This window comes from Nematolebias whitei, chromosome 5, assembly GCF_014905685.2.
Source record: "Nematolebias whitei isolate Nwh7 chromosome 5, NemWhi1, whole genome shotgun sequence".
In the NCBI taxonomy this organism is placed as follows: Eukaryota; Metazoa; Chordata; class Actinopteri; order Cyprinodontiformes; family Rivulidae; genus Nematolebias; species Nematolebias whitei.
In genome coordinates this window covers 11,296,935-11,369,023 of record NC_056502.1, presented here as the reverse complement: position 1 = coordinate 11,369,023, position 72,089 = coordinate 11,296,935, and the positions used below count along the sequence as shown (strand labels likewise).

Sequence of the window (72,089 nt, the reverse complement as noted above, 5' to 3'; positions counted from 1 at the left end):
GTGATGCATGAATATTACCTAGGAAATTCCCTTTTTTTGTGATCACTGTGTGTAAAAATGGTTATATGAAGGGACTACTACAAACGATGCACTTTGACACTGGACCACCAGGTTCTAGTTTCCATCCAACAGTTTAGTTTTTTTTCATCATCCCATGACTCCTCCGCCTGTTTGAGATGCGTTTTTCCCCTCAAACAGTTGATTTAGTGCCTTTTTCACACCAGATGAAGACCACATGTCAAGGGCGCTTGGTTGCGATGCACCCTTTCCAATGTTTCTTATTTAATGCAAAAAGGAAAAAACGGTGAGCATGTTGTCTTTTGTGCAGAAAGGCGGAGTCGGCATTCCTTTTTTTAAGCAAGGGGCTCCTGTCTAAATTAACTAAACATGTCAGATGGGTTTTAGAAGAATCTTGTTTGTGTCGACTGTTAGAAAAAGTGCAGAAACTTTCAAAAGATTCTTGGCAGGTGATTAGATGAGCCATTTCTTTGTTACTCATTTTTACTGGTTGGCAGATCCAAGTCGTACCAAATCCTGCTGGGAGAGGAGCAACATAAATCATTTCAGCCACAAAAAGCCATCAGTATGTTTTGTTTTGCTCATTTTTAGTGAAGAAATACTCTTTAGATTTGCTCTAACTGATTCATTAAGTGACTTTATTGATCTCCTCAGTGGCTATGATATTGATTTCCATCCATCTAATTGGTCTTTGTTCAATTGGTGGTTGATGGAACATGACAGGGTGCCACACATACTCATTGTGCATATGTAATGAGAAGTAACAGCAGTTGGAGATGCAAATGAGCAACAAACATCTCAACATCAGAATCTTACCCAAACTAAACTTTTGTCATGTTCCTTGCAGTGCAAGTCATTCTAAGTCATAAGTTCAGTTTTCTGTCTCTCTTAGCTCCACTGATTGGATGTGAGTTGTGCAACGTTGTCAACTACCGTATTTTTTGCCCTATAAGTCACAGTTTTTTTGCATAATTTGCATGCCCTACGACTTATACACCAAAGCGAATTATTTATGGATTTTTTCCATATTTATAAATCAATTTTTGGTTGAGATATGACCGTTTTCATTCATTCTGACTGAAAATATTGAACACTACCATTTTAAGCCACTAGATGGCACTTGAGTAGTATGGTATGACGTTGTGTCATGTAATAGGTAAAAGTGGCTATTAATGACACAATCGGCTTGCCATAGTATGCCACTTTCATCCAGCTCGCTTGAAGCAACCGTCAAATCAGCTTCATTTTGCTGCGCAAAGCAAAAGTTCAATTGAGAGACACCTTTACTATAATTCTGAGCAAACAAATAATTGTTTTAGGTGCGTATCTTGTTAAATTTTGAAGAAATGTGCAGCGAGTTGTCCCGCTGCGCGCTTCCGCGAATCGGCTGTTGAAATAAAGCTGACTTGACCGTCAAAGTGCATTTATTAAGGAAAAGTTAGACTGAGACACACCTTTACTATAATTTTGAGCAAACAAATAGTTGTTTTTAGGTGGTTATCTTGTTAAATTTCAAAGAAATGTGCAGCGTTCCTACTTCCTGATTTCCTCCTTCTGCTCCTGGAGCACCGAGGCAGCAAATGCTTTGGAAATGCAGCCGATTTGATCGTCAAAGTGCATTTATTAAGTAAAAATTCAACTGAGACACACCTTTACTATAAAGTCAAGCAAATAAATAATTGTTATTGTGTTAATGGCTGCAAACTTCTTGAGTTTTAACGATCAGAAGACTGAGGTCATTGTGTTTAACCCAAGCTCTACCACTGTCACTGATCCTGTAAACCTGCACTCCCTTCAGCCTCATCTAAAGCAGTCGGTTACCAATCTCGGGGTAGTGTTAGACTCGGACTTTAAGTTTAATAAACAGATCAACTCTGCTCTACAAAAAAGCTTCTTTCAGCTAAGGCAGATAGCAAAGCTTAAGTCCGTTCTGTCCAGATCCGACCTTGAAAAACTAGTCCATGCATTTGTTACAACCCGGCTGGACTACTGTAACTCGCTTTATGTTGGGGTTAGTCAGGCTTCACTTTCACGTCTCCAGCTCGTACAAAATGCTGCAGCTCGGCTTTTAACAGGAACTCACAGGTTTGAGCACATTACTCCGGTTCTGTCCTCCCTTCACTGGCTTCCTGTACGTGTCAGAGTTGATTTTAAAATTCTCCTGCTGACATTCAAGTGCATTAACGGCCTTGCACCATCATACCTCTCCGACCTTCTTCATCCTTATGCTCCTTCTCGGGCTTTGAGATCATCAGACCAGCTGCTTTTGGCCATACCAAAAACCAGCTGAAGCTCAGAGGAGATCGAGCGTTTTCAGTTGTGGGCCCTAAACTTTGGAACAATCTGCCCATCAACATTCGACAGGCCACCTCAGTCTCTGCTTTTAAATCTCTCCTAAAAACACATCTGTACTCACTGACATTTAACACAGGGTGATCGGATTTAGATTTAGTTTTTCATTGATGCTGATTCTGTTTATGCTTTTGTTATTATTCCTATTTAACACAAGGTCATCAGATCTGATTTAGTATTTCATTGTTTCTGACTGAGTTTATGCTTTTTGCTATTATTTCCTTGACTTTTGACACAACGTGATCTGGTTTAGTATTTCATTGTTTCTAGTTATGTTTTCGGTTTTACATTTTTATTCCATGTGCTGTAAATATATCTTGCTACTTTTTATTTGATGTTGTGATATTTTTGTTAAGCACTTCGGTAACAGTTTCTGTTTTAAATGTGCTCTATAAATAAATATGACTTGACTTGTTAATCTTGTTAAATTCTTGTTAAAATCCTCCTGTGCACACTCCCGCAGCCGCCATTTGGCAGCCAATCGATTTTTGGCACACCAGCCCATATTTCCAGGTTGTCAGCGGTGACACATAATAGATGCGACGTATACGGCAAAGCAACTTATTTATGTTTTTTTCCACTTTATTAGACATATTTGGACTGATGCAACTTATAGGGCGGTGCGATGTGTATGGTGGAAAATATGGTAATTCTACCAACCATTGTAGGAGTCTGGAACAGGTCCCTCTTGTAAATGAGTCCTCGTGGCTCAGTGAGACTAGCCTGTATAAATAAAGGTTTAATGAAAAAAAAGAGCAGGAACCATGTGCATTTATGTTTTTGATACGATCCAATATGGAATTATTTCCCAACCATCACAGATGTTGATTTGTTCTACCCTCACATGAGAACTCTTCTTTTTTTTATCCCTCAAATAGACAACAGGCATCAATTAAAATCCCAGCCAGCCACAGACTTCTAATCTTGTCTCCATGGTAACAAGAAGAGGGACCCTAAAATAAAATCCTTTATCTGACGTGTGGTCCTGACCGCATAAAGTTTCCCAGTGTGCTTACTTTCAGTTTAACTTTGAAGAACCACATAACTAAATGATAATTATTCTTTGATCATTCTTATAATTTTAATATGTGTACATGATATTATTTAACGGTTTGAATATGTGTATTTGTTTAATCAGTAATGTTTACTTCTCCCTTTAGCATCTAAGGTTGAAAAATGAGTCTTTAACAAACTCTGAGATGCAATATCTATGAAAAGTATTCACTCTCCTTGGATGTTTTATGCTTTTATTGTTGTCATAATTTAATCATGGTCAAGATAAACTGGTAATTTTGACACAAAAAAAAACAAACTTAAAAGTTCAAAATTAAACCAAATGTCTACAGCGTAATAGAAGTTAAATAAAATATATGTAATGTAAAATAAGTGATTCCCCCTTTTAAATTACCGGTAACTGCCCTAATTCAACCAACAACAAAAACCTGTCATTCTGTGTCCATTTCTCCTTCCTGTCCTCTCAAACCCCATCCGGTTGAAGCAGATGGCTGCTCGTCCTGAGCCTGGTTCTGCTGGAGGGTCCTTCCTGTTAAAAGGGAGTTTTTCCTTTCCACTGTTGCCTTTGTGCTTGCTCAGGATGGGAGACTGTGATGAAGTGAAGATTCAATACAATCTGCTGGCTTCCTTAGACAGAGAACTTTTACTACCGTATTTTCCGCCACACACGTCGCACCACAATATGAGTTGCATCAGTCCAAGTTGCTTTGCCATATACAAAAATACTTTATTAATCGCAAAGGGAAATTAAATAAATGAAATAAATAAAATAAAATAAATTAAATATACGTCGCAACTACTATGCATCAACGCTGATGCGTCGCGTTTGTTACGCGTCACCGCTGACAACCCTGAAATGTGGGCCGGTGTTCTGCCAAAAATCAATTGACTGCCAAATGGCGGCCGCAGGGGCGTGTACGGGAGGACTTTAACAAGAATTGAACAAGATTAACACATAACAATTATTTGTTTGCTCTGAATTATAGCAAAGGTGTGTCTCAGTCTAAATTTTCCTTAATAAATGCACTTGGACGGTCAAATCACCTGCATTTTTGAAAGCCGATATGCAGAAACATGAACGCGCAGAGGGACGACTCGTTGTGCATTTCTTTGAAATTTAACAAGATGATCCCCTAAAAACAATTATTTGTTAGCTCGACTTTATAATAAAGGTGTCTCAGTTGAACTTTTACTTAATAAATGCACTTCAATGGTCAAATCAGCTTCATTTCGCTGGGGAGGTGCAGCGAAATGAAGCTGATTTTGATGGTTGCTCCAGGCAGATAAAGTTGGCACACTGTGGCAAGCTGATCGTGTCATTAATAGCTACTTTTACCTATTACATGATACAACAGAGTGCCATCTAGCAGCTGAAAATGGTAGTGTTCAATATTTTCAGTCCGAATGAATGAAAACGGTCATATCTAAGCCAAACACTGGTTTATGAATATGGGGAAAAAAATCCATAAATACGTTGCTTCAGCGTATAAGTGGCAGGGCATGCAAATTATGCAAAAAACTGCGACTTTAGGGCAAAAAATATGGTAATTAGCTTTTTATGTATGTTAATGTTTTTGTACAGTGTCCTGAGACAACTTCTGTTGTGACTTGGCACTTTAGAAATAAACTGAACTGAAATTGAAAAAGATTATTAAAATATACAAGTTCAGCGGTGACACCAAAAGGATTTCCACGGCCCTAAACATCCCCAGGAGTTCTGTTTAAATCCATCAAGAAATGGAAGGAATATGGAAGATGCGTAAACCTACAAAGAAACAGGCCGTCCTTACAAACCGAGTGGCCGTGCACGAAGGAGAATAGTGAGTGAGACCACCAAGACACCTGGGGCCACTCTGAAGGAGTTACAAGCAGGTGAGATGGGAGAGACTGAGCATACGACCACTGTTGCCCGAGTTCTTTACCAGTTTAAGCCTTATGGGAGCGTGGCTTAAAGAAGCCACTGTTGCAAAGAAAACCTGTTAAATCTCAACTAAAGTTCGTCTGAATTGTTTAGAGACTCTAGTTGTGATTTAATATGATATTTAATATTCCAATGCACAAATTGGAGCTAATGCTAAATAAACAAATGTCAAGGTTTAAGAAACAATTTTTATTTGTGCATTAAAGCCCATTGCTTCATCAAGCAGGGCCGTCTTGCCAACCCCACAACTTATTTGAAGTCGACCATTTTGCCTTATTTGGTAAAACCAGGGCACAGTCAAAAGCCTCTGGTAGGACTCGTTAAATCCAGGCAGGCTGAAGCAATTTAAAGATTATGTAACATTCAGCTTCGCTCTGCTCCAAAACCCAAAAAGTGGTGTTCAAGTGATAAAGGAGGAGAGGCTTCTGCAGCTTTTGGGTCAGCTGCCTGACTGTTGAGGTAACGTGGCTGAAACGAGAATCTCCACTGGACCGGCGGGGATGACAGAGGCAGGCGGGAAATAGATGACCAGGTCAGCCTCCTGTGGAGGGGCTAATTGTAATATATCCATCAAAATAAAGCCCGTCTCCAATTTACTTTCAAATGAAAAATGAGGATGAAGACAGAAACTGATCTCGTGACCTTGAGGGTATTTCACGTGCAGCTGCTGTTTTATTTTTATTTTGCGCGGCTCTGCAAAGACGGAGCCGAAAAACTATTCCTTTAGAGTGAAATAAACGCAGCTTCAGATAAACAGAGCTTGTCAACAAAACTTACCGAGGGATTTAAACTTCAGGAGTAGAAGTGTTTGTGTGTGGACACTTGTTCTGCATACAAATGTATCCTCGGAGTTTAAATCTGTGATCCACGGATCTAAATAAATGTTGCAAGTTGTTCAAGCAATTTGCAAAGTTTATTCTGGCCAAAAGTTGCTTTTGATCGTCGACCACTTTTTGTGATGCTCAAAAACAACTCAGTGGTGCAAAATGTGGCCACTTTGCAGCACCAAGGACTGAGACAGTCTACAGGGCCTTCAGTCTGGCTTTCTCAGGTGTGTGGTTGAAAAAAATAAAGATGGAAACTGAAAAAAATTTAAAGCAATGAAGCGCAAAGTGGGGATTTACATTTCTGAGCGACAACCAGATGTTTTTTTTTTCTTCCCTAAAGTGAAAGAGTAGAGAAATATTCAGTAAATCAAGTCAAGTTGTAATGTTTAGTTTGTTCTTGCTGTTTAAATACAAGATTTTAATTAACTTCATTGCCAAATAATTACCGTACTTGCATCACAATGATTGCAAGCAGGGCTTAATTTGTAAACTGATCAATGACGGAACGCAAATAGCAGGTGGGCTAGTGACGAGGGGTTGTGGGCGGGGGGGGGGGGGGGTCTGGGGTTCCTCCCCCTGAAAATTTTGAATAAAGTAGATAAGATTTCCTGCATTTTTGTGTATTTTAATGGGTTGTTAAACATCTACATTTACTACACTCCGCTTCTGTCAAGCATCCTCTGTCCCTGCGCGTTGTTGTCCGACTCCACGTGTGAACCTCCCGCCAGCTGCCCGTGAGCTCCTGCGTACGACTGCCTGGTTAGCTCAACACTCACCCCCACCACTCATTTAGGGACGGAGATTCTTTTAAGGGTCGATGCGGAAATGCCACTTGAAGAGGCAGCTCGTATGCCTTTGCGATTTAAAATTTGTGTTGATGCAATTATTTTCAGTTTAGATATCCGATATAAGTTTTATTCTTTCAAGGCAGTCATATTTGTTCATAACTTTATTATTAGTAAGCCTGAGAGTTACCGGATCCAGGCATACAGTTACGGGAACGCACCCTGTCAAAATGAGAAAGTTCCTGGATCCTGTTCTGGCAGAATCCGTCTCAAATTAAGCCCTGATTGCAAGGCATTTTATTTTTTATTAATCTTTATTTAACCAGGCAAATCCCATTGAGATTACTGAACTCTTTTGCAAGGGAGGTCTGGGTGGTCTGAAGGCAGCCTAACATGCATGTTTTTGGTAATGTAGTCCTCCTGGAAAATGTCAATATGACAAAGGCAGTCAAGTTATGAAATGCAATAAAACTCTTGCTAAGCCTCCATAGAACTGATTCAGGGATAAATAAGGAGCTGTTGGTGACCTGGCCTCTAAAATCCTCTTTGGTTGAGCATCTTCTGGTTGCCCTGGAGAAATCCCAACATTTAATATTCCTGTCCTGCAAATCACAGGACCAAAAAGATTCTGTATCAACATCCCAGTGCCAGTAACCAGTACAGGACACCCCCAGTGGCCTGTTCATGTCGTTTCAGAAGCCCGAGGAAGAGGTGCAAATATTATATATTAAATATAGCTACGGGATTTCTCACATTAGTTTCATACCAAACACATCTGGTTATCGTTTCTTGTGTTTTTCAGAACACTTCGCTTGAAAAAAAAAGACAGATAATATCATTAATGTCCATCAGACGGGTGAGATCCTTTAGATCTGTTGGAACACAGCTGAGAAATAAGCCTTAAAAAGTTTTAAAGCTAAAGAACCATGCAAGCATATGTTTTGTGCGTTTGTTCGTTCATTTATTTGATACTTGTAAATATTTTCAATGTATGTTCCTTTTTTAAAGATGGTAATTATTAATTAACAGTATACATCCCAACACATGTAATTAGTCACATCTGACATATTATGTTTTTAATATTATAGTTTATTTTGTCATTTCAATATAAAAGTTGTATGAAAACTGAAACCAACAAAAAAAACTTGTCAATTATTTTTGCTCTTTTCATCACCAGAGCTTAATGTGAAAAAATAAAGTTACATCATGTAAGCTGAACAGGACAAATAATTTTGTGTTTCTTGGACCATGCAACAGTGCTTTAGCAAGATCCAAAACTGAAACAGTTTATGTAAATATCTTAATTATTTCAGTCCCTTTGGTGGATTTCTTTGTGTTGTGTGGCGTGAAACAGACGAAATGTGTCAGGTGGTCCTGTCAGGGTCCCAACCGTTGTTCTCACATGTCACTCAAATATCACCGTTTGTCACCTCTTTCACACAGTCCCTCGAGAAGGACCAGAAATTTAGCAAGTACTGCAGATGTAAATATGAATATGTAAATATGAATTTGACCTTTGCTTAAAAAACAGCAGATGCAGGCATGAAAAGTTCATCAAACCTGTAAAAATAAATGAACGCAGTTGTAAATTGGTAGTCGCTCCACATGTTTTTTTCCCACGGCTAAAACAAAGTGACGGTGCTTAAGAATCCTTAACTAAATTTTAACAAACGTCGCATGACGCATGGAGGAATTATACATTTTATGTTGCAAAAAAGTGGCAAAAGAAAAAGTTCAGTACATCTTGATAAGAATGATTTTGCTGATATTTGACTGTGTTACAGCCACCCAGATGCAACATATATTTTTTTATAAAATGAGGACATTTTTAAAAAAGTTGCTACAGGTGGCCCAGTAGTCCAGAAGTAAAAAGTAGCTGTGAGTGGGTTTTCAGAAGAGACCAGTTCTCCATTATCCTGTTAACTAAATTAGCCAAGCTGACAAAACTAAAGCTGCTTGGCTTGTGTATTTAAAGGCGTTTTCAGCTTGGCCTTCTTCCTTTGGGAAGAAAGTAATGCTGCTGTGCATGCCCGTTTATTTTGAACGGTTACTGGTGCGTGAAAAGAAACCGCATCAATATTTGTCACAAATGTGCTGCTGAGTATCAAGATATCTGCCATGAATAAGTCTTAACGGAGACAGCTCAGTACCGTATTTTTTGGACTGTAAGGTGCACTTAAAATCCTTTAATTTTCTCAAAAATCAACAGTGAGCCTTACGTATGCATTAATTCTGGTTGTGCTTACTGACCTCGAACCGATTTTATGTGGCTGTTGTATATGAATTGAATAAAGTTTGACTTATCTGTTTGGTTTCGCTTAATGCGCCTTATAGTCCGAAAAATATGGTAGCTTTATATTGAAGAACAAATTATGACCATTTAAAAGATTTTTTAAAAAATAGCTTTCAAATGGATGGAATTTGATTACTATTGTTCCGTGAAAAGAGCTGTTCTGATTGTTCATGATTTCACATCTCAAGTTTTGTCGCTTGTTTGGCGCTGAGCTAACACGGTTAGCTAACATTTTTAGCCAGCATCAATAACTGATACAGTACTTTTTTTCCTTTTTGTTCAACAGAAGTTTTGTCTTGTTTCTGTTGTTTTAATACTTTCCTATTGACCCAAAGACAAAGATTTTAATAGAAAATGCGTAGTTAGTGTAGTATATAACATAAGACTCAAACGTGTTGTATTTTAAGTTACCAGTTCATTCAAAAAAATAAAAGGCCAAACTTTCCCAAAGTTTTAAACAAACAATTTACATGAACCATAAGCACCCAAAGGACTGTATGTGTTAATGAATCTTAGCTACTATGACCTAAGTGATAGCATATCTGTAAAAGTGGTTAAGTGTTGTCATTTTTGGGGTTTTGTAACGTCAGTTAGCATTAGCAGTCATCTCGTATGACAAAGTTTTAAACAAAGATTGATGGCTTGCAACAGCACTGCAAATTTAAAATAATATATATTTTTTTAAAATCACTGTAATGCCACTTTAACCGGTGCATGCGACTTATCTGTACTGCTGATGATCCACACTGCTGATTATCTATGCTGCTATTCATTCATACCGATCTACTCACCACAGACTCATGTTCGGGCTGCTGTTTTTACGCCGTATTGTTTTACGTTATTAGTATTTAGTGTAAATTTGAGATCTTTTAGCGTACCATTTGCATTTGTTTATTGTATATCTTAGATCCTTATTTACTTTTTCTTTTTATACTTTATATTTAGCTATTTTTGGGTGTAACTGGGACCCTGAGGACATAATTTTGTTCCACCTCATGTCTCGCATGTGGTGGAAATGACAATTAAGTTGACTTGAACTTGAATATACCATACCATACCAATTTATTTATATAGCACTTAAAACAGCAACAAGGCCAACCAAAGTGCTGTACAAAAGAACCAAACATGCACAGCAGACAGGAAAACATAAAATAGAAATACAGATACAAATAGCAGCAGAAGCTAACTAAAATGGCCAACAGAGTAGAGAACAGACCGGACCAAAACAAATCACACCGTGTTAAAGGCAAGCGAATAGAAGTGGGTCTTCAAGCGAGACTTAAAGACTGAGAGTGTGGGAGCATGCCGGACACTCAGTGGCAACTCATTCCACAGTCGTGGACCTGCAACAGAGAAAGCCCTGTCACCTCTGAGCTTACGACGGGTTTCTGGGACTGAGAGAAGCATCTGGTCTGCTGACCTCAGAGAGCACGGTGGGACATATGGCTGCAGAAGATCAGTGAGATAGGATGGGGCGGAACTGTTCAGTGATTTAAAAACATACATGAGAATTTTGAAATGGATCCGAAGGTGAACGGGTAGCCAGTGCAGGGAGGCCAAAACTGGCGTGATGTGCTCTCTATAGCCTGTACCAGTTAAAAATCGGGCTGCAGCATTTTGGACCAGTTGTAGACGAGCAATGGAGGACTGACTGATTCCAAACAGAAGTGAATTGCAGTAATCAAGCCTAGATGTTATGAAGGCGTGGATCACTGTCTCAAGGTTCTTTTTGGAGAGTATAGGCTTCAGCTTAGACAGCTGTCTCAGCTGAAAAAAACAGGATTTGACCATCATGTTTACGTGACTGTTGAGTTTTAAGGACGGGTCCATTATCACCCCCAGATTAGTGACCTTTTGTTTCTCTAGCGGGGCTAGAGAGAAAAGGTCAATGTCATGGTTCATGAGTGAGCCACTGGGATGGAACAGCATGACTTCAGACTTCTTCTCATTGAAGCTTAAGAAGTTTAAAGCCATCCAGTCCCGGATGTCAGCCAGGCAGTCAAGAAGAGGCTGAATAGAGCGTGTGCCTCAGGGGGAAGTAAATTTGGCAATCATCGGCATAGAAATGAAAGGGTATGTCGTGTTTGCGGAAGATAGCACCTAGTGGCAGCAGGTATAAAGAAAAGAGAAGGGGACCGAGGATGGACCCCTGCGGTACCCCCCACTGGAGCGCTGTCGATGCCGAACTAAAATCTTTGATATTGACACAGAAGGTTCTGTCAGAGAGGTAGGACCCAAACCATTTAAGGGCTGACCCTGTGATGCCCACCCACTGCTCCAGTCTAGAAATGAGGATGTTGTGGTCGATGGTGTCAAAAGCAGATGTAAGGTCCAATAGGACAAGCAGCACAGAATCATCTGCGTCTGTGGATATGAAAATGTCATTAAAAACCTTCAGTAGAGCAGTTTCAGTGCTATGGAGAGATTTGAAGCCAGATTGGAATAACTCAAGGATAGAGTGATCCCCCAAAAACTGTTTCAACTGAGACTCCACAATTTTTTCCAGTAGTTTAGAGGTGAATGGGAGTCTGGAGACAGGCCGGAATATGCGTTGGGAGAGGCTCTCAGCTGTTATCACACTAAAACTGACTGTGTTCTAGACGTTTTTTGAGTTTGCCGAGGTGGGTTAGCTGTGGCAGACATCGTGAATCAGTTGCAGATGAATGTCCAATCATGTATGCTCAGAAATGCTCTTTTAGAATCTCAGTGGGCTTATGTTCGTCTGTCCTCAGTTCACAATAATAAGAGTATAAGGTCAGACTCCTAAAATAGTTGAGGTTTAATGAAACATCAGACACCAAAGAACAACTCCATCAGAGCTTCCACGTACAATAAATAGAAGGTAAGAATAATCCAGCAGCTGTTATAGAACAAGACCAACCCCGTTAAGATGTAAGACCTTGGGTTTTCTTCTGCAACCCAAAGAGCAGTTTTGTGTCACCAAGGCCATGAGTGTTGTGTACTGCCCTGTCATTCTTGAGCGGTGTCCCTTCTCACAATAGCAGAGAGCTTGCTCTGCTCAGTTGTCAGGGATAGAGCAGCAGGATTGCTGCAAGTGTCGGCCATTCTGTGGCCTTTCATTAACCAACTGCAACCTGAGAGCAGCTGTGACGAGAGCCTGTTGCTGAGTAGATAAAGACGGGTGAGCATCAACACTAAACAGAGGTTGAGCTGTTGGGCTTTGATGGCTGACTGCAGCAGGAGTGGTGGTCTTATCTGGAGTGGGACACTGTGGTTTAACCCCATCGTAGCTCTTTACCCGTTATCTGGTCTTGAATGGAGCCAGAGACCCAGTTGCCATTCTGAAATATTTGCAAGATTCCTTCCAGTCATCAAGCGCAAAGATTTATGGGTAAAACAAATGAGTGCGTTCCTGAAGTGGGCTCTCGGTAGAGACGCTCCGTTTGATAATGCGCTCATAAAGTCCTCACATGTGATCGTTTCCTTTCTGTTAATCGATCTGAACCTCGACAGGAAGATCTTGACCCTGCGTGCAGGAGAGCAAGAGTAGAGACCCAATTGTAACACCTTCTCAACTCGCTCTCATGCTGAGGAGATAATACACACATCAATCAAACTGCATGAGCATAGTGAGGCGGTGTTGAAAGGGGGAGCTCCGCATACCAGGTGATTCAGCTAGACCCAGAGAATCGGAGCACCTGTAACTCTATCCAGCAGAAAGGATCTCGTATTCGTTTACCATTTGTGTCATTTGGCTCACCTTTCTGATCCCCATTTTTTTCCCCCCCACCTCTTTTTTGTGGGAACCTATTTTAAAATCTAGCCCTGTCCGGTTTGTAATTGTGCACTGCCCTGAAACACCTCCCTAAAAATAGTCCCCGCTAATCCTCAAGTCCCCTCTGAGAAGTACTGGACATTACTGGGGATTGACTGGCTGCACGACTGCAGGAACAGTGCTTTCTCTAAGCGGCCTGTGGTTGTAAAGATCTGCAAAGCATCATTCCAGAAAGTTCTGATGGCCTGTATTGGTGCAGTGCAACACCCTCTGGTGGGGCGAATACATACAGCTTCCTACATCACACTCCTGTGGAACTCCACATGTCGGAACTTGTTGTTTAGCTCAAGAATTTTCTATTTTTTCAGTGAGGTGCTGGTCAATTTTTTTGAATGCATCATTTAACACATTTCAAAACTTCATTTTAAATTAGAAAACAAATTTAAAACAACAAAATGCTTAGATGCAAGGATGGCAAGGGTTGTTTTGAATAATCGGTCGCATCAAAAGTTTATTTAAATCTTGGCAGACCTTGAACTATCTTTCTTTAGTGCTCATATCGATGTATATTGCTTTTAGTTTCCTATTGCGCCCGTTAGGAGCCAAGACACCGTCTTCCCATGACAAACTGTGAACAAGCTATAGTCCTTTATTTGCCTCTATACTGACATTTCACAGCAGCTTGAAGACATTTAAATCACGCGAGTTCTACATGATTATCAGTGCGGGGTGTCTTCACGTTTGGTTGAAGGGGAACATAAATCGTGTCTTCAGCTGCCTAGTGGGCTGGAAACTGTGTGCCAGGCTTGCCAGGGGCCACAAAAATAAAGTAAGAGAGAGAGAGGTGGGGGTGGCTGCAGTCACAGTGGCATGTACACCCTGTGGAGATTTTGTAAAAGGAGACCCGAACTGAAATGGACAGCTGAGAAAACCCACATGCCGTTGAATGCAACACTTTCTTTCTTTCTTTCTTTCAGCAAGCGTACGTCTTCTTTAACATCTCTAAACAAACTACTAAACTTTTTTCCAAATTTAAGACCATTTCACATATTTTTCCTTGATCACAAATAGCCCCTGAATGCACCACAATCAAAGGAATGAGACTTCAGACTGAATTGTTCGTGTTTATTAAGACTTTCCAGATTGGATCCTCCGAGTGATGTTCTAACACACACCAAAATATATTTATAGCAAACAAACACAACAGCATTTTAAACATCTACAAGTCCATGGGATTGCACTGCAAATTAGAAAATTGAGTCATGCTTGTACATGTGTTGGGGTGAGGGGGGACAATAGATTTCATGTTTTACTGTTGTCAAGGTGGCCAACTTGTTAGTACATCCACGTTTTGCGTACAATCAATCATAGCTGAAAAAGTTATAAACAGAATGTTTACACAGTAAAAGTCTTTCCTTGTCAACTTGAAACTTTCCTAACTTTACAAAAACTCAATACAGGCAGCTTTATACAAACCAGGATTTTTTTTTTTAATTTAGTGTCTTCTCGTGGCGTAGTAGCATAAAACGACTCCCTTTTGTCGACTGGTTCCTTCTTTATCTGACACCTTAAGTTCATTTACAATATTCACAAAGATGTAGCCAGCCTTTTCCATTTCTCTTTCAGTTAAATAACTAAAAACAAAACATGTCAGCGTCACGTAGTCAGCTGTGCTGTCTGGTAAGGATGATTCGTGCCACAAACATTTTACAAATGAGAACACCTGTGTCGTACGTAGCAACACATCTCATCCTGTCTGTCATTTGTGTCCAGATCTTCTGTGGACCACATCGTCTCGAGAGGGGCGTGTTTACATGTAGGAGCATAGCTGCAGGTAGTCGATTGGCACAGGTCACCGGACTCGCCACGTGAGCATTGGCAGGTCTGGGAAACTTCTAAAGTGACCACGTCCTCTACTCCAAAGTATGTCACAGGACTTCTGTAAAAAGACCAAAAAAAGAAGGGTTAAAGGTCAGAAGGAGCAGCCGCTCTAGAAGATTTATTAACATGAAGCAACAGCTGAAACGGAGATCGGTTCGTAACCAAAAAAGGATGCGTGACGTTGAACTGAGTAATACCACAGTGGGGAAACCTTTGACTTGGTGACGATACTGAAAGCATGCCAAACGTGTCACATGTGGTAAAAAATCCACAAATCTTTGCAGAGACCTACGGTAATCAAAAGGCAATAAGACAGAAAATGTTATAATTAAATGTAGCAACTAGAAATTCTTTAACTTGAGATCTTTTCATTTACAGGCATCCAAATAAACTATGGATTTATGCCGGAGCTGACGTCATGCGCAGATTCTGTCAGGTTGTTCATCTTACATCTCCAGATTTACGAGAGAAGACGAGATGCAGGAATCTTTGTGTTTTATGACCGGGTTTACGGAAAGAAGTGAACTGGGATCAGTTTGCTGTCAAGTGCTAACAAAGAAACCCGTGTTCCTTTTTTACGACGGTGTTTAGGATCGCTCGCTTGTCTTCAGAGCAACAGGTGAAAGTTAAAAGCGTGGCGAGAGCGAGGCGCTGCTGACGTTGCCGTGACGGAGACGAGTGCGGCGCTGCATAGTACTCGTTTGCTTTCGGGTCCCGTTTCTCAGCCCTGGCAGTGGAGCGTTTGTGGATAGAGGCTCCTCGTCGCCTCTGGAATTCCTCACTGGGTCTGAGCCCGAGTCAGTGGAGCTGGTGAATAAAGCTGTCAACGGTAGAGAGATACCCAGCTTCTTTTCGACCTTTCCTACAGTATTGCTTCCATATCCCACCTTCACCCTTTTTTTAGTGCAAGTGAACTCTCTGTGCCACACCTTCCTGCCCTCAGAGGGGCTCTCACTTTTACAGAGGTGATGACCTGCGCACTTGATCGAGTACAAGCTCAAGTTCATAATCGCTTCACGGAAAGGACGACTCGCATCTGCCTCAAGACAAAGCATGCTTTGTTTCTTCTTCTCGTTCTCTCAGAAAGTATTTGCAGATGTAGCCACGGGTCATCGGTGGAGACTTCATTTACATTCAGTTATGTTACAAATCTGTAGCTTGGGAATGTGGATGGTTTTAAAATGTTGCAAGAGTGATAAAGTGAAAGTAGATAAGATTAAAGTATCGTACCCTTTACGCTAGTATTCATAACTTTTTTTTTTAAATGGATCAATCTGCATATCCCTACTTCAACTGCACAAAATTCAGATGAGATCCCTTGAAAAACAAGATATGTAGCTGATTTAGTGTCGCATGCAAGTGACCTGGGTCTGATTTAAGATGTTCAGACTGTTATTAATAAATATAAAATATATAGGCCTATATGAAAGGAAAAAAAAAAGATTTGGGCCTGAATAGTACGATTTCTAAATGACTCTGTTCCATTAAAATGCATTAAAATAATTTAAATCTGAGTTGTAGCTGCATCAAGCTAAGCAATGACCTTTTACTTGGCTCAGTTTCAGTAGTAGTGTGCTAAATCTGGGTCAACTAAATAACTGGTTAAGAAGAATTGTCAGTGTTGAATAAAAGCTAATATAACCACTGGTAATAAGCATTATTGTGATCAAAATTCTAAATATATAATTACTGGTGTTCTAGTTGTAAAATGATTAATTCAGAATAAGCAGCTAAAGATAATAATAGGTCTTAGATGATTTTTGTATAAAAGAGCACTTTGGTATCCAAAAGGTATAAATTAAGTTTCTAATTCAGAACCTATAGAACTACAAAAATAATTATTAGACACTTGTCAACCTACAGTTTTTCTATTCTAAAGGTGCCTTTTTCCTCAACTTTACAAACCCCACTTCAACTCACAATTATTGAACCTTAATGGTAGGTTGCAACTTAACAAATGGGTCTATTTTTTAAAAATGATTTATTAACCTTTATTTAACCAGGCCAGTCCCATTCAGATCAGATCTGGACCTGAAGGCAGCCTAAGATGCATGCTTTTAGACTGGGGAACGACACCAGAGAAAACCCACACAACATTAAAATGTAATTAAAATAAAAGTAAATGGCAAATGATTTGCATAGCACCATTCTATCTTATCAAGATACTCAAAGCACTTTACACTACCGTACCATCTGTGTCCTCATTTACCCATCATACAGCACTCTACTAGGTCTATAAAAAGAATAATCAGAGCTTTATCATATTCATACACTGATGGGACATACATCGGAGGCAATGAGGGGTTCAGTGTCTTGCCCAGGGACACTTCAGCATGTGGCTGTTGGTGGAATCAAACCCCCAACTCTTGCACTGGTGGACGACTGCTCTAACCACTCAGCCACAGCCGCCCTAAGTAGTGTTCTAAAACGAGGTAAAATACTAAAAATAATCGAAGCAAATATGTTCTTGTTTTTAGTATTTTACCTTGTTTTATGAGGCTCCTTGATCTTATTGTTTTAGAACACTACTTTTATTTTTGTTGTTATTGTCTAAAACAGGTCTCTCTTGTAAACGAGTCCTGGCGACTCAGTGAAACTAACCTGTATAAATAAAGGATGAAAGAACGAAAAACAAACCCGAGGAGAACCTGCAAACTCCACACAGAAAGACCCGAGACCCAACCTGGGGATCAAACCCAAGTCCTTCTTGCTGTGAGGCAACTGTGTTAACCACTAAGCCATTGTGCTATGCATGTAATTGTGCAGCTAGGTCCTGGCTAAGTAAAGTGTGGCCTCTAAAAGAAAAATAATTGAGTCAGTACCAGAAATAAAAACAAATTCTGGTTTTCCTGCAAGATAAATGTATAAACAGGTAAAGATAACTATACTGAAGTACAATCTGCTGACTAACGCTTCATATATTTGTACTAACATTTTAATGTTTTGTTACAAAGAACTCTCCAAAGCTCAACCCAGTTATCTGTGCATCGCAGGGTTTGGACCTCTCTGTGCCTGGAAGTGCGGTGGTTAGAAACCCTGGTGTACCTGCAACATGCTGAGGCTTCATGGGACCCGCTTTTTTCAGAAACGACTCCTCGTTCTCAAAAGCGAGGATGGGCTTGGTGCTCTCAGAATTGTCCCGGGCTCCGTTGGTGGCGTTGCCCTGATTCGTGAGGTGGACGAAGTCCTCGAGGTGGTCTCCTTTAGTGGACAGACCATTTTCATGTCTCGTGGGCTGGACTCCGTTTACAGCTGGGAGGCTAGTTGATGAGGAAACAGCAGAAAACATGGTTATGGTTCTGATTTGTCAGAGTGACTCACAGAACCGGGTGAGTCACTCCACTGCCGTCCAATTAACGGAGTTTAAACTCTACGCCTGGAAGTGTGTTCAAAAACAAAAATTAAAGCAAATCATTGTCTCATGTGTTTTACTGTGGCCCTGATCCCTGTGGCTCTTGTTTTCCACCGAGGTTCACACAAACACAAAACTTAGTCGACTGCCAGTTCTGTTTCCTGCCGCACAAGTTTTACAGTTTTCTGTGGTTTAGCAGGAATGTGCGATTAGAAAAAAAGTGATTTTTACCGTTCACTGATGTCCGCTTGTCCATTTTCAGTCTTGTTCGGCAGGTTGACCTCTGATTTGAGCTGGTAGTCGGCAGACACTGGAAAAAAGTAAACAGTCCAGTGTGTAATAAACATCCCGTCATTTCTTACCACAGAACGACAGACGGCAGTAAAGATGTTTAGATTTTTACAGCTTTGTGTTTTAAGAGAGAAAATAAATACTTCCTTCAGCAGTTTTATGCTGCTCTCCTTTCATCCACTGGCTAGAATATAAAAGTTGTTCAGACCTTTTAAAGATCGTCTCCACCTCAGCTTTGTGAAAACATGTCCACAATAATAGTAAATATCAGATAATTTAGCTAATTGTAGAAAATCCATCTGCAACTAAATGAAACGGTTTGAGCCTAGAGCTGTTTGAAAATCACTTTTTGTACCGTACTTTCCGCCGTATAAGTCGCATCAGTCCAAATGTGACTAATAAAGTGGAAAAAATATAAATAAGTGGCTTCGCCGTATAAGTTGCATCTATTATGTGTCACCGCTAGGTCTGTTGCAATAAATAATAAATCATTTAATCGCATGATGAATGAAAATTATCGACCTCATTTTCATTCATCTGCTTTTTCGTTTTTCCGTGTCTCTCTCTTTCTACTAAAGACAACACGGCTCAACTCCGGTGCTCTTTGCCGACACCCCCCCCCCCCCCCCTTTCTCTTTAAAATCCGTTTTAACCGTCCAAAATCATGTTTTTGGATCGTTAAAAGTGGCTAAGCTGAGAAGCTAAGCTACGAGCTAAGCTAACAGGCTAACCTCATGGAAAAACCCTTTTGTCAAAGCTCCAAAGCGCCTCCCTCCCTTTTTCTTAAAGAGACATTCTGCTTGCTCCCTCACTATCCATCCTTCGGTTCAATCTTATGGTGGTCAAAAAAAGGTACTACACGCAAAATAAATTAAGTTGGTCATAGAACAAAAAAGCATTACATGTACTCTACTTTTCACTAATCATACCTTATTTAAGCTATTGTGCAGAAATCTGGGGCAATAATTACAAAACGACACTACAGGCATTAACAATACTACAAAAAAGAGCAATAAGAGTAATCCATAAGGTGGGATATTTAGAAAGCACTAATATACTATTTGTAAAATCGAAACTATTAAAGTTCATTGACAGTGAAACTACAGACAGCTCTAATTCTTTACAAAGCAAAAAATAAACAATTACCAGAAAACATTCAAAACCTGTTTAAAATTAAGAAGCAAATTTATACGTTAAGGGGGAATCACAGTTTAAAATATGCAAAATTAGAACTACTAGAAAAAACTTTTGTGTATCAGTAAGTAGAGTCAAACTGTGGAATAATTTGAATATTGAACTTAAACAATGTCCAAACATAAAACTGTTCAAATTATCATATAAACATATGATTATTGCTGGATATAATATATAGTAATATTATTCATTTATTATTGTTGTTTTTTTTTTGTTATTTGTTATTGATGCTTTTGTTTTTGGTGAAGTTAAAAGGAATAATAATTGTTCATCTACTATAGTTAACTTAAATGGATAAATATGGGATTAGTCGTTATATTTATGAATTATACATGTAATGAATGTAAGGTTATGTAAGCGGTTAAGGAGTGGGAATTTTGATAAGTTTATACTTCTACCCACTCCCTTGAATATGTAAAACAAAAAGTTTTGACATTATGCTTCATGCTATATATATTTTTTTTTCTTTTTACATATTCAAAAAATAATAAACTAAACTAAGATGGAAAACTATTCTTCTTAAATTTGACAATAATTACTAATTATTGTCATATTTCAAACAATATTATTGTTTATTGCAATAATTTCTGAGACAATTGATTGTCCAGCAAAATTTGTTATCGTGACAGGGCTAGTCACCGCCGACGCGTCGCGTTTGTTATGCGTCGCTGGTGCTGTGCCAAAAAGGCGACTGCGGGAGCGTGCACTGGAGGACTTTAACAAGAATTTAACAAGATTAATACTTAAAAACAATTATTTGTTTGCTTGACATTATAGTAAAGGTGTGTCTCAGTTCAACTTTTCCTTAATAAATGCACTTTAATGGTCAAATCAGCTGCATTTCGCCTGAGCGGCGTGGTGAAATGCAGCTGATTTGACGGCTGTTCCAGGAATTCTGGAGAGAAACAAAGGTGGCGTGGTATGGCAAGCCAAGTGTCTCATTAATAGCCACTTTTTTTTTTTCAACAAAATATTAAAAACTAAAACTTTTGCTCAACATTTCTCAGTCAGTCCTTTAATAAATGCATAATTACAAAACACCATGATGCAAGCCCTAAAATCTTTGTTTCTTACTGTCCAAACCATAAATGTTTAACTTTTATAATTTAAGTGACATAACTGTGAACCGTAATATGTGCAGATACAATCAGTTTTAATACGATACTACTCGGACTGCTCAGTGAGGACTTTCTTTACGTATATTTATCTGGAACTTCATGGTGTCTGATTTAGCAACATTAATAAATAATAGTCCCATTCAATTGGTAGGAAAGTTATAGTTTCCTTCAGACATCTTTCCTGTGGAGTTCGGACCACCTACTCGCTGGGCTCTGCTGAGGACATGGCTGTGGTTTTCAGACGGATCTCCACACCCCTCGCTGAAATGAACTCGTGTTTGCCAGGCGTCCGACCACATCAACTCCAGGCTAATGTCTTTGTGCGTTGGAGAACTTTAAAACAAACTGGATTCCTTTGAGACCACACATCATACCCAGCAATTATTGCTAATGAAGCTTCTAAATAACATACATCAGAGAAAAAATTATAGCATAAAAGGATGGATGAGTAGGGTCTCGTGTTTCTTTGTTTCATTACGTGTATTTGCTGCTGTTAACCCATTTATCCTCTCCCATCTTTCAGTCCTGAGGATTCCACAAGTATCTGTAAGCCCACACGGGTCCTCTATTGTCATGAGAAGAACTCCAGCTGGACGGAATATGAAGCAGAGATATAATCTAATAACCTTTTTCTACAGCAAGCTTCACGGAGCGTCCGACTCACACGAGAAGAGAGAGGGAAGGTTACAATAAACACAGGAGCCATGGCCTACCGTCACACACAGAGGACGTAAAACATCAAATATCAGCATGAATGGATTCAGGGCTTCTAGAATAAGAAGAGATGCTCTCACTGTGAAGCTTTTGCGACTTAGTCAAAAGCAAAAATCAAGAAAAGAAAAAACATCCTCCTGCTTTTCAATCCCATTCAGAGTCGCACTAATTGTGTGAATGTTTCTGCAGCATTCACACGACTGATCCATTTTTCTTCTGTACGTTTTTCAGCATCTCTCTCGTTCCGCAGTTTCCAAGCTATTTCAACGAATCATACATCAAAACGTTCAGCTCATTCAGGAGAAGGGTGCTGTGACTTTTGGTATTGGTGCAACTTTAGCTTTTTGAAATATTTAGCCTTTTCTGCCACTTTTTTCCTCAAAAAAATGAAAGGAGCTCATTTTACATCCTTCGAATCTTTAGATCTGTTTATAACCTTTTACTGTTCCTTTCACATTTTGTACTGGTTCAGCTTCTTTCAGCTTTCTTGTGCAAATTTAAACTTTTTTCCAGATACTTTCAGTTAATTTTAGCTGTTTATTCAGCTGTTCTGTGCTCCCTTTACATTCTTTCTGCTAACTACAACAGTTTTGTGCTTCTTTTAACTTCCTTCTGCTAATTTCAGCTTGTTATGCTCCCTTCTACTTATTTATGCAATTTTCAATTTTTTCTGCTATTTCAGCTACTATTTAGCCAATTTATGCTAATTTTTAGCTTTTCCAGCTAATTCCACATTTTTTGCAGTAATTTCAACTCTTTTTTTGCCTAATTCAGCAAAAATGTGCTCTCTCCACTTCCTTCTGGTAATTTATGCTTCTTTCTGCTTTTAGCTACTTTTCAGCTGTATTTTAACAAAGTTTATATTTTTTCTAGATAATTTCCACTTTTTGTGCTTATTTTTGTTTCTCTGTCAAACAAGGCAAACATGCGTTCTTTCTGCTTTCTTCTGCTAATTTAAGCTTGTTCTACCTTTTCAGCTACCTTTGTAGCATTTTTAAGCTATTTTTGGCTGTTTTCAGATAAATTCACATTTTTCATGGTAATCTTTGCTCTTTTCAGCCTAATTCTTTCTGCTAATTTCAGCTTGTTATGCTCCTTTCAGCATAATTATGCTAGTTTCAGCTATTTTTTTGCTATTTCAGCTATTTAGCGGTTTTTAGGCTAATTTTAGCTTTTCCAGCTAATTCCACTTTTTTTTAAACTTGTTTAAGCTTCTTTCTGCCTTTCAGCTACTTTCAGCCATTTCTTTGCCAATTTCAGCTATTTTTTTAGCTACTTTCCTCTTTTTTTTTTGTTAATTTCTGCTAATTTAAAACTATTTCAGCAAATGTATGATCTTTCTACTTTCTTCTGCTAATTTAGGCTTGTTCTTCCATTTCAGCTACATTTCAGCATGTTTTAGCTAATTTCAGCTGCTTCTAAGAAAGTTCTTCAGCAATAAGCATTCCCACTACATTTTCACAGGAAATGCTATTTCTCTAGAGGTCAGTGGATTTAACGGTCTCAGCACGTTAAAGCTCAGGACGATCAGTGAGAAACATGAATTACCTTTGCTGCTCTCCGCCTGGCTCTCGTTAGCATCAGCAACTGGAGAAGACTTGATCTCTTTCTGTAAACATTGGCGATAATTTCAGTCACGTGCAGGACAGGTCGGGACGTTGTGCTGTGTAAAAAGCTCACATACCTTGTCACCTCCATCAGTCTTGCGTGTCCTCTTCATGATCTCTTCCAGACGCTAAAAAAAAGGAAGGAAATAAAATCGTGAAAATGTCACAGATCTGTTTTATTTGGATTTATTTTAGTGCGGAGATGTTGGGCAGCTATATTTAAAGGATTTAAAGCAGCTGTGCTTCCAGTGAGGACACATAAAGCTTCAGTTTTATTTATACGGCTCTGATGTCAAAGTTTTAGAGATTCACAAATAGTTTTGTTGAACTTTGTTCGAGCCATCAGGATTAGTGAGCCAAACTGTTTGGATATTAACTGCAGTTTCACATTTCAAGAAGGAGTTTATTTCTTTTTGTAACTTCTAATTTAAAACTATTCTTGAGGGAAATCTGAGGTTTGTGTTGCTAAAAATGAGACTTTTCAGCTGAAACATAGTGAACAGCAGGACAGAGGAAGGAGGTTGTACCCGAGTTTCATTTGAGCACTCAGCTAGACCAGAACTGCAGCTGCCACTCATAAAAGAGAGGCATTTTTAAGATCCAAGGTTATTTTGTGCACAGCTCGCACACTCATGACTTTGGTATCTAGTTTAGCTGCAAAACGTGCTTCCACTCTTGTTTGTTTTTGTTTTTGTTTGTCTGATGGGTTGCAGTGTCGCCCCTCGGGGTACTTCAAAACCACCTGTGCGCTTTATGGAGTCCGTTTGCTCAAAGTGTCGACGCAGGGAATCTTTGTGGTAGAAAACATAGCGTTCTCTCAGGATAATTCCTGTGTGTTTGCTGGCTGAGCCAGGCCTGGCACAGCAAGAGCCGAACTTTTCCCACATGGCGAGAAGATGGGGAGAGGAAAAACACTGTGGTGGCATGCAAACGTCTGAGCCAACAGTGGTGAAAGAATTATGCACATCACACACAGGAAAAAAACAACTGTTTTAAAGAATAAGATCTCTGCAAGTGAAATGATTCTTCAGTAAAATCATGACCAGTGCCAAGACTGGAAATTATGTAGCATATTTTAAATGAAAGTACAAAATATCACCAAGTCATGGACACCGGACAAAGAAACTCAAAATAAACTGTTGTTCTCACGTCAATCATCAGTGTGCCCTTAAATTAAAAAGTAGTGGGCAAAGTTTGTGACTGAATGTGAACAACCACGTGTGTGTGATTTACAGATCCACACAGATGAAACTGGAGCAGCTAGCCTGCCAATCAAAGTATTTATAAATAGCCACATGCACGCACACACACACTACAGCTCATTAAATCATGGTATGCAGACAGTCCATCTACAACGAGCCAAAAACATCCCTCATCTCAGTTTCATGGATTCTGTTCAGGGCTGGTTTTGTTGTGTAGCAGAGTGCTGGGAATAAAAAAGCACCGTTCACAGGTTACCATATTTTTTGCCGTATAAGTTGCAACTTTTTGCATAAATTTGAAAGTCCTGCGACTTATACACCCAAGCGATTAATATACGATTTCCCCCATATTTATAACCCAATTTTTGGCTGAGATCTGACGATTTCATGTATTCTGACATGAAAATATTAAACATTACCATTTTCAGCCAATAGAGGGCGCTCGATAATAAGGCAAGCAAAGTGTCTCATTAATAGGCAAAAATGGCTATTAATGAGACACTTGGCTTGCCTTAGTTCCACCTTCTAGCTCACTCTGGAACTCTTGGAGCAAACGTCAAATCAGCTTGATTTCACTGCGCTGCCCAGGTGAAATGCAGCTGATTTGACCATTAAAGTACATTTATTAAGGAAAAGTTCAACTGAGACACGCCTCTGTTATAATGTCAAGCAAACAAATAATTGTTTTAAAGTGTTTAGTTTGTTAAATTCTTGTTAAAGTCCTCCCATGCACGCTCCCGCGGCCAACATTTGGCAGCCAGTCGATTTTTGGCACAACACCCGCCCACGTTTCTGGATTGTCAGCGGTGACACATAATAGATCCAACTTATACGGCAAAGCAACTTATTTATGTTTTTTCCACTTTATAAGATTTTTTTGGACTGATGTGACTTGTACGGTGAAAAATACGGTAACTGATCATTTTACTCCTGGTTGTTTGCCATCACAACGCAGCTGAGGCATCTCTTTCTTTAAGTCAGTAATTGTTCTAAAACATTTTGTAGCTTTCAGTTATTTAAAGGGGAGTTACTGAAGCTCTTGTAGGAGCACATATTTGTGACAATAGTTGAACCGTTTCCATTTTCCTCTCACCCTTCGGGTTGTTTAGTAGTTCCTCATTTATAGTGGGGGTTCTGTTCCACCACAACCCGCAATAAGTGAAAAACCACGAAGTAGGAACGCTGTATTTATTTTAGTATTTATATACATTTTAAGGCTTTAGAAACCCTTCCCACATTCTTGTAATGTTCTAAACTCTTAATACGGCAAAATTTGGTCCTGTTCTGATCGGCTCTCTGCAGTCCTTGAGCACCAAAACACTTTGAGAAAGAGCCGGACCTTCGGATAGCCAGCACAACACCACACAATGGTCTCGATCGAGTCCAAATCCAGATGAAAAATGTCCCAGTGCGTTGCGGAGAAAACACTGGACCTCCAAGCAATGGCTCCCCACTCGAGAGGCCTCGTGGGCCAGCAAGCAGCTCTCAGATTGATTGATGAGGCTGGAGTTTCGGTTCTGGTCCACTTCCTGGTCAACTCCATTTGGGCCTCTACATTCACTGAGCGTCGAAGTCACAATGAATAAGGACCAAATTTTTTTTTAATCGGTTCAAACCTTTCCCTTCATTTCAGCAGAAAGCGACCTGGAAGCGCTGTTGGGGCTTCCAGGTAGTGCACTGTTGGCTTCTGGATAATGTAGTCCTTTTGACTGGCGATACACTGTAGGCTTATTGAGAGAAAACTACAAAATGGCAGCTCCTGTCTGAAGTATGTTTTTTCATTAACATTTTACTGTATCCTATTGTTCCAGTCACATGAGTAATATTAAAGTTGACAATCGTGTGTTGTGTACAATCTTTTTTATTTTATTTTTTTTGTCATGTACAATCTTACTTTGAAAAACCGCAAAAGAGCGAGTCCGCAAAAGTCAAACCACGAAGTAGCGAGGGACTACTGTAGTTTCTTTTTCTTATTTTTAATGAATCCTCTCTTTGATCCCTTGATTTTACCTCCTAGTTTGACAATTAGTAATAGTATAACTTTTTATTTAACAACCCTCCATATAACTAATTATTGGATATAAAAAGGAATGGAAATGCACATAAATACTTTACGCTGCGTATGTTCTGGAAATAAAATGTAACTACTGAACTACAACATGTAGTCATTGCTTAAGATTTGTTTTTGAACTTAAAAGTCTATCTATATGTGCATTTTCTTTTTTTTTGGTACTTGTCTGGAAGATGCGTAGAACAGATGTGTGGTCCTACCTTTTTCCTCTCCAGTCTCTCCTGCTCCTCCTTCTGGAAGTGTTTCTCCCTTTCCAGCTGTTGCTTTTCTGCCTCCTCCTTAGCTTTAGCATCGGCCTCTTCTTTCTGAAATGGGCAAGAATCCAAACACAGTTTCAACGCAGGCAAACGAAGGGGAAAGTGTTTTAGCCAAAAAAAACAAACATTTTTTTTAAACATAATAAGGGTGTGGTTGCTCTTCTTCATTATCGTTTATGGCCATAAAATGGATATTCTTCCTGTAGCTATGAGCCAAAAAGATCTATTTTAACTCCCATAATCTCCTGAGGACAATTCAGAAGGAAACACCAGTTACATTTTTCTGCTGGATCATGTTTAACCACAAATGTAACTTCTGTAAAAGACCATAAGGGGGTGCTAAAGCATTAGGGCTCATAGCAGATCACATTATGCCCCACAGAAAATATGAAATAAAACTTTATTGATCCTGCAGGAAATAAACTTATCTGCTTGACTTGAATTAATAAATGACGTCCTCATTGTTCTTTTTTTTTTCAGGTTTGTTGTGAACAACAGTCTGTAAACTCGTTTTTTTACCTGCTTCTGCAGGCGAAGATTCTCCTCCTGCTCAGCTTTAGCTCTCTCCTGAGCCTCCTTCTCCTCCTGCAGTCGCTGCTCTTCATCCCTCCTCCGCTGCTCCTCAGCCATGGCTCTTGCCTCCTCCTCCCTGCGTTGCCTCTCCTCTGCTTCTCTTGCTATTCGCTCTTCTCTCTGAATCCTACACCGAATCAGAGTAACGGAAGAGCGACGTCTTGTTGTGTTTTTTTTTTTTAAATACATGCAGAATTATGGAAATTATTTTACTGACAAAACATTTTTTGCACCAGTTTTCATTTTTCTCTCGCTTGTTGACACCAAAATACCAACAACAAGCAATCCCACTATTTTCAGAGGCGTAAATTAGAATATTTGTACACACAACAAAAAGTAGAAACCCATTCAGACATGCAAATATCATAAAAAAAATAAAAAAAACTCTGGTATCCTTTTTATGTCCTTTTCATAGTGACTGTGTTTTAAAGATATATTTGTCTGGAAAAATATTTTGCAAATGCGCATTTTACAAATAATAGCTGAAAGGTTTGACTGTTATTTAACACAGAAAATCAACGTGACCGAACTTCATGTATGCAGATGAGAAAAGTGCGGACCTCTGACTCTACACTACTCACCTCTCCTTCTCCTCCTGTTCACGGCGCTCCTGCTCCTCCCTCTCCCGTTGCTCTCTGGCCTGGCGGCGCTTCTCTGCCAGGATGCGAGCGGCCTCCTCTGGGTTGTTGGTGCCCGCCATGGGCTTGGCTGATGGAGAGGGTGCAGGTGACGCAGCTCGAGCGGACAGCGCCGAAGGAACAGGTTCAGGTGGGGAGGAAGCAGCAGCAACAGTTCTGGCTGTGGAAGCAGCAGAAGATACTGCAATGGCAGGAACCACAGGAGAACCTACAAGGGAAAAGTATTTATTATTAAATATGTGCTGTTCAATGCAAATTATCTTTTCAACCAGATGCTTTATTTTCATTTCCAAACATTTCTCTCTGTGCAGCTCAAACTGAGCTCTTTTTATCTTCAAGACATGCCAGATGGTAATCTTTGCTTGCTTCTCATTCAAATTAATACACTTCAGAAGCTCAGACAGTTTTCATTAATTACATGAATTTGTTTCTACTCAAGAGACTGAGCCACCAGGAAACTGACCATGTAGGATTATGATAAAAAAAAAATCCAAGTAGTGTTTTTTCTGTGTTGCAACTAACAATTATGATGTTAGGTTAGGATATTTTTCATATGCAGATCAACACAAGGTCAACAACGCAATGAAATGCTGAGGATGAGAAGAACCGTTTCGACTTGCCAGAAAAAAACAAAAACAAACAAAAAAAGAAACAAGAAATGCCAAAACATGCAACAAAAATAAAAACACAAGATGCCAAAAGTAAAAAAGAATAACTCTACAGCAGCATGGTCCTAGGAGCAGCATGGTTCTGTTAGCAGCGTTAGCAGGTCTTGTTAGCAGCATGATGATAATAATGACCACAGCAACTACCCTCCCAGACTACCCCCCAAAACCGGGTCCGTATGTATTACCGTTTACTTCTTAGCAATAGTAAATAAACTTCTACACTCATCTTTAAACAATCAATGACCTTGTTGTAACTGATAAGCTAAGAATAAAGTATAAATAATTTTAATCCAGTCTAAATTTTTAGCGCTCACTCTTTCTTTCCTCGGGGGTGGAGGGCCGACGAGGCTCCTTCACTCTCTCAATGGGGCCGGGGGAAGCAGTTCGGGGGTCTATCCTCGCAGGGGTCCTGGCTCTCTTCGGTCGGGCCTTAGGAGTAGAGAGGCTCCCGCGTGTTGATGGGGGCTTGGGCGAGGCAGCGGGGCTGGGGGAGGCAGTTCTGCCCTTTGGTGTGACTGGAGACGCCGGCCGTCGTCTTGATAAAGGACTGGGACTGGATGGAAGGGGAAAAAAAGATAAAAATATAAAATTAACTGGAACTGAAGCGTTGCTGCCTTCAAACTGAGCTGACCAGATAAGTGTTAAAATTTAGCAGATATATTAGCTTAACATGCAAACCACACTCTAAAAGCATCCATTAAAATGCAGTTAGTCAGCATCCCGCAGCAGAAACACTTGGCAGGAATTACCAGTGTGCTGTTAAAAAAACTTTTATGGATTTTGCCAAAGCTTTTGTTGTGCCAAAAGAACTAGACCCACCAAAAACATTTCATTGGGTTCTTTTTAGATGCGATTATTGTGGCGCCTGTGGATTAAACATTAAATTTATTTTCTATCACTCAATTAAAGCAGCTAATGGAATCAATTAATGAAAGGTCAACGCAACAGGACTTACTCAAACCCACTCACTAACCAGAAATGAGCCACAAATCAAAGTTAAAATAGTAAAGTATTTTGGTTCAAGGTTTCACAGTAAAATCTGTTTGTTTGCCTGAAGATCAACTAGTTCAGAACAAATAGGTTTTAGTGATAAAGAATAAAATATTTTCTAATCAAATAGCTGGACATAATTTTACTGTATGAAACATGCTGCCATTTTGTAAATCTTAGAATAATTAAATATTTTTGTTTTTTAAATTAAGTATGCAATCAGAAGAGGGGAGAAAACTCATAAAAAACAAGTTTTACCTTGGGTCAGGTCTGTGTCTCATACTGGGCAGAGACTGTCTCTTCCTCAGCATCTTTTCTTTATTAATGGCACTTTTCTCCTTCTCGTTCTCCTGCTCTTTATCTTTCTTTTCTTTCTTGGTTTTATCCATCTGGATGAGAAAAAGGAACATTTCAAACCAAACTGGCATTCAGTGATACTTAAGTAGATATTATATCTAAATAAAAATGAAAAAAAAAACAAAAAAACAGGAAAACAGATTATGGTTGCAGAACGTGATGTTTGATGATGGAAAGGAAAACAATGATGATTTAATTTTCATTTAGCCACTAGAATTAACAACTATTGCAGATGTTTTTTTTTATTTATTAGTTCTGTGTGACCCTCCAAGTGTTACATGTTTGCATTTTTAGCATTAAAGCTCTGGCAGGCGTACAGGTGTGGAGCTCCGTCTGTGCTGCCGCTGAGTGATGTCTGGTGTGCTGGACGTCACCCTCCAGTGGTCAGAGCAGCGGTGGTGGGGTTGATGGGCACACAGGGTGAGGGGGCTAGCCGAAGCCGATCGAGGGCAGAGAAGAGAGTCTGTGGATGAGATTCATTCAAGCTTATAAACGTTGAGCTTCTCTATGGTTTAGTCAATCTCGTGGTTAAACGTTCTCAACTTACGGCCACCTTTGCCGTTGCTGAGGACACTGGCAGCGCTGCGGCTCCGGGCGAGAAAAGACAGTGTGGGCGTCATCAGCCGGTCCACTATGCTGCTCTCCCATGGGCTCAGTGCAAGGCTGCGGGCTGCAGGTACGACAAAATATCCAATTAAATTTCAGATGAGCTTCAGATTTGATCTCTACCGTCACCAAACATAAAAAAAAAATCACTGAAGGTAAAGTAAAAGTCCTAAGAAGCCACATCTGCATCAACAATTAAATTTGGAGTCTGGAGAAGAAAAGTAAACAACTCATGCGTCCTCTGTAAACTCGACTCAATTTGGGGAAGCATCACATCTTTAACATTTTCTAGCACTTTCAGAAAGTGCATGAAATGCAATCTTTCCACTTTTCCTATAATAATTTGTATGCCATCAAAGATGTGGTACAATTTGAGGCCTGTGAAGGTGTATAATTATTTTTATTTTTTAAACAGAGCTTTACTAATAAAACTGTTCATTTACTCCACATTGTGTCCAGTCTCCTTTTTATGTTACTGCCCAGTGATATGGGTTGTATCATAAATTGGTAGCTCATCTGAGATGCTGAGCAGAATGCAGAGGGGTGTCACAAGAGGATGCTAAAGTTAATATTTGGGAGTGGTGGCGCAGAGGTTAGAGAGGTGGGCTTGTGATCCGAAGATCGCCGGTTCGCGCCCCGGCCCCGACAACATCAAAATTGTGGGTGGGGTAGGTGAAACACCCACACTTGCCCCCACCCTCATTCGCCCCACTCTGGGCCCATGAGCAAGGCCCTTAACCCCCACCATGTGCTCCCTAAACAGGTCTCTCTTGAAAATGAGTTCTCGTGGCTCAATGAGACTAACCTGGATAAATAAAGGCTAAATGAAAAATTTGCATTGTGCAGTGGTGTTGTGGCAAAGTGGAAAGAGAAAAACAACAATAACCGTCTTTCAGGAAAAAAAAAAAAAAAAAAGGAACTTTAGTGTTCTGGGAAGTTTTTGGAATTTAGCCATAAAATAACTTCAATTTCTTTTTTCCTGGAAAATTGCTCCCCATTTGCAGGTTATTGTGGGTTTTAACAAATAAAAACATCTAAAAACATTACAAAGATGAAAAGTTTGTCACATTTTCATGTCATAAATTAAATAAAACACTTCAAGACATTCCTACAGTTTGATTTTGCAAAAAACACAAGGAATGAAATGGTCATCACCACAACCAAGGAACAATTAAAAGAAAGCAGGAACACGCCCGTCAAAATGTGCATGCAGGACATTTCTGAACAAAACCCCAACTCAAAGTCTGGAGAGAATAAAAAAAAAAAAGAAAAACTTGATTTGAAAGATGGAAAAGGGTCATCCGTCAACCACCAAACTCAGGAGAGGGACTGAAGTCAGACAGGGGAAAACACAAAACAATGATGGGAGGGGCTCGGCGGCGTTTGCGGTGGCTGAATAATGGACACGTTGAGACAGGAGCGGGGAGCTCCACATGTCTTACTTCTGCTGGGGGAGTTCCAGAGTGTGGCGGAGGACTTGGAGAGGCGCTTGTTTATGACAGAGTCCACGTGTTTGGGCAGGTTGACCGCTGAAACTGAGCATCTGCCTAAAGAGCCAAGAGAGCGCCACACAGGTTCACATAGGTCACATGACTGAGAGGAAGAATGACTGCGGCGTCATGAGATATGCTGACATGATGGGGGCCCTCCTAATTAATGTAATTAATATAGATGGAGCTACAGTATTACAAGAATAATCTGAATGAGCCCTTATCAAAGAATTATTTATGTGAGCTGCTAAAATAAACGCAGTTAAAAGTATTTGACTCAGACAGAAGTTGATAAAAGTTACCGTAGTTTCCGGTGTATAGCCGCTACTTTTTCCACACTTTGAACACTGCGGTTTATACAACGCTGTGGCTAATTTATGGATTAAAAATTTATATATATATATATATATATATATATATATATATATATATATAAATAATTAAATTTTATTTTGACGAGCTAATGAGCTTCCTACCACCAAAAACATTTTGCATTGAGCTGTCCAACACACACCTCTCTTGTGAAACAGAGTGAACACCACAGGTATTGATGACAAGTACCCATCTCACTCAGTTACTGTACACTACTGCATGGACTAACACATAATGAACACAAGCTACGCACGCTAAGAAAAACAGACTAATCACTAAAAACAAACAAAAATAATTAAAACTGAAAATATATTTTAACCCATAATCCCTCTCTGTGGCCCTGTGACCAGCAGTCAACCACAATGAACCAATGAGGTATCGTACTCTCAGAGAGTCACAAAGTCACACGATCGGCTTGCCATAACTGCCACCTTCGTTCTGTTCACTGCTTGGAGCCACCGTCAAACCAGCTTAATTTCACTTCACCGCCCCGGAGAAATGCAGCTAATTTGACCATTAAAGTGCATTTATTAAGTAAAAGTTCAACTGAGACACACATTTGCTATAATTTTGAGCAAACAAATAATTGTTTTAGGTGCTTTTCTTGTTAAATTTCCTAGAAATTGATTTCCTCCCTGTCTGCTCGCTCCCGGGAGCACAGACGCATCGAATACTTTTGAAAATACAGCTGATTTGATCGTTAAAGTCCTTTTAATAAGCAAACGTTAGACTGAGACACACCTTTACTATAAAGTCGAGCAAACAGATAATTGTTTTTAGGTGTTTATCTTGTTAAATTCTGAGGAAATGAACAGCGGCTCATCCCTCTGGGCGTGCCCGCTTCCGTGAATCGGGTTTTGAAATGCAGCCGATTTGAAAGTCAACGCGCATTTATTAGACTGAGACACACCTTTACTATAATTTTGAGCAAACAAATAATTGTTTTTAAGTGTTAATCTTGTTAAATTCTTGTTAAAGTCCTCGCGTAGATGCCCCAGCGGCCACCATTTGGCAGCTAATCGATTTTTGACACAACACCAGCCCACATTTCCAGGTTGTCAGCAGTGACACATGAAAGATGTGACGTATATGGCGAAGTGACATATTTATGCATTTTTTCCACTTTATTAAGACAAATTTGGACTGATATGATTTATAGGGCGAGGCAAAGTTTATGGCGGAAAATACGGTAAAAATAAAAAAAATACGTCATTACTACTCTAACTCACTCGCACTAAATCCTTTAGATTAACTATTCTGCACCTAATGCACAGATTGAGTTCCTCTGTTCAGCGATCATGAAAAACACTCAGAAATTCATATGATGCAACTTTGAAGTTAAAAGCGATCGATCTGTTTGTCGAAGGAGGAAATCGATCTGCTCCCCGGAAAGTGGCACTGCGAACTGAGTGGGAGCAGGAGTCGGATCAAGTCAAATTTATTTATAAAGCACATTTAAAAACAGCCGCTGTTACCAAAGTGGAGAGAGGAGCTTTATAAATAAATTTGACTTGACTCACGGGGAGAGGGGGAATCCCCTCTCCGTGTTTCATTGGTTCGGTTGTGACCTGTTCAGTAATTTCATTGGTTAGATGGATTTTTTTTTAAACCTTCATCAATACATGTATCTCTTGGGTGGGCAGGGGTCCTCATTTCCCAATGAGACTATCTCATTGCTTCATTGTGATTGACTGCTGGTCACATGGCCTCAGGGAGGGATTATGGGTAAAATTTTAAATAATTTCAGTTAGCTGTTTAGCATTGTTCTTTTAGTGATTACTAGTGTGTTCTTAGCCTAGTTTGTGTTCATTATGTGTTAATTTGTGTTTGATCATTCTGTAGAATGAGGAGTGAGAGAGTAAGTTGGCACGACGAGATGTGTGATTCACTGTGTGTGAAAGCAAACTAAAGTCCATGAAACGTCATCTGGTGGCTGATTCTTCACCTACAACAAGAGCTGTGCATTACTCTCAGTAGCTGTGTGCTTCCACACATGTTACAACGTGAACACACACGGCTTGTACACAAGCACGGCTTATTTATGTACAAAATAGTGTTTTGTTTTTTTATTTAGTATGGAGCAGTTTACAGTCAGGTGCGCTCTATAGACCGGCAATTACGGTACTTATAATGTGACGGTTACCCAAAATTATCATATTCTTTTAGTTTCTTTATTAGTAAGCAACCTAAACTTTTAAAAACATGAACGGTGCTTCACAGGACAAAGACAGATACAGAAGTGTCCAAATAAAAGTTTAAAGTTCTCACTCATTTCATGTGTCAGATTGTTTCAATCATTCCACAAACCATAATTTCTGTGAGAAAATCTTTAGCATTTATAGTACTTTTAAAACCTTAACATGCAAAGAAACCTATAAAAATCTCTACAGGAAACCACATAAAATATATACTTGCACCCATTAAAACTAACAACCGAAGAAGGAAAGTGACAAACTATAAAAGTGCAAGGCAACTTTACAGACAACTTAGAACAGCTTGTTAGAAGATGTAAAGCTGCATACATCCAGATTAAACATCTCCCAAATACATCTGAATCAACTGGGTATTGTTTTCTGGAATGGAACACAAATCTAGTAACAAATCGGACTGATAGGAAAAGTAAGAAACAGGACGGTTCTTCAACACAGACCTGAGAAAAGGGTTCAAATAAAATCCAAACCTTTCAACCAATAAAGAGCAACATTGTTACACTTTGTTTACGTAGGAAGCAGCAGACTGCTGAAAGAGAAGCATCAGTATACCCCTCAGCATACAGTAAAGACAACTACACAGTTATTGAATGAAACTCAGAACAATTCATATTTAAAGCTTAAACTGGGAAGGAACTGTCAACACAACAAACATCAGTCTGCACTGTCAGCTAAAACATGTTTTCTAAGACAATAACATACAAGCTTTTCACATCGACCCACTTAAGACGTTGGTATCTTTACTCGTTTAAATACGCATTAAAACAAGGTCACTTTTGTTCCCAGTCAATAATATCCTGCTAACTCAAACTACAGCAATAAAACCACCTCAATACATTTTACGCTGTCAGTGCAGTCTAGCCATGAGGGGCTAATAAACCCCACCAACAGAGTCATATTGAAGTGTCACATCCCGAGCACAATATCCTGCACTTAAGCCTTTTGTGTAAGAGTTTTCTGTAAAATTATCAAAGATTTCCTTATCTGCATTTGAAATAACTTGTGTTTCAGTCTCTCAGAATTAAAAGTTGTTTCTAGTTTATGTTAAAACAAAAAACAAACCTGTATAATTTTTTTTATATATATATATATATATATAAAGAAAAAAGAGAAAAAATAAGGAAAAAGGGGGAAGAAAAAAGTTTCTGACTCTTGCATCAATGAGAAATGAGTGACGCAGAAAATGAAACTGATCACAAAATATGTTCCTTTTTTTCAGTTTGAGAGGCTCACAAGAAATGAAAAGTGGGTAAAGATGAATAAAAACAGAGATAAGTGAGTTCTCCTCGGGTAGAACAGTTCTACAGTGAGGTTGGTGAGGATGTGAGTAACTCACTCTCTCTCTGGCTGGAGTTCTGGTTTAGAACCAGTGATGATCTCTGCTGGCGGATTTCTGCCCACGTCTTTTTTGTTGGTCTGTGTATGGCAGCCTCGTAGCGTTCCTGGGAAGTGTACACAAACACAAAAAAATGTATATATATATATATCCTTAAATATTTCTTAAATGGTCCATAAGCAGGGATGATTGAGAATGTCAATGATCAGCTCCCCCTACTCCTGAAACTGTCCTGTAGCACGTTCATATTAAATATGAGGTATGACTTTGAACATAGCACATGTTCTCATCCATACATACTTTATTCTTCTCCAGTTTCTGCTTCTGTCTCTCCTCCAAAGCCGCTCGTCGTTTTTCTGCTTTGATCCGCTGCTCCTCGAGCTTCCTGCGGCGTTCTTCCAGCTGCTGCTCCCTCAGCTGCCGAGCCTTCTCCTCCTTCTCGAGCCACTGGGTCTTTTTAGCAGCTAAGATAAGACGGAGTGCACATTAAGGAGAGAACGACTTTTCAAATCAGCATTGCTCAATGGAGTCCTCCTCCCCTGCCCTTTCAGAAAAATTTAATATTTGTATTGTGTGAGGCCTGGGTTAGGCCTGTCGCGATAAACAATAAATCAATTAATCACATGATAAATGAAAATTATCAACCTCATTTCTATTTATCAGCTTTATCGTTTCTTGGTGTCTCTTTCTTCTGAAGACACTGGATGATAAAAGGCTCAACTCTGGTGCTCTTCACTGACCCTTTCCTTTCTCTTTTTTCTGTTTTCTTTAAAATTTGTTTTAACCATCCAAAATCTCATTTTTGGATAATCAAAAGCAGCTAAGCCGAGAAGCTAAGCTACGAGCTAAGCTATCAGGCCGACCTCGGGAAAAAATCTCCCGTCTTGTTGAAGCTCCAATATTCACAGTTGAAACCCGTGCCTTCGTGTGAAAAGTTGTTTTTCTCTGAAAAAAGAAGCTGAGAACTTGTTTACTGATTTTTTTTTTTTAATTAAAAGCTTTGTGTGAAAAATGCTATGCTAAAGAGCTCAAACCACACCGAGTGTCCACCATTTTGAGAACCGAAAAACAGGAACGAGAGACAGCCCATGTCACGTCAAGGGGCCTCCCTCCCCTTTTTCTTAAAGAGACATGCTTCTCGCTCCCTCACTATCCATCCTTTAGTTCAAACGGTCTTATACTGCCATTCAGTGGTCAAAAAAGTTACTACACTCAAAAATTAACCAACATTTCTTCTTAAATTTGACAAAAATGACTATTGTCAAATTTCAAACAATATTATCGTTTATTGCAATAATTTTTGAGACAATTAATCGCCCAGCAAAATTTGTTATCATGGCAGGCCTAGCCTGGATTTGTATTTCAAATGCTAACTTAAAGTCACAAAAATAAAGTGAGGATGTATTCAGCATTTAAAAACAAAAGAAAATGGGAAATAATCTCTCTGCTGTTTCTGTCACATTTCAACCTGCCTTACTTCCCATTGAAATAGAAAAAATGTTTAGAATAAATCAACTTTTCCACAAAATGCCACAACAGCAAATTAGGCTTTGAGTGCACCATTATTGCTTGAAGCTTTAATAATGCTACACTTTGATATGGAAATTATTTTCATCCCCGTTCATTTAGAAGTGGTACCAAGTAGCCCTTTGCAGCTGCCTGTGTACACAGCTCTCAATTTATCTTTTAAAATAAAAAGTTTAATTTCCCCGCAGACTCAGCCACTGCAACGACATAAAGCTTCATCCTTCACAACATCCGATGCAACAAAAGCAATTGGTTGTGTTTTTATCACTGTGATGGATAACTGCAGGGACGCTGGAGGCTGACACAGTTTGAATTTATCAGGAGGTCCATGGTTTGGCTTTCATCTGAGAATGAAACAAAAAGCTGAGTTATACCAAGGCTGCGCTTGCCAGAAGCTTGCTGCAAAGAAAATGACTGCTGCAGTGCGGAAAACCACCTCGGCTCTACCATCCAGTTATACAAAGTTTTAAATAATAAAGCTGGAGGTGAAGTGCAGTTGAAACAGCTTTTCAGTTAAAATACAGAGCTGAAAATGGGGTTGCTTGGACGAGCCTCATTTCTTATCGTTAAAAAAAAATGCAGACTGGTTTATTTAAAATGCAACATTAACGTTACTTTGTGTTGACACATTTTATTCAAACCTACAGCAATGAAATCATTAAAAAGTCATAACTAGATGTGGCTCTAACTGCAGGGCATGAAATATTTACAGCTTCTCACTGACATAAAGTAGGAGTTTCATATACGTGTTTGAGATGCGACTTATTTAGAGATACAGTAGCGTATTTTTCAGACTATAAAGGGCAATATCAATGAACGGGTGTGTTTTCATACATAAGGCGCACTGCACTATAAAGCGCATTAAGCGAAACGAAAACATCAACACATTTTTGAATGCTGTGTACCACTTTTTTTTTAAATTTCATTTACCCATTATTTATACAGGTAGTCTCATTGAGCCACGAGAACTCATTTTTAAGAGAGACCTGTTGAGGGAGCAGGTGGTTTGAGGTCAGTAAGCACAACCAGAATTAATACATAATACACTGTTGATTTTTGAGAAAATTAAAGGATTTTAAGTGTGCTTTATAGTCCGAAAAATACGTACTAGTCCCTCGTTTATCGTGGGGGATGCATACCCTGAAGCCCCGCGATAAGTGAAAAACCGCAAAGTAGGAATAGTAGTACAAGTAATAAGTAGTGGTTTATTTTAGCGTGTATGTGTATATATATACAGGTCCTTCTAAAAAAATTAGCATATTGTGATAAAGGTAATTATTTTCCATAATGTAATGATAAAAATGAAACTTTCATATATTTCAGATTCATTGCACACCAACTGAAATATTTCAGGTCTTTAATTGTTTTAATACTGATGATTATGGCATACAGCTCATGAAAACCCAAAATGCCTGTCCCAAAAAAATTAGCATATCATGAAAAGGTTCTCTAAACAAGTTATTAACCTAACCATCTGAATCAACGACGTAACTCTAAACACCTGCAAAAGATTCCTGAGGCTTTTAAAATCTCCCAGCCTTGTTCATTACTCAAAACTGCAATCATGGGTAAGACTGCCGACCTGACTGCTGTCCAGAAGGCCATCATTGACACCCTCAAGCAAGAGGGTAAGACACAGAAAGAAATTGCTGAACGAATAGGCTGTTCCCAGAGTGCTGTATCAAGGCACCTCAGTGGGAAGTCTGTGGGAAGGGAAAAGTGTGGCAGAAAACGCTGCACAACGAGAAGAGGTGACCGGACCCTGAGGAGGATTGTGGAGAAGGGCCGATTCCAGACCTTGGGGGACCTGCGGAAGCAGTGGACTGAGTCTGGAGTAGAAACATCCAGAACCACCGTGCACAGGCGTGTGCAGGAAATGGGCTACAGGTGCCACATCCCCCAGGTCAAGCCACTTTTGAACAAGAGACTGCGTCAGAAGCATCTCGCCTGGGACTGCTGCTGAGTGGTCCAAAGTTATGTTCTCTGATTACAGTAAATTTTACATTTCCTTTGGAAATCAAGGTCCCAGAGTCTGGAGGAAGAGAGGAGACACATAATTCACATTGCTTGAGGTCCAGTGTCAAGTTTCCACAGTCACTGGGGTGTCACGTCAGCTGCTGGTGTTGGTCTACTGTGTTTTATCAAGCGCAGGGTCAATGCAGCTAGCTATCAGGAGATTTTGGAGCACTTCATGCTTCCATCTGCTGAAAAGCTTTATGGAGATGAAGATTTAATTTTTAAGCACGACCTGGCACCTGCTCACAGTGCCAAAACCACTGGTAAATGGTTTACTGACCATGGTATTACTGTGCTCAATTGGCCTGCCAACTCTCCTGACCTGAACCCCATAAAGAACCTGTGGGATATTGTGAAGAGAAAGTTGAGAGACACAAGACCCAACACTCTGGATGAGCTTAAGGCCGCTATCGAAGCATCCTGGGCCTCCATAACACCTCAGCAGTGCCACAGGCTGATTGCCTCCAAGCCACGCCGCATTGAAGCAGTCATTCATGCAAAAGGATTCCCGACCAAGTATTGAGTGCATAACTGAACATGATTATTTGAAGGTTGGCGTTTTTTCTATTAAAAACACTTGTCTTTCATTGGTGGGATGAAATATGCTAATTTTTTGGGACAGGCATTTTATGTTTTCATGAGCTGTATGCCATAATTATCAGTATTAAAACAATTAAAGACCTGAAATATTTCAGTTGGTGTGCAATGAATCTGAAATATATGAAAGTTTCATTTTTATCATTACATTATGGAAAATAATGACCTTTATCACAATATGCTAATTTTTTGAGAAGGACCTGTAAAATATATATATATATATATATATATACACACATATATATATATATATACACATATATAAAGGTGTTTTAAACCCTTCCCACACTTGCAAAATTCTAAACAATGTTTCTAAACTCTAAACGCACTAAACGAGCACAGAATGTCATGATTTCAGCGCTCTATCACCTGCCAGTGCTCTCGGCCACGCCCACTTCTAACTTGGCAAAAGGGCCTTCTCCTACTCTGCTCCCGTTTCCTGGAATATCTTACAAAATGATTTGAAGCTCTCGACCGTGATCTCTTTAAGTGTCTTTAAAAAACTGTTGGACTCCTGGCAGGGACCATTGCAGACATGTTCCTGTTTTTAGTTTTCTACATTCGCCTTAGAATATAGCTGTTTTTGTTGCTTTTTTTTTTTAGCCATCCTATTCATTAAAAATAAATAAATAAATAAATCTGTATGCCATTGTATAACTGTTTATTGTTGTTGCTGATGTCCATTGTTGTCGTCATTCTTTGTTGAAATCAGGTCTCTTGTAAATGAGTCCTCCAGGTACAATGGGATTTACCAGTCTAAATAAAGGTTTAATGAAAAAAAAAAGTTTTAAATTATTTTAAATTTATTTTAAATAATTCCATGCCAATTGTGCGGTTCATCCATCAATCAGCCAATTGTGTGTCATGTCCAATCTTAGTTTGAAAAGCTGCAATAGAGCGAGTCCGCGAAAAACGAACCGTGAAGTAGCGAGGGACTACTGTATATGTAGAAAGATTCTGCCACTAGAATTACAACGGCTTGTTTGGTACAAGCAGGATCTCTTTAAGCTGATGTTGTAAATACAGGCTTTGGCTGGAGGGTTTCTTTCATCCCAGTCTGACCATGTATTAGATAAAACCCCTGCCATCTGGCGTCCCCCAGTGATCGCCCAATTAGTCTGATCTGTGGCAGCAGCTGTGTCAAACAGACGCCCAGCTGGATTAGACGACAACAAATGCAGCATCACTGCAAGTGAAATGACAACTAGTTAGAAACAAATCTACACTGCGAGAGGAAACATGGCTGAAAATCAAATTTTACTTTTTGACTTGAGCACTTTATCTTTTAACGTGTCTTGATATAATTTTACAGCCGAGCTAAATACGGCTGCGAGCATCTACAAAACTGTCAATTTCTCCAGTAAGATGGTAATCAGCGGGTTGGAAGTGCATGCTTCCAAACACGTCATCTTTTTGTGGTTTCAAAAGTGGAGCAGGACAATAAAAGTTGAGACTTAGGTCAGAATAAAAACAGCAGTTGTATACAGACCTCAATCCTACAGCACGAACATTCATACATTTAGTCAGATGGGTTAAATGATCAATTTGTAGCTGCATATTTGCTAAAAACACAATGATGATGATGATCAGAGAAGAACGGGATGGAATTAATTGAATTTGACCACAAAAAAGAAAGACTGAAGATAGACACATTTAAAGGAATAAAAAGGAAAAGGAACACTGTGGGATTAAAAATGAGTGAAATAGTTCTAAGTCTGGGCAAAATCACCAAAACCTTTTGGTGGTATATTTGCAGTATTTTCTTTGATTTAAAAAAAGTGATAAAATATAGTACTAATCCTGTATTTTACGAGCTGCTAAATTTACTGCTGACATGTTAATAAAAAGACCGTTTGAAGGAAAGATGTCCTCTCCCGCCCCCATCCTGAGTCATAATGTTAAGTCCTGGTGTGTTGCCCAGCTCCAGTTAATACACCGTACCTCATTCATTTGAGGCATCCAAAAGAAACCGAATGATCAGAAACAAGAATCACCACCACCACATGAACATCGGTGAGTGGCCTACCTTGCAACTTGCTGAGCTCTTCTGCAGAAGGAAAGGATGAGAGAAGACAGAGGCAACTGTCAATCATGCAAAGCAGTGCAGAACCAGCACTGAGCCGGGTGATACTGTGACAGCCGTGTGCTTAAAACAAAAATTAAAACACCTAAAAGTGAAGGTAAAGCTGTGGTTTTACAAGTAAACAGTGTATCTTTAAGTTCTGAATGAAGCACTTGAACATGCAGAAAACTCTCGCTCAACTTTTGCTGATCTTACTGAATTATTTCCTGCAAAAAGAAAACATTTTCCTTAAGGAACGTGCTTTATATGCAGGCCAAAGCTGTTAGTATAAACCTTTCCCACACCAACACCAGGGGGAACTCTTCTCCTGTGTAACGTGCACGTCTGCCCACTCCTTGTTTCCACTCACCCAGATATTTGGCTTTCTCCTCCCTCCGTTCCTTTGCAAGCTTCTGCCGCTCCTCTGACTTTGGGACGTCTGAGATAAGAACGACACAAAGGAGAAACAATGGAGAGAGAACGAGAACTTGGATCAGATCCATTCAGCTGAAAAGACGTTTCAGACGCAGAATTTACTAAAAAATTCATCCGAGACTTTGGTGCAGAAAACAGTTCAAACCAGTCATCAACAACTGTCCCATTTCCTGTTCTAATATTCAACTGAAACCTGTAAATCAAGGACACAGTAGCATGAACTGTTAGCTTCTTATGTTTTAGAGATAATACATTGAGTAAACAGAGACGAAGAGCAAATCCCATCTCCCTAACATTCATCTATAAATAGATGGTACATTTTTAAACTTCCTTAACGGAGGACTAGCGTGAGGCAACATGTAGTCTGATAAAACATAAAATGATTCAATGCTACCTCCAAAAAAACGCTTTAACCTATTAATTGCAACAAAAGTAAACTGCAATATTCCAACATTTAACGCTCAGTTTAGATTAAAAGGAAACAAAATCGACATGCGAGCGACATCCCCTACCCTTCTCAGTGTAGGGGAACACCACCTCAGAAACAGTTCACCTCAACTTTGACAGACATCATTCATGCGTTTCGTGTTTTGAACCGTTTAAAAGAAGATGCATCTATTCCCTTGGGAACAAACAGACTTTATTTTACAGGTGTTCAACTCAGCTCACAAACTCCTTAGTTGACACTAATGTGAATGTATAAAAAAAAAAAAAAAAAAAACCTGTCACTGTGTTAACCACTTTCAATATGAACTCATTTCCCACGAAACGGACAGATCGTTTTAATGAGAGCTTGTGGTTCAACTGAACTCGGAGTTGGAAACATCTGCCGAGACTTTAACTTTTGTCAAAAGGAGTATTACTCCCAGGATGGTTTTCCCATGGAGATAACATTTTAAAAGAAACCTTTGTTTCATGACATTTTCTTTCCAGGAGATGAACAGCAACGCCTTTTGATGAACATTGCATGTTATTTCAAAATATGTCATATCTGAATGTTTATTTATGAAAATGTGTGTTTTAAGTAATCTCTTTAAGATAATTGTGTTTTATTTTTCTCATTTTAAAAGAAGTGTGACTTTTAAAGGCAGACCGAGAAAATGGACTGTGATTTGATAAAAACATGACAAAGAGTTAGGACCACCCCCTCTTCTGAGGTGTGGACTAAAGTCAGTCTGTAACACACAGACAGTTAAGTAAAACTTGTGCTTCTTCACCACGTCTTCTACACTTCTGCACTCCAACTGCTTCAAGCAAACTTCCTCCTAGAGAAATATCCTAGGAAGGAAGAAGAGAAAACATATTTTCTGCAAACGGCTCAGGACGAGAGAACCTGACGAACAAGACCATCACGCCGCAGAGTGGTAAATCCCAGCTGACTTCAGAGCCAGTGGCCGGACCTTCGTCCCTCCAACCGATGATAGGTGACCTTTGAGGAAAAATCCTCCTCTCAATCACCGGAGCATCTCAAGCTTTGCTGGTATCATTATAAGCAGTTGTGGACATTCTGACAGCTCATTCTGGTGAGAAAGACCCTTCAACCCATTTTCTGGTGATCATACATCCCAATAATCTTGCTTTACAAACTACAGCTCATTCAGACAATTTTAACTACTCCACAAACAGAACCAGTCCAAAATTCTGCCTTTTTAAAAGTTTCACAGATTTGAATAATCAAGTAGACCTTTGATACCAAGCTATTTGTTATTGCTTGTTATGCATAATCTTCATCAGATATATTACAGATTATTATTTTTGTAATAAAATACATAAAATCAACTAAATTTGTGATTATTTTGGCATATCTGTGTGTATTAACAAAATTTGAATGCCCTTAAAACACGAGTAAAGAATTCACGTTTCAGTTTACATTTAATTTGGGGTTCGAGACTGATTTTTCCTCTGAAAAGATGTGGTGCCCATACAAACGAGGTTTTTGCATAATAAATGCATATCTTATGAGCTTAACTCATAACTGATAATTTACAATATATATATCCAACCCCATATCCCTTTACATCAGTAAAAGCTGCCCACCAAAGCTCCTGTGCCACCTTGATGTGACTACATGTTTGACTTGAATATGGGATGCCTGAAGGCAAACGCACACCGTGAGGTCTCCGATGTACACTCACACGTAACGTTCCATCAAATATCTCAGAAAAAGCACTCAAAGAGGAAAAACGGCACAAGACACTCATGTGCCATGTCATTTCAAGAATTCAAACCACATCCAAGCATCTTTTGAGGAACATTCCTGCCACTCTTAATGGGTCACAGACACGTCGTTTTGCATTTGTTTGTCCAGTTAAAATTCATGTGAAAGTGTAATGCAACTAGAGAAAAACATTAACATGTTTAATATTAGGTAAGCAGCAAGAATACCTCAAAGTTTGTCGATCATTTCAGTTCAATTTTGGAAGAAAAAACAAAAAGACAAATGGAAATCCAGTGAATTCACAAAGTTCTTGCATAATGCATCACTTATTTGACAAAAAGAAATAAAGACCTTCAGTGCCAAACAACAACACAATTAGTTTAACAAAGTTTATCTAAATATATTTCAAATAAAGACATGCATCATTAGTAATTTACTGCAGTCATGGTGGCTAGCAGACTGACTTTTTATCTGCAATCTCATTTCTTTCAGAAATACGTTCTGTATTCCAGCTGCCTAGTTTGTAACTCAACACCTACCATATAAAAACTGTATCCACAATATGCAATTACTCTAATGTGTAGCAAGTCACAAATAACTTGGTCCCACTTGGAAAATAAGTGACACATTCTGCAGTCTCGACCTCTCTTGAGCCTTTGTGCTCCATCGTTCTCCTCTCAGACCAGATGTTCCAACATCAAACTCACTGGAATCCATCTAACACAGAGCGAGGCATGAATCTTAAATATAAAAACAATCTGCCATGCAGCCTCCAATTATAGAACCCCCTGACCCACTTTGATATTTATAGGAGGATGGAAAGGCGAAGTGCAGTTTTAGTGTGATGTGCTGCTGTTTACAGCTCACCACCCTGTTAAACCGTACGTCACATGCACAAAGCTTCAGGGACAAAAACAAACTGGGCGCAGCAACTGTGCTCCAGATTGTGCACATGTGTCCTCCGCAAAGTGTCAGCTCAGTGATGTGTCTGCATATACAATAAAAGGTCCAAAAATAATAATAAAAAACATCTGAGCCTTCCAACAAGATGCAGGACCTCATTATTTTTTGTCAGCATTTGTATTAAAGAGGCTCAGCATTCTTAATCATGTCTTTATGGGAAAATATTCAAGCTGCTACAAAATATCTGCAAGTAGACCAAAAGCAGCAGAGCCTAGCTGAAACAACCAGGGACTGAGCACTTTTATCTCTAAAGAACTGTGCATGGTGCAAAACCCAATACAAACTAGAGAAATTACATTTCCTGTGAAAACGCAGTGTGAATGCTTATTGCTGAAGAACTTGCTGAAAAACAGCTGAAATTAGCTAAAAAGGAAGAACACGCCTAAATTAGCAGAAGAAAGCAGAAAGAACATATTTGCTGAAGTAGTTTCAAATAAGAGAAATTAGTACATACTTTCTGAAATCAGCTAAAACACCCAGCTGAAATTAGCAAAAACAGCTGAAAAGTAGCTGAAAAGGCAGAAAGTGGCTTGAAACTACCAGAAGGAAGTGGAAAGAGCTGAAATTAGTTTAAAATGTGGAATTAGCTGAAATGATAAAAATAGCATAAAACAGCTAAATAGTAGCTGAAATAACTAAAACTAGCAGAAATAAGCTGAAAGGCGCATAATAAGCTGAAATGAGTACAAATAGGTCATTTAGGCTGAAAATAGCAGAAATTACCACAAAAAACTTGAATTTATCTGAAAACAGCTGAAATTAACTTAAAAAAATTCTAAAGGTAGCTGAAAACGTAGAACAAGCTCAAATTAGCAGAAGAAAGCAGAAAAAAACATGTTTGTCCAATTAGGCTGAAAGCCACTGAAATGAGCAAAAAACAGCTGAAGAGTAGCTAAAAAAGCAGAAGGAATCTTAAATTACCAGAAGGAAGTAGAGAGAGCACTTTTTGCTGAATTAGGCTGAAAAAAGTTAAAATGAATGCTAAAACTTTAGATAGTTAGCCAAAAAAAAAGAAGCTAAAATTAGCATACATAAAGCTAAGCAGTAGGTGAAACAGCAGAAAAAGCTGAAACTTGCATAAATGAGCTGAAAGGAGCATAACAAGCTGAAATTAGCAGAAAGAAGTTAGAAGAAGCACAAAAATGTTGTAGTTAGCAGAAAGAATGTAAAGGGAGCACAGAACAGCTGAATAAACAGCTAAAATTAGCTGAAAGTAGCTGGAAAAAAGTTTACATTGCACAAGAAAGCTGAAAGAAGCTGAACCAGAACAAAATGTGAAAGGAGCAGTAAAAGGTTGTAAACAAATCTCAATGGATGTAAAATGAGCTCAATTCATTTTCTATGACAAAAAAAAAAAGGCAGAAAAGGCTAAATATAAAAAAATAAAGTAGCACAAATACCAAAAATCATAACAGGATTGTCCTGAATGAGCTGAACTTTTTGATATACGATTTGTTGAAATAGCACAAAAATTGCGGAACGAGAAAGATGCTGAAAAAGAAGTGTAGACAAACTTGTTCAGGTTGGAAATAAAATAAAAAGAACCTCTGCAAAACTGATGAATGGATTAATCGTCAATAAGAATGAAAAGGAGCTTACACTTCAAAAACCCTAAAACCTGTTCCAAAGGGTTTGTAATTGCATTAGCCAGAGATTACAATGTGTTCAAGTTGTGTCTTTATGAAAACAAAACGTTGCAGCTGCCAGGACGAACCAAACGCCCTCTTGGCATTAATCGCTAAAACAGGATTCCTGTTCCGGTTCTTTTAGCCCACCTCTCATTAGGGAGCAGAACATAGATCAGCATTTGTTCAAATCATAGAGAAGTTTCCTTTGTTTGGTAACATGATTTAACCTGAAAACGTTTAGCTACAAAAAGTTATCACACAACAGAATGTGTTTCAAGTTTGTTCCACCACATCATACCATCAGCCGAAGGCACTTTATTGGATTGCGCCTCTCGTCTGAGCATGTGGTCACTGTTCCTCTGAGAGCTGACCAGAAATGCCTGCAACATTATCAGAGCTCTGTTTCGAGTCAGAAACACTTTGAAGAGCTCTTGTTTTATTTACCTCTTTTTGACTTGGGTGATGCTGGTGAGCCGGGTGTTCGAGAGGTGATGTTGGGTTTGGTGGGGGTATTCAGGCTTCGGTCCATTTCTTTTCTAGCCGGAGACTCCATCCTCTGGGTGTTGTCCGCCTTCAAAGGGATGCTTTCCCCCTCTGGCTCGGGCCTTGCAGGGTTTGTTTTCAGAGCCAAGCAGGGAGCTGGTCCAAGAAAAAGACACCGAATTAAAAAAATAAGTACAATACAAAAAGTAGGTGCGTGAACGCGGAGGACAAAGACAACACAAGAAACACCTCGACTTGTTTCTCTTCATTCCATTTGCTGCCGAATCCACGAGGCAGAACCCTGAGAGTGACGTCAGCCACATAAAGTTTGGGTGGAGTTGACGACTAAGAACTCCTTTACTTTCAAAAACTCAATTTATATACTTATTTTCAACTCTTCAGTCAAATAAAAACAACAGAATAATCAGAACCAGAGTGATCCCCAACCCAAAACTTATTTCAGGAGGCAACAGCAGTAGTTTTTGCTCATCGGTCACGTGCAATCTCTAAAAGTTGAAACATTTTTAAGATAAAAGATAAGCGTGGCCTCTTGTTTGGAGCCGCAGCTTCATTGTGGGGCACATTTGGCAGTTTGCTCAACTTACTCAAACATTACTTTGTCTTAGCTCTCACTTCCAAATGAAGACCATCACGGAAGGGACGCTGTGCTTTGTCCACCCAGTTTTGGATTCCCACACACCCCTGTGGAACCATGTTGTGGCACATTTACTTCTGCACAGTCTGAGGGTAAACACTGTGGCAACGTGCTCTAAATTATTCAGGCCTCAGCTTAAACGACTCAGACAGTAGGGGGCTGTCACACAAGGACAGTGAGTGCACCAAAGATTTACTCTGCAAACGCTGCTCTGTTCAACTGTTTGTATAGAAAAGACTACTTCCGCACAGCTTCAAAGAAAATGGATGGTTTTTCTCTTGGTTGTCACTCTACGTAAGGACAGTGGTTTTTTTTTATGTGAAGGTTGTGTCTGCGTCTTCGAGTGTAAAACTGATTTTTAGTAGCACAAACTTGGGGAAAGTTCTGTGTGAATAGCCTTTGAGCACAAAAGGTCATGGTTCACTAATGTAACAGGTGCTTAGTATCGATCCATAAGGTAAGGCAAAGATTCTGGCACATATGGACCATCTGCATCATCAGTCTGGGAAGCAGAGGCCGCTGCAGCTGCTCAGTGACTGAACCAGACAAACTGATGATGAGACGGAGTCTAGAAAAGATTCCAGGTGGGAGGCGAGATGATGAGTTTTCATTGTCAAAGTTTGCTACTATTAAATGGGCATTCCCAGGCAGAGTGGGGCCATTGTTGTGGTCTCTGCATGGCAACGGGACAGCAGCCAAAACACTGTAATGACAGCGAGAAGACTGAGGAAACAGAAGGGGGGTGAGATGAACTACCGGTAAGCTGGGGACCAATACAAGGATCAGTTCAGTGTGATTCTGTGAGATAAAGCAACTCTGTGCGAAAAAACATTCAATGACAAAAAAAAAAAAAAAAAAATCCCAAGCGAACTGCTCTCGTCTTTTCTGCAGTCGTTTTAATCATGGAGCTCTTATATGTGCTAAAAGTCACATTCCTGAAACATTTGAAGTGTTGCAACCCAGAGCTGTAGGCATCACAGGTGATGAAGTGTGCAACCAGCTTCCGGAAATTTATCATCTTGTGCCATTTCATCACAGATCCCTGAGGGCAAATACGACAGATAGGACACAAAGTGCAGCTGTGACAGGCGTGCGTTACGTTGCTTTGTATTCTGTGAACACTGTCCCATACGCCTGGGAACTGGAGCCACAAAGTCACTGGTGAGACAGTTACTATGATCTTTAATGGAAATGATGAAGAGAGCAAGGAGATAAACAGTCTGTGGCATGTAGGTGGCACTGACGATGAATGCCAATGAAATCTGAATCTCTCTGGGGGTAAATGGGATGGGAGCTGAGGGAGGGATGCTGCTGCTGAAACAAGGTCTGATTGATGCAGAGTTCAGTCTGGGCAGCCAGATAACTGGGAGGAGAGAGGATAACAGCAGGATCGTTTAATGCGAGTCAATGTTACACAGTACCAAAAATACAAAATTTCAACTAAAGCATAGAATAAAAATACTTTTTTTGATTTGGTTGTTCGTAAACTGTAGTAAATACCAACAGCAGATATAAATATTACGTGTTATTTAATATATTTGTTGGGTAAACAACCATCAAAACTCAACTTTTCCTAAAACATGAAATAAAATATACAGAAATTTGTGTTTTTTTCTGAAATAACTTGAAAGTTTAAATAAAAACCCTTTAAGATAAATTAACAGCATTATTGTATTTTTCAACTTTATTCCATTTCTTTAAATATAATATTAAACAATTAAATGTCCTTGTTTTCATTGTAGTTCGTTTACAAAACATTTTAAACAAATTATCCCAACAGTTACCATAAAACGTTTTAAAGTAGTCTTAAAGTAAATAGTACCATAGTAACTACTATACGTCACTCTGAAATATTTATTATATTCAAACGACCATGTCTACACACTTTTTATTAATTTATTAAGCAATTATAGTTTTGCACATTTTATTATCAGTTCATTCATTATTCTGCAGCTGTTCCAGAAAATATAAATCCTCCTGCAGTATTTATACTTCATTTAGTGACCTTCGTTCAGCTCTAGCAAACATGACGATGACTACCTGTACATGTGGTGACCCTTTGTAGCAAAAAAGACTGGAACACACTCATGCGATCAACAAGAACACTTGAATAATATCTGCAGATATACTGAATGCAGAAACAAAATCTCTGACTCTGTCACTAGCCCAGCTCCATAATATCTGGAAGGTCAAAGTACTGGCTGTTCGGACACAAAATTTACCAATTTAACTCTACTCAACTAAAAAGACTTGCAGAAAGGATATTTAAATCACTTCAACTTCTTGCCAGACTTTCTCTCAAGCCTACCAGAGTAACTGCGCCCAGCGACGACTACAGGCAAAAAGCATTAGTCCACTCTCCTGTGACGTCAGTAATAGTATTTATATCAATATCGATGCACACCCACTTCCTCTAAGATACAGGAGTCAACAGATTGAACATGGAAAAACACTTTACTGAAGCTCTATTGAAAAAATACAAGAAAAAAGATTGGTCAGCATCTCAATTCAGTTCAGTAAAATCTTACGCATTTGAAGGTTTAATGGCATGCCACTAACCTGACCACAGAGATTCTGAAAAACTACATATTGCATCAGTCTCTTACTGTGAGAATTAAAGTCTTACATGAGGAATTGTGCTGGTCAAGGTTACTAAAATAACTCCCTATGCATGATGTGATGTCAGCAAGAACCCAGACTTTGGGCAAACACAACTGTAAGTATTAGCGCTAGTCGTAGTTTGCGCTGATGGAAAAAAAAAAGATAACCAGCAGAAAATGGGATCTAAAAATCTTTGTTGCTACGGGACTTGCAACAGTGATGGCTGATATGCTAACAAGCCCTGGGTATTTGGTTCTTGTCATTTCCAAAGCTGATTAATCAGGGAGAGAAATGTAATCGCTGGATTTGACTCTGTGGCAGAGTTGTCTTCGACCGGACAAATGCAAACAAGAAAACTTATATTTAATTGGCAGGATAATGTTTAAAAAACACTAGAGGTCCAAGAAATACCATCACAGCATTCTTTAGCTGGAGTAGTGTAAACAGTCTAAAAGTGGTTTATATCTAAAACTAGTCAAACAATAGAGAAAACTTCAATTTTTGTTGTTTCCAAGACAAAAATTGATTGTGGTAATAGAAGAACTTACAACTTATCGATTTTTAACAAACTTTCACTTTTGGAAATAGAGTAAAAGAACTGATAGCTAATAGCTAGCACCTGCTAACAAAGTCAAATAAAAGAAGTGGCTGGCAAAATATCCACCTCCAGTGCTTTTGTCCATGTCAACTTCAATGAAAACAATGTTACAGGACTAAAATCGACTGATTGCATTAACGGATACAATAATACACAGTGCAAGCGCTTGCTAATACAGCAGACTAGAAGTGTTTGACAACTAAGCTGAATGGATAAAGAAAACGTACACGTGGTGTCCCTGATGTTCCCGTGCTGATTCGTACTATTTTGCCCCAGTGAAAGAGCACAGATAACAGGAGATGGATGCATGCCATTGACTTGTCATGTACTGCACAGGTTTTTGGCGGCAGGATGAAGAATGCGAATGCATGTGGTATGCTGTGTTTATCCGACATCCAGGACTTTGGGGATTCCCAACAATTCTCGCGACGTCATCCCTGATCAAAGCTATTCACTTGAGAGGTTTCTGCTTTTGATTCGTCTCAACTCAGATATGCTTAAATGAAACATCTCTGATAAAACGCAAAAAAGAGCTGAAGCTCTCGACCGTGACCTCTCTAAGTGGCTTAAAACAACTGCTAAGTTCGTGGCAAAAACCAACGCGGACATGTTCCTGATTTTAGTCTTTTACATCACTTTATAATGTAGCCGTTTTTGTTTCGTTTTATTAATGTAATTTTCTTTCATTTTTCAATTTATATGCTTTTTATGACTATACTGTTGTCATCTGTGTTCTTTGTTTAAAACAGGTCTCTCTTGTAAATGAGTCCCCGGGATTCAATGAGACTAACCTGTATAAATAAAGGTGGAATGAATGAGAGGGGGGAAAAAAACAGCCAACAAAGTTAAACTTTCCAAGCAAAAAATGAGTTTTAAAATTCAAAAGTTCAACAGAAAATCCAAAATCCTCAAATTACTTTAATTTGGTAATAGACAGTAAACCATTCCTTACAGAAACTAAAGGCTTTCAGCTTAATTTATTCATATATAACAAGTGTTTGGCAACCAATAGAATCTACAAAATGGGTCAGAGAAGTTTTCAGGTATCTCTGGCGTTGATTGAGCATCACTCCATCACCCTTCACAAACACTCTGTACAGCCTCTAGCTGCAAGTGTCAATCAAAAGGGGCATGCAGATAAACCCATTTAAACGTAAAAGTGGTAGAATGGAATAAAAGATCTGTAAAAGTCAGCAGAAATGGTAAATGAATCCCTTCAGTGGTGGGTGGATGTATGCATGTCTGAGCACAGTGTGGGAGCAGAATGGAAGGTTGAAAACCAGCAGGTAATTAGAACAACCTCCTTTCCTCACAAGGAAGCTTGGACAGAAACAAAAAAAAAACTATGTGCAACATAGCCAAAAGTCCCCTTTTTAACAACTAAAGTAGAATTACAAAAAATAAATCTAGTACTTCAGTTTACTGACCTTGTGGTTAAATGGGCCAAGTTAAAACTGGGACAGCTGGTAATTCTGCCACACAAAATGTGGTTGAGCAAAAATCCTATTTCACAGCATATTACTTTATTCAAGCAGATTTATAAATATCCACAGTGGAGTCCCTTTATATGCCGAGTTCCAAGCAGACTATTACTTCCATAACTGCAGACAATAAAAGCCCTTCCAGTTTAATTACGTCTTCAACAAAAGGGATATGAACATTTTTAACCAATGAATAAGCATTAAATACTAAAAGATGTGAAATGAACCAAGCAATGGCATCATGTACTTAGAGCGGCATGCAGGGGATCATTGAAAACTTATATTGCACAACTCTGCTGAACAGCTACAACAGTGTCAAGCTAACTTTTAGCAGGTCGAACCTTTGCCACAGAAAGAACCATTACCAATCAGGGGTCAAAAAACAATGTTTTATCGTTTTTGGTTTAAATAGTTTGAGACAGAAATTTCTGTTCATTTGCGTTTCTAAAGCACAGTGTGCAACGCAGGAATTGTGGTATTATTTTTAGACAATGATCTCAGTTTAAATGGTGCAATTACCACCATTTCTCAACACAGGCAAAACTATTTTTTGAAAGATTTATGAAAATGTATAGAAAAGTAAGGAGGGTTTGCAGGATTCTCAAAATAATCACAAACAAATCCATTTTATTCGTAAGACCCCAAAAAAAAGTATGTTTTACACAAACAAGAAAATTAGGGCAAACTACTTTAAGGAACTGTTAAAATCCTTCAGATTTCCTGTAATGATCTGTCCTTCACAGAACATTTCTGACGTTGTATGGCCCAATCGTTGACTTGATTAGGAAAACTTGACCGTGTCCTGTCAGCACCATGCAGGACCTAGTGTACGGAAGCTGTCACACTGAACTTTTGAAACTGTGCACTAGTGATGTGGAGGTTTTAAGTCCTGCCTTCTCCCTTGCACACAATTATAGCACTAAACGACTTTTGCTTTATGCATAAAATACCTTCATTTTTGAACATACAAAAGCAAAGTAAGAACTACGTGAACCATCAAGTGAAGAGGGTGAGACTTAAAACTTACACAAGGACTAGTAGTCCATTCCAGTTGTACAAAAATGTGTCTGGAACACCCCTTCAAATCAAAATTCAGACTAGGAAACTCTGTGCAAATCCACCAACAGCAAAAAGAAAAAAAAGTAAATATGCAACATTTCATCATCAATCTGCTGTGTACTTTTATTATTGTGCAACGCGACCACTGACTTTAATAAGAATGACAAACAAAACGTAATTAAGTCATTTTTGCACCCAAAAAGATAAAGGAAAAACATGCTCAATACATCTTTCGCCTTTCGTCCCAGTCAGGTGTGTACTTCAAGTGTAGTGCATATTTGTTTTCTATTTTTTATACTCTGAAAGTGCAACAACAACAAAGGGTTTGCTGCAAGCGTCCGTCTTTGTCCGACTTATGACTTCTAGTTGGAAACTGGAACGCGGTCGCCTTGCACATCACGTCACTCCTACTTCTGAGGGCAGAGTTCAGATGTAAATGAAATGCACCATAGAACAACCTATGAGGACGCCATCGACTTCTGGCTTCAACTTCCAGGTATTGTAGGATCAGATCTTTCAGATCGTTAACATTTTAGTGGTTCTAAACCGGACTCGCTAAATGACAAAAACAAAAACTATGGCTCTTATAACAGCATAATTTGCTGTTTATAAATAAAATATATGAAGCTGTAAAGTTAAGCTTTAGAATGTTCAGTATCAAGCCATTACAAAAAAAACATTAACCGAGTATCCAGGGTTCTGCTCATGTCTTCCCTGAATACAGGGCAGAGTATAAATATAGGATAAGACATGTAATATTTATAAAAACTGCAGCTTCACTTCCTTCCAAAATGAGCTTCCACGATTTTTTTTTTGAAAAGGAGCAACTGCAAAGGCAAAATAAAAAATTTAACAAAAGGCTTTTAATATGAGGAAACGGACACACTGACCAAGCTACACCTAATGTATGCTTAAAAGCAAAAAAAGTCTGATAAGTAGTGGGAAATTTAGCAAAACAAAAGCGTAAACATCAAAAAATAAAAACTGGAAAAGAACTAGAAAGACTAAACAAAAAGAGGAACTGATGGAAACACTATCAATGAGGATGAATCTCATTTAGGATGGACCGGGGGACAAAAGTACCTCATTGTTTACCCCCAGCCCATCTCCCCCACACCCTGTTGTGTCCCTCCAGCTCCGAACAGGGTGATGTAAGGGGGCAAGGGGCCCAGACACGCAGGAAGTGCAGAGTAAACATCAAGCAGGGACTCTGGGCCAGGCTGGGCTTTGTGTGAGTATTTCGAGACCAAAGGTTGAAGTGGTGATCACAGCTGGAAACAGTGATTCTCGATAGGATTTAGATGATAAATCAAAAAAACACTTTTTTTTTTTAAATTGATGCACTTTTATTGATCCCTCTGTTTTGTCTTCATCAACTGTTGTCATCATTCTTAGTTAAAAACAGGTCTCTTTTGTAAACGAGTCCTCGGGGCTCAATGAGACTAACCTGTATAAATAAAGTTTGAACTGTTTTAAACTAATAATTTAGCTGATTAGGAAAAGGAAAAAGAGTTATAGATTTACATTTTACTTCCACCTTGATGATTCAAATATATATATATATATATATATATATATATATATATATATATATATATATATATATATATATATATATATAAGCCATACTGATAATGAACTTTCAAGCCTGCATTCTTTCACTGCACAGCAACCTAGCAGAGAATACTAATGTATTGGTGACTAACTGCAGCATCTTCCATCTCGTCATCACCTGGTTCATGACTGTGTTGGACATTTAGCTGCAGCTCTCCTCTGAGCCAGTGTGTGGGCCAAAAGCCGCCATGCTGATGAAAAGCACTTCTTATCTGAACGTGCAGCAACTCCCCTGAGACCCTGCATCTGCTACAAACATGCTCCAACAAACAAATGTTTAAGTTTACCTACAGTATATAGTTGGATCAGGTTGGGAATGCTGCATCGAGCACCAGAAAAATAAACTTCATAATGAGATCAGAGAACAAGGAGAAATTTTTAGGTCACAAAAGCCGATTTCATTATTGGAAGCTAAATGTCCCAGTTAGTTGCTCCTGGAAACTTACTTTGCGTCCCTTTTGGAGGCTGGAAGTAGTTTCTGTCACTTAATTTTTCTCTTAGCTTTTTGTGGTTTTAGAACAGGATGAGATATGCAATAGTCTGCAGTTTTGTTTTGCTTTGACCTCAATTCAAAGTAATATGGTTATAAAAGCCTACAGAGTAGAGGAACAACGCTTTGAAAAAAATCAAGAGCAATTTGGTCTAAGACTAAGACTTGTGGTTCTGACTGGATTCATGTTTTCATGACTGATTTAATTAATAATCCACACATGCACATTGCTTGAATGTTAAGTGTCTGAGTAGAGTGCACAGGAGGCAGGACTGTGGAAATCGTTTAATTCACATCAGTGTGGCAGACGCACCTATTGAAACGTCTTTGAAGGCAACCAGCAGTTGTAAATGTTATTAAATTATCAAAAGTTACAAACAAAAAATGACGAATTTCAGTTTTCTTGGCTAATATTTACAGACTATTTTCTTTTTAAATTTTTTTTTACTTTGATACATTCTGCCTCATCAATTGTGTATAACAGCAGAGACTAATGTTGCACTTTGTAAAACTGGAGAAAATAAAAGGCCTGTATTATTTGTCTATCACACAGTTTACCTTCTATACCACATGAGTTATTGATTGGAAATTTGAGAATATATGGGAAAAAAAAAAATGCAGCTCATAGTGTGAGCAAACATATTATATGTTTTTGTTTCCATGCATTTAGAATCTAGACAATCTAACAAATAGGGATGCACAATATTATCGGCATGGTATCGGCAGATATTAACGTTAAATTTCAATATTGGACATCGGCCATTCCATTAAAATAACTCGCTGATATAAAAGGCGCCGTTTTTGCCTGCAGCGGCAGCACACCGTGATGACGTTGCAGCAGCAGCACAACGTGATGATGTCACGCGCGCCTACCCGAGCTCACGGTGGAGAGGAAAATTCAAAATGTCATCGGTGTGGAAGTTTTATTTTTCGTTGGTGAGGATGTCGGATTCCGAAGATTTATGGACTATGTTGAGCCTCGCTACATCGTCCGCAGTCGAAGATATTTTTCCAACGTAACGCTACTACAAGCCGTCATTTCCAACGTCATTGAGAAGCTATAAGCCGATAGCACGACTTGTTGGGTGAGTTTTACCACAGACATTTGGACGTCGTGTTAGCCCCGTTAGCATGATTAGCCTTACTGCACAATGGATAGACAAAAACTTTGAACTTAAAAAGTCTGTCCTTCATGCACAGGAGTGCAGAGGATTCCACACTGCAGCTATAGGAACCTGGAACAAGCAAGTGAGACAGCATTGCAGGTGACTAATGCTAATAAATAACATTTAACACTTTTCATTTAATATAAGTTAAAGTGTAATGCATATCATATGGCTGTTACTGAATATGTCACCAGCTCTTACAGCTGTTGCACAATTTTTGTAGCTAATAAGCCTAAATAAGAGGACGATGCTCTGACAAAGAACGTATATAAAATATCGGTATCGGCCGAATAAGTTTTAACATATTGGATATCGGCCAAAAATACAATATCGTGCATCACTACTAACAAATTGCCTTTTTTCCACTTAATCATCCATGCAGACAATACTTTGCAATGTGTCCAGCATAAAAATATTTTACCCTAACCAAACATTAAGTAGTCATAACAAAATAAGCAATCAGTGCATCACTTGTAGAAAGTGATGTACATTTAATTTCTAATAAATATAAGAAAATATCTACTCATACATTCTCTGGCCATAAAAAACACATATTTGCCTGCTTTAAGCTCATAAACATTCAGTAGATATTAGCATTTCTACATTCTGTACCTCTGATAATTGTTCTTTGACATACCTGGTGACACTTTTTGTCAAAACAACATATTTTAAAAGACTGGGTGTGAGTCCTTTCCAGAGGGAGCTCACCAAGCTGTTGGTCATTTTGTTTCAATGTGGTTGTTTTTGCCAACATTACCTCAAACTGCAACTGGCCCAGGCAAGTAATTTTACGACTGTTCAACATACAATTACACCCGAGAGCCATCATTAAGAGGATTTTTGTCTCCCCACATGAAAACCCAGAGCTTATTTGCTGGAAACAGAGTCACCTTGTAGGGTTTTTTTAATCAGCTAAATGCAGGAGGTGGGTGCCATGATGTTAAAATACTTTCTGGGATAAAAGCAGGACCATGCACTGTTTTTAGATAGTACATTTTTTAATAGGAAGGCACACAAACAAAATGAAGTATAAATGGTGAGATATGTGCAAAGGAGTGTGCATTTACTTTGCAAGTGTATGCCCTTCAGCTGAAGAGGAACAGATCTAATATTAGCAGATTGGTCTGGTGACTGGACCAGACCAGAGTCACGTCTGTGATATTTTCAGGCCTGATGGAAGCAGCAGGAACAAGCATCATTATCCAAATCAAGACTTCCCTCTAATCCTACTTCCCCTCTAATGTTCAGGGAGGCTCTAACACAACAAAATAATTTACACTAAGACAAAAAGGAATGCCTTCAAATGGCACGTGAACGTTGCACAGGCCTCTTGATGAATTAACGGTAAGAAAAACTTAGTTGCTTTTCAACAAGCCAACTGCTTCAGAGTCAGACGTTTATATCGTCTCATCCTGCATGTTTCATGTGTCCGTGGATTATGGAAGGCACTATATTTGCTTTAGAGAAGCCACTTCAGTAGTGTCTTCCTCAACTACAAAATGCTTTGATGCAATAAATAAAGACAGACTGGACGTGGCAACTGTAAGTTTACTTTAGATTTTTAGTTTTTATGAATGAATAATTGCCATTTAGGGCAGTACACGGATTTGAATGGTTTAGTAATAATAAATAAATGAAAATGAAAGAGTGAGAAACACCATGGTTACCATCAGAAACAATAGCAAACAAAAGTCTTGTCGTTCTAGATCGCAGAGTTAAAAATGGCTGAAATGACATCTAGCTAAACCCCAATCCTAGCCTTTTCGATGTTTTCACTATAAACACCGTCTCATTTCCTTCATTAAATCTGAGGTGACAAACTTCGACACTAACACAGAAGTGAGCCTGTGTGAACATTTAGCCCATCTCTTTCGGCAGGTACAATGGAAAACAATTGTTGCATCATTTGGTGATATATCAAACTTGCAAAAAAAAAAACAGAGTCGGGGCTAAAACATTCGTCAGACATTGCTTTTTGTGAAAAGAGGCTTACATTCAACAAACAGATATACCTGAAGGCCTTTTTTATGTGCAAGAGAAATATATATATATATGGACACCTTGAAATTCTGAATAGTTGCTATTCAAACTCAAAGTTCCAATTTCTTTGTGAGTTTGTAATCAATCACACTCTCTCAGTCTCCAACCACTAATCTGTACCAAGCCACCTCATCTGACTCCTTAGGATGTGAAGGAGCAGTGGCTGTACGTGAACTCCCCCAGATGACGGGGCTCCTCACCCTGTCCACCCTACAAAGGAAGCTCAACTGCACCCATAGTGGAGAAACAGCATAAGCAGTGCAGGACAAGAACATTTTCAGGTTGTCCAGCAGACAACCTCCTGAGATCTGGTTATCCACCAAAATGTTTGGTTGTCTGTAACCACTACAATAAAAAAAAGGCAAAAATAAATCTCCATAACAATGTAATTTAATAAGTATATTGCACTATACACAAAGTTTACTTTATACAAATGTTCTCAGTCAGCCATTTGTGGACTGTTTGGAATTTCCAGTCTACTGAGCAGTAGACTCTTTCATTATAGTGATCTAATGAAGCGTTGAAGCTGTAAGAAGACTAAACTTTTCTGTAGTTCACTTTAATGTCATCTCAGTGTTTTAAATTGAGGGGTTGCCAGATGTATTTTGAAAAGAATTATAGCACAGGAAGCCCTTTGCAGAGTATGAATCATCTTACTTTTCTTTTTTATTTGTTTTTTTTTTTTTGCTAAACTGACAGATTTTTTTCCTCTAAAACGATTATTTCATTCAAAGTGATTATATTTACAGGATTTCAGCTCATGTTTCGTAGCAATTTAATACCATATATTTTTCATATTTGATCATTTACTGAATTACATTTATCATAGTACAAATATCTCAGTGTAGTTCTAAATATAATCAAATTTAGCTCATCCAAACAGCCACAACACACTTTCATTGCTAAAACACTAGAACTGAACTGCACAGATTATTTATGATAAACTATAAAAACCTGAAACTGATGATGGAAATCCTTTGCGGCGACAGAAAACTTTAATCCATGTCTGCTTCACTTGGTTGTCCAACGGACAACTCGAGGAGAAATCTGGTTGTCCGAGACGATGACAACCGGAAATCGCTTATGGACCTTTTTCATACTTCAGCATGATCCAAACATTAAATTTGTAGTTCCTGGTTTTAACCTCGATCACAGACTCATTTTTAACTCCGTGTGAGCGTTCTTTGAAATCAACTACAAACATCTACGCGTCTAAAACCTGCAGGGTCGACTGAAAAACAGACTTTGATGCCTCGGAGTTGGACTAACTTCAGTCACTTGTCTGTGACTCTGATGTGCTGGATCTTACATGGCTACGTCTGGCTTTAAAAAATGTGCTGAAAGCAGATTTGAAACCCGTCTGCACATGTGGGAACTGGCACAACAAGCCCCCTGTTCCAGATCTACAGAAACAATTCATTAATGTACACATCAATCGTTCCTTCTTTATCTTTTTAAAAAGTGTTGTGAAGAAGAAAAACTCAATCTTAGTTTTAATCCCATCATCCATTCACTCAGGTTTACCTTTTCTTGTAAGAACAAAGATTAAATCAACTCAAACTAACTGAGAATGTAATCTATAAGTGTAGACTCATGCTGAAAAATAAAAGAAATATAAATGCTGCAGCCCACTCGCCGGTAATTACATTTTGTATTCATTTACAAACTTGTGTCGGCTTGCCAATGGATCAATGAACAATGGATCAGGCATGTATTTTTTTAAAAGCTTGAGGAAGATGAGCGTTTTTATTTCTAATCAAATTTATTGTTGACAAACCTTCCTCCCCAAAACAACCCTCCCTGTTGTGACAAGGATTTCTAATCAGGTAGTAAAGCATGGAGGGTCCAAAGGATCACTCACAGCTGCTTTAGCAAGAGACAAAACGCAGCTCTTCAAATTTTTCTCATTACATAAAAACTTCAGAGGCTGCAAAAATCCAGACTGATCCTGTTTACTGCTAACTTGACAGCTAAAACTGGTGGATTATCCCTTTGAACAAAACAGACAAGGGCTTCACAGTCCTCTCCTTCATCGCCATCCTCTGGGGTTTCTGTTCTCATCAACATGACTACAGTGAAGCTGTCGTTTAAAACATATTTTCATATAAAGCTCATTAACAGCTTCATACATTTCCTTACTCTTTCATATTTCCAGAACCTTTAGTCACAATATATGCGACTCTTGCTGCTAAATGATGCCTGAAAATTGTTCACTGGAACTGGAAATGAAGAGTCCCAGTTCATCTCATCTTCTTGCAGTTAATGTTCAGGTATCCAACAAAGTTAAGTCAGGTCCTCTGGATGGTTTTTATTATGTTGAAACGTTTCGTTTATCATCCAAAAGACTTCATTGGTCCGAGGAGCCACAACAAACTCAGTCCCATAAGCAGCACATTCACATAAATTATGTTTACATGGACATAAGTAAATCAAATTAAACAACCATTGGAAATAAAAATGTGTCATGTAAACGCTCCATTCGGATTATTTTTTGTTTATTCAGCTCGATCCGAAAGAATATGTAATCAGAATGAGACGGGTAGTTTATTTTTCATTCAACCTTTTAGACGGGTTAATCCCATGAGAATGAGGCGGGTGGTTTATGCCGATTCATACTCTGAAAGCTGTGCATGTAAACACATGCACACCTTTTTACCTGTTCATTTTTGTCAGATTATGAAAAACTGGACTGTGCATGTGCAACTATGTCTTTTCCACCTGGCTAACGCTAATAATATTAGCATGTCGGGGAAGCAAAACTGGTCAGTGAGCTACAACATTTGTACTAGAAACTTTGAAAGAGCTCAAAATGATCTGTATTACCTGGAGCTCAGTCAGGGAGTGCAGCAACGTCTCCACCATCATTAAAATCTGTCACAAGTCCATTTTGGGCGCTCAGGTTTGTTTACGTTCATCCTGGAAGTAAACCGAACTTCTTCATCGGTGGCTTTTTTTTTTTTTTTCCAAAGAGAGTTTATCACTCTGCGCATGTCAGTACTTCTGTTCATAACAAAAGCCTGCCGCATGTAAACGTTTCAATCCAATCAAAGAATTTTGTGCATGTAAATATAGCTATAGTGGATCGACCAGTTTGATGGAGATGCTCCTGGGAGTGAGTTTGTTGTGGCTCCTTGGACTGAAGAAGTCTTTTAGATGAATGACAGAACATTTCAACACAAAGAAACCATGGAGAGGACCTGACTTAACTTTTTTTTTTTTTTTTTACCAAGATTATTGAACATGAACTTTGATGTTTTGAACCACTTCGGCCATGGCTGCCTCAGAGGAGTCGACGGGGGAGAGGGCACCAGAAACCATCTTATCACGAGTGTGCTAGTTATAGAACTGAGTTTACTGTGGGTCCTCGGACTGATGAAGTCTTCTGGATGAAAGACAGACTGTTTCAACATAAAGAAACCATCCAGAGGACCTGACTTAACGTTGATGGATTTTTTACCTGCTTTACTGAGCATGAACTTTTGACATATTGTTCAGGTAGTTTGATGAAATATGATCGCCAGGAAGAGCAGACTGTTATACTAGCAGCTAAACACAGTTCTGAATAAAGAAAAACTGCGTGAAGAAAAGCAGGATTAAAAAATCTCAAAAAGATGATCCTGACAGCAGATTTACCTCAATGTCGGGTGAAGTTTTTTACAGATATAGATAAAGGATGGAATTTTTGTCTGAAGGAGAAAAAAATGAGTAATTTTGTGCCTGTATTTCAAAAACAACAACAAAAATGTATCCCATCTATTCAGAAAGTTTCACAAGTTATTGCTCAAAGATGTTTGACATGAGCAACACAGGGCTGATAGGAGCAGAAATCCTTTTTCAATTACACATTCAGTGTCACGAGGCCTTTAAAGTTCAACAAGAGCAACCTTTTTTGGGTTTAAGTGTTTTAAATGGCTAATACTCAAGATGTAATCACAAAGTAAACTGCACCTCGAGTCAGATGATGCACAAAGAGTTTGAGTCAACAAAATCACCAAAAAAGCTGAATAACACTTTTAAACAATTTCTATGAGCATGACTGACAAAACAAACATCACAAAACACAACGAGGCCTTACGTCAGTCTTCCTGCTGTGAGTCAGAGCACGTAACTGCAACACAAAGCTTCAGGTTTTCATGTTTTCCAGAACATTTTAAACACTGACTGTAAGCTACTGGTTGACAATCCCACCAACAGGGTGGAACACGTCAAGCTTGGTGCTTGATGCAAAGCCAAAACAAGCTGACCACCCTTCACGAGCACCCCGTCCCCCTCCCTCCGTTAGCTGGAAGGAAGTTTTTTGTTGTCAGAAGGAGGAGGCCACATTGTGTATCCCTCTTCTATTTCCAGAAACAGGCAGCATGTCAATGCGAGACGAGATTCAAATGCTAGACCAGGTTGGCAGATATCCAATGAGGATAGATGAAGAATTTGCTATGACTGAATGTGAAGCACAACACTGGAGATCACAGTCTAGAATCTGCTGCCAATCTTGGGTTGGTTGGGAACGGTATGTGGACTGTTTATTCAGCACTTTGGTCTTTGTACGAGTTCAGGGGTTCTCAGGCCTTTAATATTGAATACCACCTCAAAACAGAAGTAGCATCTTGAAGGCCTATTTTCAAGCTTGTACTGAAACACTTGAAACAGATCAAGGGTTTGACAAATGCAGGCAAACTGACTAATCTAGTTGAATACCTGACTTTGACTTCAACATTAGCCATACCTTAACACTACAACAAACTGAACTGACTAATGGTAATAATTCACTAAACTGTGACTATTGGTAACTACTGTATTTTCCAACATATAAGTCACAGATTATTGCTTAATTTGCATGCCCTACAACTTATACACCAAAGTGACTTATTTATGGATTTTTTTTCCCATATTTATAAACCAATTTTTGGCTGAGATATGACCGTTTTCATTCATTCTGACATTGAAAACATAGAACACTACCATTTTCAGCCATTAGATGGCCTTCAAGTGGTATAGCATGCCGTTGTGTCATGTAATAGGTAAAAGTGGCTATTAATGACACAATTGGCTTGCCACAGCCTGCCACCTTTATCCAGCTCCAGGATCATGCATGGAGCAACTGTCAAATTAGCTGCATTTTGCCGCGCCGCTCTGGCAAAATGCAGCTAATTTGACCATTGAAGTGCATTTATGAAGTAAAAGTTCAACTGAGACACATCTTTGCTATAATGACGAGCAAACAAATGATTCTTTTCGGTGTTTATATTGTTAAATTTCGAAGAAATGCGCAGCGTTCCTCCTTCCCCATTTCCTCTAGATGCGACTTATACGGCGAAGTGACGTATTTATGATTTTTCCACTTTATTAGACATATTTGGACTGATGCGAATTATACGGCGGTGCGACGTGTACCACGGAAAATACAGTAGTTGCGAACAGCTTTTGTAAAATAGTCTAAAAAAAACTTTCAATTTTTGTTGTGTGAGTTGCAGAGGCTTACAGCCTTTTCAATTTTTTGAACATGTTCAAATAATGTGCCTAAGATTGTCTCTCAAAATGAACAGAGCATTCACTGGCATCTCAAACCCATCACAAGCTCAGCACAGCTGTATTTTGACACCTGGATGAGAGTTATCCTCTGACAAAACATGCCCAGGCCTTTAAAGCCATGAGATTAGGGGCTATAAGGTGTGGCCAGACAGCATGGATTGTTGTGTAGAAGAGAAAAAGAGTAAAATCTGAGAAGATGAACAAATGGTGGCAGTAGAAGAATATTGTGAGAAGTTCAGAAACGCTGTTACAGGCTCTGGGTGGAAAGAAAGAGCTTCCAGATGACTGGGCTACTGCAGTAAATAGAGCGACAGGTAGGAAGGTACAGTAATTTCTGGGCTGTTGGGTGCACCTGAAGATAAGCAGCACCCACTAAATTAGTAATAATAATTTGTACATACCAGCATATTTAATACCATACTGAGAGAGTTATTTATATTGTGACAAATGCAATTCAATAAATTATCAAATATTAAAAAAAAAAAATTTTTTTAAAGTAATTAATGACTACATGGGCTGAAGTCCTGTAAGTATGATCCCTTGGCTTTGAATGAAAGTCATTTTATGGGATAAATCTGTGTCTGGCAAATTAAAAACAAGTCATTTGCAGATTATAAATTACCTTAAAATTATTCTTGTGCAATATATATATTTTTTTCAATACGCCTGACAACCCAGTTATTTTGACGAGTCACACAATGAAGACCTGGGAGAGAGTTATGGAAGCTAGACTTAGACGAGAGGCGATTTGTGAGCAGCAGTATGGCTTCTTGCAGAGAAAGAGCACCACAGATGCCATCTTTGCTTTGAGGATGCTGATGGAGAAGTGTAGAGAGGGTCAGAAAGAACTCCATTCTGTTGTTGTGAATTTAGAAAAAGCATACGACAGGGAGGGAGGAGGTGCGGTACTGTATGAAGAAATCTGGAGTGGCAGAGTGGTATGTTAGACTTGTACAGGAAGACATGTATGAGGACAGCAGGACAGTGGTGAGATGTGCTGTAGGAGTGACAGATAGCTTCAAGGTGGAGGTGGGATGCATCAAGCATCAGTTCTGAGCCCCTTCTTGTTTGATCTGGTGATGGACCGACTAACAGATGAGGTCAGGCAGGAATCCCCATGGACTATGATGTTTGCAGATGACGTGAACTGTGGTGAGAACAGGGAGCAGGTGGAAGAGAACTTAGAGAGGTGGAGGTATGCACTTGAAAGAAGAGGAATTAAAGTCAGTCGTAGTAAGACGGAGTACATGTGTGTGAATGAGAGGGAGGCTGGAGGAACAGTGAAGCTACAAGGAGCAGAGGTCACAAAGGTGCAGGACTACCAAATACTTGGGGTCCACTGTACAGGAAAATGGGGAATGTGGTAAAGAGGTGAAAAGGAGTCCAGGCAGGATGGAGTGGATGGAGAAAAGTTTCATGGGTGATTTGTGACAAAAGGGTGGCGGCAAAGGTCAAGGAAAAGTTTACAAGACAGTGGTGAGCCCAGCTATGTTGTATGTTCTGGAGACAGTGGCATTGACAAAAAAACAGGAGATAGAACTGGAAGTGGCAGAAATGAAGATGTTGAGGTTCTCCTTAGAACTGATAAGGATGTGTCAGATTAGGAAAGAGATCATCAGAGGTGCAGCACAGGTTGAACAACTGGGAGGTTGATAAAATTGCAGAGGATAGACTGAGTTGGTTTGGACATCATGTCCAGTGGAGGGACAGTGGGTATATTGGTAGAACGATGTTAGAAATGCAGTTGCCAAGAAAAAGACAATGAGGAAGGCCAAAGAAGAGATATATGGATGCAGTTAGAGAGGACATGGAGGTCGCTGGAGTGAGGACAGAGTGAGATGGACGAGGATGATTTGCTGTGGAGAGGAACTCCAAAATCCCTATCTGACTGAGGAAGTCTTCCGGATGAAAGATGAAACGTTTCTAAATTTTATTGTTGTTGTTGTTTTGCTTTGTTTTGTTTTTGAATGTCCAGAGGACCAGATTTAACTTTTTTAGATTTAGCTCTTCAGGTTAGAATGCACTAACACATTTATTTGGTTTCTAAAAGTGAGTTTTTTTTTCTTTTATATGTATATATTTTCATACTTAGTTTGTTGAGGTCTGAAACTAAGTTTCAATGAAAAGAAATCTGAAGTCATGTTGTTCCCTCCCAACGACACGATCACAAACCACTGTATCGATCTCTCCGCTCTAACCCCGTCAGAAAAACAAAGAGTCACTAATCTGGGAGTGATAATGGACCCTTCCCTGAAACTTAACAGTCACGTAAACATGATTGTTAAATCATGCTTCTTCCAACTGAGGCGGCTGTCTAAACTGAAGCCCATATTGTCCAAAAATAACCTGGAGACAGTAATACATGCATTCATTACATCTAGGCTTGATTACTGCAATTCACTCCTGTTTGGTATCAGTCAGACCTCCATTGCACGACTACAACTGGTCCAGAATGCAGCAGCCCGATTTATAACCAGTACAGGCAAAAGACTGCACATTACACCAGTTTTGGCCTCACTGCACTGGTTACCGGTTCACTTTCGAATCCAGTTCAAAATACTCATGTATGTCTACAAATCACTGAACAGTGTCGCCCCCCCCCATCTCTCCGATCTGCTACAACCGTATGTCCCACCATGTTCCCTGAGGTCAGCAGACCAGTTGCTCCTCACAGTTCCAGGATCTCGTCTTAAGCACAGAGGTGACAGGGCCTTCTCTGTAGCAGGACCAAGACTTTGGAACGAGTTACCTCTGCTTGTCAGACAGGCCCCCTTCCTCTCGGTTTTCAAGTCCCGTTTAAAAACTCACTACTATTCAGTAGCTTTCAACACCAGATGATCTGTGTTTTGATCCTGTACGCTCCACACTGGTTAGTCGTCATTATCTGCATCGTTTTTATGTCTATATATATGATTTACTTCATTTTGTATATTGCTTTGTGTGTTACCTGTTGTTCTGTCTGTACAGCACTTTGGTTGGCCTTGTCGCCGTTTTAAGTGCTTTATAAATAACACTTTTGACTGCAGCTGTGCATGACTGAATCTGGAGAAACATCATCTGGTAGTGTAGATGTGCAGAAAGAAACGAAGAGGAGGCAACGGATGCAGAACCATCTGTAGGAGTATCATGAGGACCAAACATAAGGAGGGGGATGGGACTACTTTAGATTACCTCATCCAGTGCAGTTTGTGTTCTTCTAACCTTCAAGGCTTTCTGCACCTATCAGGAGGCAGCCATCAGATGTTAAGAGGATGATTCCGGTGTTTGTTCTCCATATGAATGTGAATTAATCCCCTTTTATGATGATAGGAATTAGATTTTGCATTAAGAGTGGGGTGTAGAGGTTGTGGGTGACATTGCAGCGCTACTGTCACGATTTATGGATCAATTTTCGACCACACCGTCTTCCTAACATTCCTTAGTCTCGACAAGATAAAACAACTGCTGCGGAAAAAGTGACGTCAATGACTCGACCAAACGTTGAATGAACTGATTCCAGTGTGTGAATAAAGACTTACATGTTGCTTCTGGAAGGGTATTTTCCTCCATTTGCGGCGGCAGTTCCCTCTCTTTCTGTCCTTTTGTTCACTCAGAGGAGACGTGTGAGTCTTTGGGCTCGTCCTCTCATTCCTTTAGGCTCGACGAGGGGAAACTTAGCCGAGTCACTCCAGTTGTCTGAGCCAAAAATATAAAATCCTCGCGACCGAGTTTGTCCAAATAAAACGTCAGTAAAACTGTTGGTGGACACACCCGTGGCTGCGAGACTCCTTCAGATAAGATAAATAGAAATAAAAAAATATATATATCCGGGGGATTTTGGATACAGAAAGACAGGAAAGAAGAGGGGGCGAAGTTTCTCCCTCCGCCTCGCCTCTACAGCTGACGATCATCTCCGGCGGAAGATCCCACCGCGCTCCGAATCGGACTGTACCATTACAAAAATGGAGGGGAGGAGCATATAATAGTTATTATTTTTGAAGTACAAATATATATATTTTTAATTAAAAATGAAAATAAATTGCTATTACATAAAAAAAGTTTTCGTACTAAACGTTTAAATAAGCCTAATTATGAAGATAATTAAAACGTTTTAAATGTGAGAAAACTTCGTCCCCCTCGAGCGAGGTGCTTAGTTCTTTCACCCATAAAACTTTAGCTCTTCGGTATCCTGATGCATGCTCAATAATCCAGGTAAAAAAAATCTAAAAAAAATTAAATCTGGTCCTCTGGACATTCAAATAAAACAAAACAAAGCAAAACAACAACAACAAAAAAATGTAGAAACGTTTCGTCTTTCATCCGAAAGACTTCCTCAGTCTGACATTGGGACGCTCATCTGACAGTTCATTTGTACCACTTAATTTCACAGCGTTTGGGAATCCCTGTCTGACTGACGAAGTCTTCCGGATGAAAGACAAAACGTTTCTACTTTTTTTTTGTTGTTGTTTTGCTTTGTTTTGTTTTTGAATGTCCAGAGGACCAGATTTAACTTTTTTAGATTTAGCTCTTCAGGTTAGATTGCACTAAAACATTTATTTGGTTTCTAAAAGTGAGTTTTTTTCTTTTATATGTGTATATTTTCATACTTAGTTTGTCGAAGAGCTGCTCAGTCTCGTAAAAAAAAAAAAAAACTGGATTGTGTGCATTTTCACCAAACACAAATAAAGACCAAAAAAAAGAAATATAAACAACACAAATTCATACTTTAATTTCTATAGTAACGTTCCAGTATTTAGCACTTTTGTCAGTTGAAACACATTTTCACTTTGAGGAATTTATAACCCCAGTTTCGGAAAACAAAAAAAGGTGTAATTTTGAGTAAAATGTAAATGTAAATAGAAAGCAACTATTTGATTCAAGGTTCTTTATTTGTCAAACCTCATATGTGTCATTTGCAAATCTCATAAAGTCTTATATTATTCACGATGGATGGAACATAAACTCATCAAATGTACTGTTTTTGGAAGAGTAAAAAGAAGAATGTAAGAAACATTTTTCTGAAATTGTTCCATGTTTTTAGTCACAGTTTTCCTACATTGGTAAACCTCTGTCCATCTTTACTTTTAATAGATTTTAGTCACTTGAAAATGCTCTTTTTATTATCCAGCCCATTCTCTGACCTGTTGCTAGTTACTGTACCCTAAATGCTCATCTGGCAGTTCATTTGTACCACTTAATTTCACAGCGTTTGGGAATCCCTATACACACTTTTTTCAGATTTGTTGCTGCCATAACATTCAAAACTACCTTGCCATTCCCCCCCAAAAAACTGGTACAAATTCTTTCTTGTTTGATATACAGTATTTAATGTTCCATTGTGAGTAAAATGCAGGTTTATGGCATTTGCAAATTCTTGCATGCTGTTTTACATTTTGGCATGTCTTGACATTTTCACAATTGTGGCTGTATATTATTTCAGATTATCTGTTAGTTCTCTGTATAGTAGTAAAACAAGTTTAAGACACTCAAAGGTGTTTGCATCAGTTTTCACGGTACTGTATATTGCTGTGAGGATATCAGTCCTACCATACTACAACTTGGACTTAATTCATTGAGTACAATGACACATTGTTGAGATGTGAACTGCCTTTCTTTTTATTCTGAACACTTGATTCTCTTGACAACCTGTTTTCTGTTTGGATGAATGATGTTTCTGACAAGTTACTCGTCTCGAGTGCCATGGACGATGGAGTTTTGGTTGATAAACTGAACAGTCTTCAAGAATTTCAGGGAGTCTTCTTGTCTACCACCTGCAGATATCAGAGCATCTGCCTGGGTGGGGGCTGGGCCAGAGGCTGCTCGGCACGCTTGAGAGGGGACACCCGTTTATAAAGGGCCCATGGTGGTGTTCTTTTGTGCAGCTGCTGAGCAGTGCTCACCATAACCCCCACGAGCCACCTGTTAATGCAACTAGACTGGGAGAGATGTTGAAGGAGGTGGGGGTGGATGCTCTTTAAGATGTGTGGGTTAGATGATTTTCCAGAATTAAGAAGCAAAAAAAGAAACGTTTAAAAGTGCCAGGTCTTGAAATTCTTTGTTCAGTCACAGACATTGCTTTTAACAACCAAAATCCTAATGGTCAGGGCAGATTATTTAGCTTTTGCACTCATAATTTGACACAAACAATGCATCTATAATAAAATGCTTTATTTTTTTTATTTTATTTTTTTGCTTTTGGCTGATGTAAAAAAATGTTTTTTAGCAACCTGAAAATAAAATAGCTCTGCAACCAGACTGCAGACAGATTACTGGCAGACATTCTGTCAGTAATCTGATATGAAAATAAAAAGGCAGGGGATGAAAGCATACCTCCTTATCAGAAGGTGAGTTTTAGTATATCTCACACTGGAGCTCTGAGCCATTCAAATTAAGATCTATATCAAGCAGTTCAGTCACCATTAAATGTAATTTGTAATGCAATGTTGCATGACTTTAGAAGGTTCTGCAGAATTAAACTGTTGTGACTGCAGTGATGATGTTTTAAGCTAATTTTTATTTTAGCCCAGTTAAAAATGTGTTTCTCTTTCAGGTGACCTCAGTGCTCAAGGGTGGAGCAGAGTTGCTTTTTATCCTTACTCTTGTTATCCAAGAAAAGACTTCATTTTGAAGCTGCAGCTGCACTCCACACAAAGAAAACCCCACCACACATACACACATCTCATTAAACTGTCTTTGATCGCTGCGAGTGCGTCGTTCACGGACAGAAGGCTGTTAGGACAAAACACTGAGAATAGGCAAAAATCATGAAAATAGCTGCAAAGTGATGACATCATTATAAACAATTCCTGAAAACAACAAGGACAGGAGAGACTATGATGATCAAAGGCAAAAGCAGCTAAAGGAGGAAGGAGAGACGGCCTGAGATGTTCTGTAACTACAGATCCTGCAGGAAAGGAAGGATGTGATCAAAGTCTGTTGTACCTACTTTTTAGACAGAACTGCTGAAAAAGAGGTCAAACAAAGAGATTTGAGCTCAGGTTCTTAAAGCAATTTTCAAAGAACATTTAGGTTCAAGGGTCTTTATTGTCATTTGCAGCACATGTGGTACGTGAGGTGGAACACAATTGGTGTACACAGGGTCCCAGTTACATCCCAAAATAGCAAAAATACAAAG

The 72,089-nt window shown here is 39.1% G+C and overlaps 1 protein-coding gene across 6 annotated transcripts; it reads right to left on the bottom strand.

Moving 5' to 3' along the window:
* Positions 1 to 14,072: 14,072 nt before the first annotated feature.
* map7d1a (MAP7 domain containing 1a) lies at positions 14,073 to 68,857 on the bottom strand. 6 transcript variants are annotated; one of them, XM_037676145.1, is made up of 19 exons: positions 68,494 to 68,857; positions 47,704 to 47,898; positions 42,446 to 42,514; positions 42,040 to 42,060; positions 36,174 to 36,337; positions 35,874 to 35,979; positions 31,908 to 32,012; positions 30,407 to 30,529; positions 30,177 to 30,322; positions 29,761 to 29,891; positions 28,827 to 29,065; positions 27,788 to 28,052; positions 27,153 to 27,333; positions 26,577 to 26,681; positions 23,181 to 23,231; positions 23,045 to 23,105; positions 18,411 to 18,489; positions 17,873 to 18,087; positions 14,073 to 14,885 (listed from the first exon to the last, which is right to left on the bottom strand). In XM_037676145.1, exons 1-19 carry the CDS (start codon positions 68,522 to 68,524, stop codon positions 14,875 to 14,877), a joined length of 2,298 nt encoding a protein of 765 aa, XP_037532073.1. In that variant the 5' UTR covers positions 68,525 to 68,857; the 3' UTR covers positions 14,073 to 14,874. The 6 variants fall into 6 exon arrangements, with proteins under 6 accessions (XP_037532073.1, XP_037532079.1, XP_037532074.1 ...); XM_037676151.1 differs by having other exon boundaries at positions 27,153 to 27,312; positions 28,007 to 28,052; XM_037676146.1 differs by having other exon boundaries at positions 30,413 to 30,529.
* Between the last annotated feature and the right edge of the window lie 3,232 nt (positions 68,858 to 72,089).

Coding starts and splice junctions, on each gene's coding strand:
- map7d1a (XM_037676145.1), bottom strand. CDS start 68,524: ATGGAGGAAAATACCCTTCCAGAAGCAACAT. Junction 42,061..42,445: donor GGAGAAAGCCAAATATCTGG/GTGAGTGGAAAC, acceptor TTCCTTCTGCAG/AAGAGCTCAGCAAGTTGCAA. Junction 23,106..23,180: donor AGACTGATGGAGGTGACAAG/GTATGTGAGCTT, acceptor CAATGTTTACAG/AAAGAGATCAAGTCTTCTCC.